The sequence below is a fragment of the Cololabis saira genome, chromosome 16 (genome assembly GCF_033807715.1).
Source record: "Cololabis saira isolate AMF1-May2022 chromosome 16, fColSai1.1, whole genome shotgun sequence".
NCBI lineage: Eukaryota > Metazoa > Chordata > Actinopteri > Beloniformes > Belonidae > Cololabis > Cololabis saira.
Genome location: NC_084602.1, coordinates 29,275,044 through 29,347,132, shown reverse-complemented (window position 1 = coordinate 29,347,132; position 72,089 = coordinate 29,275,044). Strand labels below are relative to the sequence as shown.

Below are 72,089 nucleotides of genomic sequence, written 5' to 3'. Positions count from 1 at the left end.
CTTGCACTCTCTTCCAAGATATTACTCATTTGGAAAACTCTTTAATCCAAACTGACTTAGAAGTGAGGGACACATTGTTAATCATTGATTCCATGTCTTGCACAAGGACACGTTGACTTGTGAGCTGGGGAAGTAGAGGGTCAACCCAGCAACCATCCATTTGAAAAACAACCACTCTATCTCGTGAGCTGCAGCCGCTAATTAAACCACTTCCTTTAATACAGACCGCACTATGCCACTATGCTATTGCACTATGACAGATTAATGTCCTGCCTTTTTGTTGGCATCCCTGATACCTTATATAAATGTACAAGTTACCCTTCTGTGTCTCCCCAGTGCAGGAAGGTGAAGAATATATGTAAACATGAATAAACTACTAAAGTTAATCAAAAAGTAAGGGTGATTTTCATTTTCATTTGGTTCATGTTGTCCATGGCTTTACAATTTAATTTGCTGATTCTTTTCGTTGGACAAGAATATTTAGGTTTTTTAAATACCTGACATGTTTCAGCGATTAGTTTCGCCTTCATCAGTGTCACAAGATGGTGTGTGTGTCCCGCCAATTTATCAGCTGATGCTAAAAGAAGTAATCTCCGAAATATGTCAGGAATTTAAAAAAACTAAATATTCATGTCTGACTATAAGAATCAGCTAGTTAAAATTAAAAAGCAAGGGTGCAGGGCGAAGAAATACGAACCCAGATCCAGAAATTCATAGGATTGGGAGTATTTCCAACTGAAATATACAGGACTGTCTCAGAAAATTAGAATATTGTGATAAAGTCCTTTATTTTCTGTAATGTAATTAAAAAAACAAAAATGTCATACATTCTGGATTCATTACAAATCAACTGAAATATTACAAGCCTTTTATTATTCTAATATTGCTGATTATGGCTTATAGTTTAAGATTAAGATTCCCAGAATATTCTAATTTTTTGAGATAGGATATTTGAGTTTTCTTAAGCTGTAAACCATGATCAGCAATATTAAAATAATAAAAGGCTTGCAATATTTCAGTTGATTTGTAATGAATCCAGAATGACACTTTTGCATTACATAAAATAAAGGACTTTATCACAATATTCAAATTTTCTGAGACAGTCCTGTATATACTGATGTATAAACACCGATTTAAAGGAGCATGAGGCTCCTTTTAAGAAATGAGACTCTCTAGCGCCACCCTTCACCACAACGGCCATCGGGGGTACTGCAGCCAACAGTGAAGCCGGGGTTGTGCCGGATTCAGCACCCCTGCTGTGAAAAGCACCCCCTCGTCGCGGGAACACGCATGTGGAGAGGACGCTATAAACTACTACCAAACGGACATATATTACCCACAGATCTCTTATTCACGAGTAAATGTCAAAAAGGACTAAATGCTCATGTTTAATTTACTACAAATGTACACACAATGACAAAAATTATATTCTCATTCCGTGTCACGTTCTGTTTAGCGTCCAGTTTTGTGTTAATGATTCATGTTTAAATGCGCTCATGGATTCCACAATAGTCATACTTTCCTACAATCACAGTCACAGATAACAAAAATCGGGTAAATGGTTATTGATGTCATTAATTAATAGCCTGCTTACTGTGTTGTCTTCCATAATATTTGTAAATATATATAATATAAACTCCTAAGTATGTGTTTGTGTGAGTGTGTATATATAAATATATTGAAGTGTCAGTGTGTGGTTTTTTTTCTTGGTTTTAATTATCATTGAATATAAACTCCTAAGTATGTGTTCATGTGAGTGTGTGTGTGTGTATATATATTAGGGGGTGCTTTTCACGGCAGGGGTGCTGAATACGGCACAACACCGGCACGGGCGAACGGGGAGAACGCACATGCAGCGTCATTTGACGTCACATCCGCAGCCCAGCGCAAGAAATTCGGCCCCACAATTGCAGCACATTTTGCAGCACACAGCCTGTTCAAGGCAACGGAGAGAGAGGGCTCATTCTTTTTGGTTTGGAACGCTTCATCTGACATTATTACTAGAAAACTTAAAACGTATACAAATTTTTTTCATAAATCCTGCCTCAATCCTGCCTCATGCTCCTTTAAACAAAGTTTGGAACAGGCAGAGCAGGAAGTAAAATGAACATGAATGCTCAGAGGAAAGACATTCTTGCAGGAGTCTCTCCCCGCTGTCATCAGGTGACAGGGCAAGGACACCTCAGACAGGTTCACCAGTGAGTCAATCGCAGGGTTACTCAGAGACAAAACAGGCAATCGTGCACAATCCCAGTCCCTCTGACGGACAATTTAAAGTCACCGACCACCCCAACCTGCATCTTTTTAACTGTTCAATAAAATTGTGTGGAACAAAGTAGCACTTTCACCCGGAAAGGACCTCACTGGCTTTGAACTGCTCACTTCAGGGAAAACCTTTAAACCTACGAAGTGGATCGAAACAGCTTGTTATTTTGTGATAAACATGACTTGACAAAGTCCAGCCATCTGTTATATACCTGTGTAGTCCTGTGTGGGATCATGGGATCTGCTCCCATGATCCCAACTCTCTTAACGGGAAAGGAGGGGGCACACAAGTTAAAGGTGAGAGAACCTGACAAACTGCCGGTAGGAAAAAGCCACCAGAAATTACTTCCCCCACGTCTCAGCAGACCATGTTGAATGATGAATAGTCCTCATCAAATAGTCAGACTTACTTAACCGTTACATGACTGTCATTTTCCACAGGAAAGAGTTTATATTTTGCCCATCAGTGGAAACTTGAATTTCTCATTCAATTTCATTTAGTTAAATTTTTTGGTCAGTTTAAAACTTCATCTTCCATGTTCTGGCATAAGACGCGTTGAGACTGTGAGCTGCTGCCAATTCAGATTTGTCCCATTTTCAGATGGGTGCAGGCCTTCCCACAGCGCTGCAAATGAACTCTGAATCTGCTGCGCTGTAATGGGATTATGAGCAGGAAATCAATCATCTACAGCTGCAGTTCTTCCAAGTGTTAGCAGCGCCAGTGGATTTGAGAGTCAGTAGGTGCCAATCAAACTTTTCAAAATAAAACTAAAGCGTGAGAGCGGGGAAAAAAATATAACAAGATGTTTTCTTAAATTCCTTCCATGTAAAATTGCTTTATTTTTTCCCTCTCCTTTGCACATTTGATCACACCTCCCTCTGCTGCCACAGCTCCGTATCTGTTGATCCTCCTCTCTCTGGGCAGGAGTCCTAATACTATCTGGCTGTGACAGGAACAAAGGTTGCTGTCTCTCACCTCCCTCCATCTCCTCCATACCGATCCCCAGAATAAAATCCTCCCCTCGGCCCTGGTTCTCACCTCTGAGCGACCTGCCACAGCTCATAATCCAAAATGCTTTTGAAAAGCAGAAAAGGTAAGCTCCGATGTCACATCGGGACGGGAAATATCGATGTGTGTGAAATATTCATGGCGAGGTGTCCTACTTGCTGATTTCTTCTGTGTTTAAGGTAGGAAATGCAAAATCGGAGCAGTTTTGGCGCCTCCACTATTTTATAATCCACTGTTGCAGTAATGCTTGGTCAGGTGGAGCTCCTACTTTGTGAGTCGAAGTGATAATGACTGGGCTTCATGCCTCAGCAATTTCAAATTAAATGCATAACTAAATTTATGAATAGTCTCAGACGACCACAGACTAACACTCTAACACTCCCGCAATATACCGGGTATGTACTGCAGGATTGTATATTTCATATGAGCTAAAGCAGGGGTCGGCAACCCGCGGCTCTAGAGCCGCATGCAGCTCTTTAGCGCCGCCCTAGTGGCTCCTGGAGCTTTTTAAAAAATGTTTGAGCTTTTTTTCCTTTTTTTTTCTTCCTTTTTTTCTCTTTTATTCTTCTTTTTTTTCTTTTTTTCTTTTTTAATTTTTTTCTTTTTTCTTTTTTCCTTTTTTTCTTCCTTTTTCCTTTTTTTAATCTCGACATTTTAACTTTTTTCTCCGAAATTTTGACTTTTTTCTCAACATTTCGCCTTTCGCCATTTGCCTTTATTCTAAGGCTTATACAAGACTTTTCACTTTTTGCGGCTCCAGACACATTTGTTTTTTGTGTTTTTGGTCCAATCTGGCTCTTTTAACATTTTGGGTTGCCGACCCCTGAGCTAAAGGATGAATGCATGGACCATTCAAAAAAAAAAAAAAAAAAAACAGGTTTAGGATTAAGAGTACTTGCTGACAAGACCAAGAAAGATATCCAAAATACTTTTATGCACAGCAAGGTTGTGTTGTTCAATTTGGAGTATCGTGAAATCATTCCAAGGTTGAACATCGTCCAACTTTGTCTGTTTTATCTGTCTCCTTCAGCTCCTAAACAAAGTACAAAATAAAAAAATCTTTAGTTTATACTCTGTAGATACTGCGGTCAGGTTCTCTCTGTGTTCTGGGACAGATGTATTCTGTAGCCTTGGGAGACAACACAGTATACTGAACAGGCTCTTTCACATTTTCCAACTTTCACACACAAATGCAGTTCTAGATAGATAAATTAGTACATACTTAGTTTCAATCTTCTTTAAAGCATGTTAAAAAAAATCCAGTCTTGGACAGTATTAGTGTATATCTCATAACTTAAGCAGATGGCTGGAGGAGCTTTCCAGGCTAATGAGCATGCTAAATGTTTGCAAATAGACAGTCGGGAATATCCAATTATCACAAATACATCTTCAAACCATTTCCAAATGCCTCCCTGCTATCAATAATTAGTTTGAGGGGACCCAGGCTTTTCTATCATAATGGAAGCAGAAAGGTTATGCCGATCTTTCAAAGTATTTTTAACATGAGACCATCCAAAGACCTGGACGAGTTGCACGTAAGCTCTCTGACTTTACTCTAGGGTTTCCTTTAATGGTCAACTGCTTGCATGTTTATTGCAGAGAGGAGATGATTTCTTCTTCCTTACCAAGCACCAATAATACCACACACACAAACGTACACAAAAGTGAGATAAACAACGCCTCGCTCCACTGAGGTGCAGCTCACGGGAACACAGAGGAGCTCGAACGTCCATAAAGACATCAGATTTATTGCTGATTTTCTGCTTGATCTGCGTTTAATGGCGAAGAATGTAAAGTATCAGGGAGGCTGATTTCCAGGAGCAAATTACTCGCTTGAGCTGAGTCCTTTATGTGTTTGCTGAGTGCTGAATTTAAAGACCATTAACATTCTGTTGGGCCAGGACTCTGAGAGGTCCCTGATAGCAGACCTCCCCTCCCTAGTGTGGAAACATTTGACATTTCAGGGAGCTGTCTTTGTGTTGCCGGCAGCTTCAGATTGATACACTTAAGATAGCTGCGTGCACTCGTCCATTCTGTGTCACGTCTTCTGTGGTATTCAGGCAGGACATTACATTAGTGCTGGTCGTGTGCATTTCTCTCAGAGGGCTAGCAATGAGAGCATGTCCTGGACTGTCATTCCCAGTGTTATCAGCAAGGAATTAGTGTTTCAAGGTCCAGATATTGACATATTCTTTAGGTTTTAAGAGGGTAGGCAGCAGTCAGCTGGTGCAAATCAAGCACACTTCATTAACAGCCCACCAGTAACTCTGAGCACCTCTATAAAAGCAGTTTCCTGGTTTAGGTCAATCAGGTGTGTGTGTTAATGCCAAAGTGGAAAGGAATCATCAATGATCTTAGAGATTCAATTGTTTAATGCTCATCAATCTGGAAACGTCTGTTTGGTCATTTCCAAACTATCTGCAGTCCATCCTTCTCAAACAGGAAAGATAAATCAAAATAGGAAGCATTTTGAAGAAACCAGTAGAGGTGTCAAAAGTATTCACATTCATTACTTAGGTAGAAGTATAGATACTAGAGTTTAAAAATACTGCTGTAGAAGTTGAAGTATCAACTCAAGTTTTTTACTCAAGTAAAAGTATAAAAGTACTGGTTTCAAAACTACTTAAAGTATAAAAGTAAAAGTAATGTAAGGGGGAAAAAAGCCATTAAGGACAAAAGCCATTGAAAATGAATGCATCTTAGTATAATGCAAATATATTAAAGAACCATATATGTGTACTATTGAGCATTAACATGTGTTTCAGAGAACAGGAGATATGATGACTAGTTGCCTATAAGTATTGTAATGGTGCAAAAAGTCAAACTTCAGAGGCATGTTATCATTTATCCTAACATTTATTGGAATGTACATCCAAGTTTAGTTGCAGGAATCTGAGGGAACGGATGTAAGAACAAAACTGGACAAGAACATCTGAAACAACCACAACCAAATTCACTCTATCCGGATGGAGCAATTTAACTGGATAGTTTTTTTTAAAGGCCGAAATGAAATAGAGTAACGAGGCTGTTTTTAAAATGTAAGGAGTAAAAAGTACAGATAATTGCGTGAAAATGTAAGGAGTAAAAGTAAAAAGTTGTCTGAAAAATAATTACTCCAGTGAAGTATAGATAACCAAAATGTCTACTTAAGTAAGGTAACAAAGTATTTGTACTTCGTTACTTGACACCTCAGGAAACCAGTGAGACTAAAGTGAGTTTGGCCAAATATGAGGACTAACACCTCTTACCATCTGGTGGAGAGGTGATAATTTTGGTTGGATTCACACCACAGGACCTGGACACCTTGCAGACACAGAGTCGGCCTTGAAGTCTTTCAGCATTCTTGAGTTAAATGTGAGGCCATCTGCCCCCCAGCTAAAGCTTAGTCTAAACTGGGTCAGGCAAAAGGACAATGAGCCTAGCACACCAACAAATCTGAAACGCAATGGCTGAAAAGTAAAGGATCAAGGCACTGCAATGACCCAGTCCAGAAATCACAGTCTGAATGATGGAGGGATGTTGTTAAGCAACACGTTCCTAAAACCATCTTTCAAACAAACGCTCACAAACAGTTGTTAAGTTGTGTAGTTGGAATGAGAGATATCAACCTGTGGGTAAAAGCTTACTGTAGTTCCTGGTGACTACGTCATCGATGTTGTCTGTAGCAGGAAGTAAAAACATGGCTAAGCCCAGGGGTGCAGATCCGATGTCAGGATTGGGGGGGACACCAACGTGATTTTAATTTTAAAGTTTTTGCCAATATGCAACTCATACCATGCCATAAATTGGTAAAGGCTCGCCAAAAAATACTGCAAAGGGAATCATTTATTGTGCTTACCTTTCTTGTTTATTTGTCCTAAACAGCCAACAGTGTGTGTCACTGCTTACTTAACTGTTATATTTGTAAATCATAATTTTAAGGGTTTTGGGCATGTAGTGTCTACTCATCTCAAATTCTTCTCACCGTCTTCCTTTTATCCTATGGGACTACTTTATGCACGATCAATTGATATATGGATGAAATATAAACAAGTACAAGTACGGGCAGGTACGAATGTAAACAGAACATTGACAAAAAGTCATTGTCGAGCCCGTCAAAAATTTTTAAAATATTAATTAAGACTAAAAAAAAAAAATTATGGAGTAGCAATACTTTCATTCTGTACACCTCAAAATGCACCGTGGATGTATTATTTTTTTAGAAATATATTTTTAATAAATATTCTACATATTCAACCTTTAAGTCTGAAAATACATTTGTTCAATTTTGCTAAGCCCACGATGGAACTTCACATGTTTCACAAGTTGATGACCAGAACACAAAAGCTATCTGAAAGATGCCTTCTCCTGTGAGAACAAAAACGTGTTTTCCCTAACAAATATATTTTTTATGGATACGCAATAAATTTTACACTGTTTTTGGACAAAATTACTATACTATGCGGGGACAAGACCGACTTGGTATTAATGAGTATGCAAGTGGAGATTAGAAGATTTTCCCTGCATTGTTTTGATAATTTTGCAGATAGGAGCTTTTGCATTTCGGCCGTTGATATGTAGTTATACATAAAGATGTTAAGAATAAGTTGGCAGTGTCTGATTTAAACAGTTATACATTTTGTCCTTTTGAATGTGTTTTTCTGGTATGAATGGTTGCATCCATCAATCAGCAGCACACTGGCAGCAGTTGCGCCTGCGGCGATGGGCAGGGTGCACCGGGGCGAGACAGCAGGAGGGGGGAGTTGGATGAGTTCCCAGAGGGAAGGGATTGTGGGGTCCCAAGAGAACGCTCAGCCCTGTGGGGTGGAAAGCACAGACCTCTGGGGGGGGTGCTGATTCTGTTTGGACTCTAGCCTTAGCACAGCAAGCCCTCCTCTGCAGGAGTGCAGGCAGACTGATAGTCCCACCACCAATCTTCTGTTGCACACGCTGAGGAGCCGCAGCTTTTTTCTTAGTCCTTCCTCTTCATCCTGAAGTGTGCAGGTGATCTCTTCCAGCCACGGCACTCAGACTTCATTTAGTCAATGACATTCTGCTATGTTTATGTATTTATTTTTTGTTTCATGTTTATGTTTTTGAGCCTGGAAAGAAAATAGAAAGGCTTTATTTTAGTTACACTTCATCCAGTAAAACAGTTCCGCTTGAGTTATGAGTCTCTATGTTTAAATTCTGTCCTGCAGTATGATTTGCCACCAGCACAAGGGTTTTAATAGTGAACAAGTACAAGCAGCTTGTGTTTCCTCACCAATTTGCTTAATTTCTAATTTCATATATAAACCATGAGAATGTAAAAGGACAAACTAGCCTATAGGAGGATGAAAAAGGCTTAGGTTATATGTTCCCTCTATGTTTATGTGTACATATTGAAATGTCTATAAAGAAGATTGGAGGTACACAATCATCTTTAACAAACTTGACATCTTTTAAGAACTTTAATCAATCACTGCAAGCTTTTATGTGCATTATATATAGAAAAAGAGGGAAAAAACCTGCTCAGGTTACAACCTCATGACAGTTGTTCAGCAGCTATCCACCACTGAGAGCCACTCTTATACTCAGAAACTGAATGGGTAATAATAATAAATGTATTTTTTTTTTTACTGCTTCTGCAAGTTGAATTTTTTTGTTTTGTTTTGTTTGCTTTTTATAAATAATGGCAGGGTTTGATATGACATGTGTGGTTCAGCTTATGACTTTTGAACTGATAGAGGGTGTACTTTCTTTTCAATTACTTGAGGTTTTATACTAATTAGACTACATTTAACACTCAACAACTAAGGGGAAACAACAAAAATCACAACAGAAATGCTCTCCTTACAATCTCTGATTTCTGTTCCTCTCAACTAATGTTTTCAAACTTTTTTGGCACTTAAAACATTCTCTGTAAAATCTATATAAAATCTCTGTTGGATCAAAGTGTTGCACTGTTAATTTCATTTCAGCAAAAAGTGTTGGCACAGACTTTCAGGACTTCTACAAAGGCTAATTTTGGCATAAGTTCAGAAACGGTTCTGATAGAAAATGAAGGCATTTTTCAAGAAAATCCCCCGACGGTCTGGTTCACCGAAAATCCTTATTGCATATTGGTTTTACCAGTCATTGTAAAGGCAAAGAAAAATCAAAACAAAAACAAATAGACACTTAAGACTTTACTTTACTTACATGTCCAGTGATTGTGAAGCAAATTTGTAACAATAAAAAACATAGAACTGAGAATAACTTACATGCTCAGAGTTTTGTCATGTCAGAGACATTGTTGTCATATCCCTACACTCGACACTTTGTGTGTGTAATCATTTTTAAATGTTGTAGTAAAGATGTCATTCCTTGAGATTACATGAAAATAGAACAAATTTGATCAACAACATATCAAGATTCCATCTCCAGCAACATCAATTTCTCCAAACTTATTGACATTCTTTTGATTTTTCTTTGCAGCAGATGAGTGGAATTCTTATTTATTTCTTATTTATTCTAGTTTCCCTACGAATACTTATTTTGTGTCCCCACTCAATCATACCATTCTCTCTTAGCTGTTATGTTTAAATGACGATTATGGCAACATATGAACTTCTAACCGGTTTCCATACAGACTTGAAGACAGAATGAACATTCACATTTAGACTAAACTCTGCTAAGGCGTACAGTAAGAAAACAAATAGTCCATGTGGAGATCTTATTCACAACCCTATTAATTATTTACCATATACTAATCAATGTAATTTCTAAGAATATCCACACCACAGGTTTGGGTTGCTGTTATGCGGGACCAGGCTACTCTGGAGTAGATGTAACCTTTTCTTTAACCGCATCGATGCAGTAGGGCAGTCTCTTATTGTACTTTAATGTAGCTGCAGCCATTATTGATGTCCTGGAGGCCTGTGTGGTTATGTGAGGTGGGTGTGTATTAATCTGGGACATTATTTGATCAATATCACATCTCATTCAACTTCCAACTGAATAAATTATGAGGATTTTAGTGGCATGGTATTTGGTAACCATTTTCACTTGAAAAGAGAGTGAAAAAAGAGATTCTTGTGTTTCTGATGGATTTTTCTGTAAAAAAAAAAACAAAACCAAAAAAACAGCAGTTATTTGTTCAAGTATTATGATATAAATTATTTCAGAAATGTGTGACCAGAAATCTCCTTTTGACACATCGCACCAAATGTAAAGTTAGTCTGTAGTTAGCTATCGTATTAAGCCAAACGTATGAAATATTCCTTACCTCTAACCAGAAAGATATGATTCCCAACTTAATCAAGTATTATTGTCTAAACCTAAAAATGTAACTGTGCTGCCTAACCCAGTAGCTGTAATGGGTGTACATCATGAAATGACGGAAAAAAGCTTAAAGGCAATAAAGGAAGGGAAAAAACATGGTTTTTTTTTGTGATGTCCTGTTTAAAGTCTGCGAGTCTCAGCTGCTTCACCCAAACTCATCTTATTAGGAAATTGTTCACAAGTTAACATCTCATAAAGACTTTTACCCTCAAAATTGAATGTTATATTGTAATTTGAATGTAAAGTAGGGCTACCTACAACTGCAGCTCATCCAGAACTCTGATGCTCAAGTCTGCACTAAGACCAAAAAACGTGGACCACATCAGTCCAGCTCTGAGGTCTTTATAATAATAGGATTGGATTTATATAGCGCCCTTCTAGGCACCCAGAGCGCTTTACAGAAATCATTATTCATTCATACACATTCTCTCTACTAAACTACATTGTAGCCACAGCTGCCCTGGGGCAGACTGACAGAAGCGTGGCTGCCATATCGCGCCTAACGGCCCCTCCGACCACCACCAACATTCATACACATTCAAACACATTCACACGGGGCAAGGTGGGTAAGGTGTCTTGCCCAAGGACACTACGACAGCAAACTGGGATAGAGCGGGATTCGAACCGCTGACCTTCCGATCATTGGACGACCCGCTCTACCACCTGAGCTACTGCCGCCCCGCTACACTGCTTTACACTGCTGCCTGTCTCTCAGAAGATAGACTTTACATTTCTGATGCTGGTTTATAAAGCACTGAATAGTTTAGAACCAAAATACAACTCAGTGACCTCCTTACCTTCCAGAAATCGTTTATTGTTCCAAACTTTGCAGCTGCTTAATTTTTCCAGGGTTTGAGGCTGGTATTGCTGAGGGTCTTTTTTTTTTTTTTTTTTCCAGGTGAGAATTCTACGGAAGCGTATTAGGGCCAGGCAAGAGGAAAAAAATTTGAGTGGAAGATTTTTTTTTATTGTGCACTTCGAGAAAAAAGACGAAATGTTGAGAAAAAAGTCGAAATGTCAAGATTAATGTTAGAATGAAGTTTCGAGAAAAAAGTAAATTTCGTGAATAAAGTCGACGATTCGCCTTTTTCTCGAAATTGTACTTCAACATTAATCTCGACATTTTGACTTTTTTCGACTTTTTTCTCAACATTTCGACTTTTTTTTGACATTTTGACTTTTTTCTCGACATTTCGACTTTATTCACGAACTTTTGACTTTTTTCTCAACATTTCGACTTTTTTCTCAACATTTCGACTTTTTTTCTCGAAATTCTACTTCAACATTAATCTCGACATTTCGACTTTTTTCTCGAAGTGCATAATGAAAAAAAAATCTTCCTCCTCTAAAATATAATTTTTATTTTTCTCCTGCCTGGCCCTAATACTCTTCCATAGAATTCTGAAACTGAAAAGATGCTCACACAAAGTCAGTGAGGGATGACAATGAGACTCTGGGGACATGTCATGTATCAACTCCTTCTTCCACCTATAAAGATTCACTGCTCCAGTGTCAGCAGACACTGAAGCTGAACATGCAAGCTGGTGACGGCTATGCCTGTCTGTACAGGTACTTCTTCTTACATCTTTACAAGCTTTCTCTCTCTTTTCTCCCCCTCTCTCTCTCTCTCACACACACACACACACACACACACACACACACACACACACACACACACACACACACACACACACACACACACACACACACACACACACACACTGGGGAAGAGAGCAGTAGCCTACAGGAAAGTGAAGCATGTAAAAAAAAAAAAAAAGAAATCAGCACAATAACCCTCCACCATTACCTACAGCATTCCCATGAAGCCCGTCAGAGCAGCGGGCTGTAAGTTGAACTGTGGGGTGAAGAAAACACTTCGTGGGGAAGTAATCAGGGATCTGCTGAGTAGGGACACGCACGCAAACCTCCCGGAGAGATTCCAGCCCACTGCGCTGCGGGAAACCAGGTACGATGCATGATCCACACTTTCTCCACTCATCCAAGCTTCACCGTGCGCTCTCTGCGCTCCTGAAACAAATATGAGCGGAAACAATTAGGTGGGGGGTGAGATATGTGAGAACAAGGGAGGCTGTCAACTCCGGGGAGAAAGTCAAGAGGCATGTGCTTATTTTTGAAGTGGAAAAAGCGACCAACGCAGCTCCACAGAGGCTTTGTCTCCTTTTGCGTGGGACCGTGTTTGCATATTTAATCACGGAGTGGGCAGCATCATCCTGGAACCAAGTAGAGGAAACAAAGCAGGAGGATGCGAGGGTTGCTGGTGACAACTTTACACTTCAGCAGCTTTGCTGGTCCAGAACAGTGCTAATTTAAGGACTGCATGTTAGGGTTGCGTGTTTGGCAGAGCTCTGCCACTGGCAAATGGGATAGAAAACACCCAAAGTTTTATGCAATATTTAATTTCCTTTTCGATGCATGTGTTTTTGTCAACTAATTCAGCTGTGAGGTTGTTTTTAGCAGCCAGTGCATAGGCTCATAAACAAAGGCAGCACGTTTCAGTGTGTCTGCAGCAGCAGCAGCATCAGCAGCAGAACTGGGAGGGTTTTTTTCTGGAGACACATTTGCCGACGACGCATGTGAGAAGCGCAGGGCTGGAGAGCAGCCGAGCAGCCCTGCCATCGTGAGGATGGAGATGATCAATCTGTGGTCGCCGGCGGCTGAATGAGGAGCTGTCCCAGGTGCTGAAAACACACACACACCGCCTCCTCCAGCCGAGGCGATACTGGTACAGCAGACCAGCCCGCTGGTCCTCGCAGCCTCCCCGGCCTGACTGAGTAAATGGGACCGCACGTCGCCCGAGCGTTAGAAACATGGAGAGATTTTTCCTGCTCGCCCTCAGCTGCCTCGTCTCTAGAGTCACAGCGGGTAAGTTTGTTTTTAGGGGATGTTTCAGCACCTCACAGCCTGAGTGATGATGGCTTATTGCTCAATTACACGCACCATGCGTGTGTGTGTTGATGCTGAGGGATGAGATGGAGCCCTGTTGTATTGTATAGCTGGTAGTGTTGGGAGACGATGCATAGTCTGTTTTGGTGAGGAAAGACTGGATGTACGTGTTGGTATTAAAGAAAAACAGAGGGCTTCAGTTGGTGGGTAGAACTGTTCATCATAACAACACATTTGCAATAATGTGAGGCTAAACTGACCCATGGTACCAGGGGCGAAAATCCTGTTTCATAGTTGGGGGGGGACAATAAACAGTAAAATTTTAGAGAATAAATCCAGGGGGGGACAAGGAATAAAAGTTTTAGCCTTCCTTTAATACAGCATTTTGACATTTTCAACTCTATCTCGCAAACAGGCAGAAGACCTTTCTTAGAGTAATACAAAACAATGGTATTAGGTGGAAGGTGGCAATAATACAGCACATCTGACATAATACACTGCAAAACCCAAAATCTTAACAAGAATATTTGTCTTATTTCTAGTTAAAATGTCTCATTTTTAGTTAAAAAAAATCTCATTACACTTAAAACAAGACTCATCACGGGAAAAAAACAACAATTTTCACCTGTTTCAAGTAGATTTTCATTTAAAATAAGTAGAAAAATCTGCCAGTGGAACAAGATTGTTTTGCTTATAAGATAAATCTTGTTGCACTGGCAGATTTTTCTACTTATTTCAAGTGAAAATTTACTTGAAACAGGTGAAAATTGTCAAATAACAAGTTATTTTTCTGGCGATGACTCTTGTTTTAAGTGTAATGAGATTGAACTGTTTATTATTATTTTCGATTTTGGTTTCGGCCACAAATTTTCATTTTGGTGCATCACTACTAAATACTACTGAATTGTTCCAAAATTATTAATTCTGTCTCAAATTATTTTAGGGGGGGGCAGCTTTACTAATGGGGGGGACTTGTCCCCCCTGTCCCCCCTGTCCCCCCCGGGATTTTCGCCCCTGCATGGTAAACTTTGACTTCTTGTGGATGTGAGCCAAACTGATCCTTGAATAATTTCATTTCAGTCAAGTCTAATTAAAAAAAAACATGATACACACTTGACTTTCACACAGGCAAACATCCATCCATCTATACCTGTTTTCTTCCTCTTTAGGGTTATGGTGCTGGAACCATATTCCAGCTGGCTTCAGGAATAAGATGGAGTAGTGTGTGTGAGCATGTGGGTGGCAAGCACCAACCTCTTTAATATGTCGTTTCAACTTCTTACTATTGACCCCAGCTGTACGTCTAACTCAGCCGTTGTTGACATCCGATCATTACCAGACATTTTCATTTGAGTGAGACTCTAATGAACTGCCACTAGCCACTGGAAACAATTAGACTTGTGGGGAGTGACTGTGGCTGTCTCTCTGTCTGTGCGGGAAACAACACTGATGTGTGCTGTTTTACTGTGTATAAAACATGCTTTTTAGAGCCCCGATGACAAACTGTAGATTTCCACAGCAGGAGAGTGCCACACTTTTCTTCTGACACTCTCCTGTGGTCAACATGCATCTCTGGTTTGCTTGGTGTCCTCCCAGATTACCGACTTTTCACAGATGATGGACCAAACACATACACACACACTTCAGTTCATTGACAGAAATAACTACATTTTTTTGTCATTCTGCCAAAAAAAAAATCTGAATTTTTCTAATTATATACAAGACTATTTTTTTAACTTTTAAGCATCCATTTGGCAAGGCATTTGCTTCAAGCATTTCCTCAAGGACTGCTTGAACTCAATGTATAATGCTGATTCTTAATTGGTGGGATCCATTATAAGTAACTACTGAAAACTTACATTTGATTTATGATTTTGCTTTTCTTTTGTAAATGTACACAGCTGACACCTTTTAGCTTGTCATTGGTATATATCACATATACTACATGTGTGTATATGTGTATATATATGTTTATATATATATATATATATATATATATATATATATATATATATATATATATATATATATATATATATATATATATATATATATACATATATATATATATATATATATATATATATAATATATATACACACACATATATACACACACACGTAGTTGTTCATCATGAATAGTACATGATGAATAATTTGTTAATGGTAGATAATGTGTTTATAATATTTGTAAGGCTAATAAGATAATAAGATTACACATACACCAATTCTTACGCTACATTATAAAGCCTTTTTTTCAGTGTGAATAAATCGGTCAAGGAGCAGTGTTATTATGTAAATCCCCCAGCGAGGCAGAGGGTTGTTATCACCACTGTTTGATAGTTTTTCTGAACGTTTGTGAGCAGGGATTAAACTGGGCCGGAGTTCTCTGGGTGTCAGCCCAGCCCATGCTTTATCATCCTGGCACAGTGACAGGACATCAAAAACAATAGCCCTGGAAAGACATCCGAAAATATTTGAGGACAGGAATAATAATTGTGGTAAAATCAATAGAGATTTTTTTTTTAAAGTAATAAATGTGGAAAGGTAAGCTCAATCCTAAACAGTATTTTTAAATTAATTTTTCACATATTTTCATCAAACACACATTTATGTAGATACTTTAAAATGTGACATTTTGATTAATTTAATGTATTGAAATTACAATTTTTTCCTTAATATTTTTAATAGCTACCTTGTATTTATTTAAACACTTTTTTTAACCCATCATTTTTTCTTTTTTTAATTTTGTCCTTGCTTTTCCCTCTTGCATGTAATCCACATTGTGAAATATCAGATATGATGAAGAGGTCCTTTTTACCTCTGAAGTCATAACTCACACCATAATGTCACACCAGAGTTAACTGCATTCCAGCTGCAAAATTGGAAACTGAACCTTTTCCAGACATAAGATTAAGCATTTCCGCTGCTGGCCATTGTTAGCAACATTACCATAATACATCATGCTGTATGCAGTATTTACTACATATGCACATCCATTTGTAAAAAATATGTGTATGTCTGACACAGAATTTTATATTACACCAGAGTTGTAGCCTATCCTCCAACTTTGAACAGACATAATCTTACCCTTAAAAGCACTATATGTAGCAGCGCTAATTCGGACCACACGAGGGCACTATATCACAAGAACATTGACCTGTTACAATAAAGTGCACCTTTAGTGGAGAAAAGGCGTATTACAAGGTGTGCTGGACCTTCCCGACTCATTAGCCCGGTATTGTCAGTGCTTTTTTGTCAACACTTCTGATGAGGGCTCTAATGCCCCATCTGGTCAGAAATTTTGAAGCTACATAAAGTGGCAAAGATCAGACAAGTATTGTGCTTAGTTCTTGGTTAATAGTGAAGGATAAAGTACTCAAGAAAAGTGATTCACAATCATAAAGAGGAAAGCTGTCCCTTCATGCTCAACGTTGACCAGCACAGAGAAAGGCCAGCAGGAAAAGCAAAGGCGAAATGGAAAAAAACACCAAATGAAAAAGGAAAAGTGAGTAGGCAAAAGTAAACAGAAAAAAAACAAATAAATGACTCTCTTATTGAAAACAAGAAAAAAATACTGAAAATTATACAGAAACCATTAAACAATTACAATTATTAGATCAATACATGTATTTTAAAACATATACAGTAAATTAAGATGCTTTTAATATTTCTTGTCTATTTCATCAATCATTTTTATATGTACACATTTATTAATTTATTTATCAATTTGTCTTTTATACCAATTCCTAAAGCACATCTCCGCACCTCTGCATGAATGCTAAAGTGGCATTCTGAGCGACTGTTAGCTCGGCTTCTGGACGCCATCTACTGCTGGTAAGAATGCTGAAGTTCTTCACCAAACCCACTTCTAGAAATAAAAAAAGGAATATATCCTTTTAATCAGTCATCAGCCTCTTGTTTTACAACCACACATGAAAAATGGGCGGACAGAAACGAAAGAAGAAAAATTACAAAGTTGTAACAAAATACAAACTGCCAATATCCATCTTATAAAACAGTTCTTTCAAACGTACATCAAACATGAGCCAAAACCTTATTATTATTTCAAGAAATAAAATTACTTGAAACCTCTATAAATCTTGAAAGGTTTTTGCAGATTCTGTGTTATACATATTGTAAATATGAATATTGTAATATTGCAAGGCAGAAATCAATTCCAGTTTCATGCATTAACAGTGAAAAATAAAATTTCTTTATATAATTATTTGGTTCCTAAATGGCAGCAGCACCATTGTCATAGCTGACAAATGCCCAACTGAGTGCTGCCAAAGAAAGATTTATTTATCGGCTCACTGCCAACTGCATCTGCAAGGGTTGGCGTGCACATCGGAAAACACCTGTTTTATTCAGTTTGTCAAATGTGAGGGAGATTCTTTTGCCTGCATGCACCAAGGATTGCGGTTGTGAGCCCCTGAGGTCCCACCCGCAATATGTATATGTTTAAATATAAAAGTTAGGTTACAAGTACAATGAACGCACTACAATGTCTGTGAATACTGTAGATTAGAGCACTGTATGTGCATGATCAGTATAAATATATGGCTATGAGGCGAGCAGAGCCGTCATCGTGTGATCAGCAGTTTTAGGGGTCAAAAACAAAAAAACGATCAGAAAGTGCGTCCATGAACAGGTTTTCAGCATGATGGTCAGTCATTCACATCTGGGGGCTCTGAAGATTAAGTCAGGGCTCTGGCCCAAAGGCTTTCAGCATCACATTACTCTTTAACACAATGAACATCGCTCACTTAACCTGTTTGAGGCTTTGATGTTGTGGCTCATACACTGCAAAATAGCCCCTCTAGAAATAAGCCTAACAGTCCAAAAATCTAGTTAAAATTGTCTTAATTTAAATAGATGATATTTGCCAGAGGGCTCAGAATAGTTTTCTTGACTAGAGTTCTTAAAACTAGCAACATATTCTAAAACTGCCTTCTAATTTTCTTGAAAGAAGGCTTCTTTACTTCCTTAGAGATGAGTTTTCACAGTGTAAATGTGTCCGAATGCTGACACAAAACCTCAGATGAAAATGCTGGAGCTTTAGATCGTTTACTGTCCTCAGAGGTGCATAAAGTTTCCTTGATCAAAAGAGATCCTGTTTTGGTCAAACGTCAGAGACGAGAATCACTTTGATTTCCAAATGTTGAGACAATATTACCAAACTGAAAACTTTAAAGAATTATGACCAACCTCAGTACCATTTTTATTTCCCACTTCATTTTAAGACACCTGAAACTATAAAATCAGAAGTGGACTTGCACAGAAATGTACATTGCAGTGATGTTTTTACCGTCTTTGCATTGATAGTCATTCATAAACAGGAATCCAAACCCAGTAAGGGAAAGATTTGTTTTTTATTAACAATGTAAAAGAGCTCTGTAACACATTTGTCTTAATGAGGCAATACATTCTTTTGAGAGTGAAGCGCATAGCAAAATCAATCAACAAAGCAAACACTGACGTAAGTGGTGGAAATGCTTCTTTGTTTGAGATCGGAGGATAATTTTTATGCGCTGCCGCCCAACCAATGTCGAAACATTTTACAGCAACCTGACAGCTGATAAATTCTCTGGGAAGGCAGTACATTGTGTGTCAGGTGCTGAGCCATACGCTGCGTTTGCCTAAACAGAGGTTTGTAAATGTTACTCTTACTAAATTAGAAGACACAGCTGTGAATGAGCAGATCGCCCATCAATCCAACCAAAGCCGACCAAGACCAAAATCAAAGCGAATGGGATTTCGTCAGATTTTCTCTGCTGTTTGTCGCAAAACGGTCAAGAGCAAATCACCAATAACAGTTTATTCTCTCTGGGTTGGTTGTAAGACACACCATGCTGCATTATTCATTTGAGGAACAATAAAACTACCCTCGGGGCTTAGATGTTATTGCTTCCAGATGGCAGTTAAGTCACATTGTAGAAATTAGTTGAATGATAGTCACAGAACAGACACAGAGTCCATCCTCCGAGGCAGAGTATGTGGAAGATGCATGTTCGGCCATGAATCAGAGACAGCAGGCAGGTGTTTTATCGCGCATTTTTTGGTCATCTGAATCCCTGATGTTCTTACTCGACGGCTGCATTGACACAACAAAAACAACAGGTGGGCTGTTTTTACCTCAAAAAGCCCCTCAAACTGTTAATCATAACTTTTCCTCATCAGATAACAAGATGTGTGGGACAGAATCCCAATTGAAAACAGACTTACCTTAACACCAGCATGAGTAAACACCCATGCATATCCTTGTCTTCCTCTATAATTGTGATTTACTGTTGCAGTCCACTTTGAAACTGCCTCTTTAGTATAAGCTTAACTTGTAGAGCAGTGTATAATGTATGAAGTACTTTTACGTACTGCATATGTTGAATAATCACTTTAAAGGGGAAGTAAGTAAATGCAGAACAGCGATTACATGTCCAACAAACATATGACCACCAGGGCATCGGCCTCCAGTCTCTGCTGTCCTCTTCTTCATCTCCAGAGAGGAACTATAATTTTACTTATCCAGTCTTCTTTTGGCACACTCATTTCATCGACCTTGTTTTTGTTGCAACCTCAGCCACTGAGCTCTTTTGCTATGCTGGCTACCATTAGCTGGCTCTTCATCACATAAATGTGTTCCTTTTTTCCCCCAGTCTCAATGTGTTTGTATCTCCCAATTTCAAGGAAAGTTTAAATTAATACTAGGGCTGGGCAACGATTAAAAGTTTTAATCGCGATTAATCGCATGATTTCCCTGATTAATCACGATTAATCACATTGTATATGCAAAATCAAATAATGAATTCAAAAGTTGTGTAAAGTGCACTTTTATTTATAAAAGTATGAACGAAAGTGCCATAACATTTGTTTTGCAAACATCTCAGCAAACATCAGCACTTGTCAGTAACACATATCTAGTGTAAAAATGTCAAATAAAATATAGCTTATTGCCACTGCCAGGCATTAATGTCATCATGCTTTTTTATGAAAAATAAAAAAAGTCTACCAACAAAATTCTGATCCACAATCATGACATTAAAACAGGCAATTTCTGAGGTAAAAGCAGAAACTTTTAACGGGGAGCAGCATTACCGTCTATATTCAGCACCAAATGTCCCTGTTAGAAAGTGTGACGTACAAAATCACTAATGAAATTTCCGTTACAGGGGTCGAATCCACCGTCTGGGAGAACTTTAAAATGAAAATGTCCATGTAACCGTTCCATAATTTTACCGCTCTCATGTGTGTTTTAGCTTTTCCGCATGTTTTTCCGCCAACTCTCTTCCGGTTCCGGAGCAGCTGGCAAAATACTTTTCAAAACAAAAGCATGTGAGCAACATGCGTTAATGCACGATAAAATAAATGTCGGCGTTAATAAATTAATGAGTTAACGTGATAATAACGCGTTGACTTGCCCAGCCCTAATTAATACTGTAGGTCATTCCCACGAGCACCTACTCGGCTTGGCGCCGCTCGACTCTAGTATGTTTTGAGGGGTTCCCACTGGGCGATAGTACCGGTTAGTACCTCCTTTTTTCGCACCTTCTTGGTCAGTTCTCTAACCGAGCTGAGTTGGGCTGAAAATGCAACATCGCCAGGCTGCAGGCCCCTGATTGGCCAGAGAGTAACGTCTCTGAGTCTTGAGAGCGACGTCTTCACACCCGCCATCTTTAAAACCTGGCAATAGCAATCACAATATTTACTTTACAAACAAACTTTGTGGTGCGATGAGAATGTCAGCAGGTTTCTGTGCCATATGGCCAACAACAAGGGGGCTTGATGAGGCAATGCAGAACGAGAACGAGGCCCCACCCACATTGAGTTGGTACTGAACTGTAATGGAAAACGACTGACACCGAGGCGAGTAGAGTGGAGGCCAGTACAGTTGTGTTGAAAACTGTATAGGCTTATCGAAAAGGGGCACTAGATACCATGTTTTGTTTTGTTTTGAGCGGGGGGGTGTTTACCTCCTGGGATATAGGCAGAAAGGAGTGAAACAGGGAAGTTTCTCTTTGTTTGCTCTAAATAATTTAACAATGTCAAAATGGAGAGACACTGAAATAAGGCCACGTTTACAAAATATTTACAAAAACGGATTATTTCCCCCTCTACGTTTTGAAAAATATCCTCGTTTACACGAACCCGCATGAATACGCTGTTAAGGTGCTATGAGCATTCAAACCTGCAGGGGGCAGTGTAACGAGAAGCGTAAAGTCATGCTAGCCAATCAGAATCCTGGAAAAAACGTCAACAAATCACACGTGTGAAGCCTGAATAATATGGTTCCGCATTAAATCGACGGCGTAGCCTACGTACGGTGCGCGTCGCCGCGTAACCTATGCCGTAGGCTCTGCGTTGCTGTAACGCGGGACCATAAATCAGCCTTCAATGCCAATTACTTCCAAGACGGAACGAGAGTCTTTCGTTTGGAGTGACAGAGAAGTGGAGTTACTTTTAAGTGTGACTTTAGAATATAAAACAGGTAAAATACAAGAAAATATTGACGGTGGCCAAACAAATTGTAAACACAGGTCGCACACATGATGCTGGTGACGTTTCTGTGGCATAATGTGACGTTCTGAAGCCTAAATCTCGGTTTCCCTCCGTTTACAAGCAAACGTGAAAACAGAGTTTTTGAAAATCTCCACTTTGGCCGGAGTTTTCAGAAATTAAAGTTTTTGGTGACTTTGAGCTTCGTTTTCGTGTAAACGAACGGCCAAAACGCACGAAAACCGCCACCGTTTTTGCTCCGTGTAAACGGGGCCTAAGAGTCAAGCGCTGCATCACAGTCTGCTTTCATTGGATCTGATGAAACGGAATGGCCGCGGCAACGCCCGAGCCACCATCATTCATACGAAACGGTCGTGTTGACTGCATTAATTTGCAGAGAAACACTCTTCTTATGTTTCGTTAATATGTACCTTTTATGCCACGTACCTGCGATTTAAGACTATGATCGGAACTGTTCATAAAGGTTAATGTTGTTTATAAAAACTTTAGTAGGAAGCTTTAAAAAGGAAACGGATTTTGGCGTACAAATGTTTTAGTTTATATCTTTGTATTTGAATATGTTTACAGTACATGCCGCATTGATAAAACCAGTAACAGTTTTGACCGATCCAAAATTTGAAATAATTTTTAAAAAACAACTACTAAACGTCTCCGTCCTGCTTCAAAAGCGCTCAGTCCAACAAATACAAGGTAAAGGAAGCTGTACAACTTGTCTCATCTGGACATTGCTGGCCCTTGAATGGTTTGGTGGCCCCGCGTCTGTGCACCCTGACAACCGCCTGTCAGGTTCAGGCAGCTCCGTCAGGTTCAGGCAGCTCCGTCTGCTCCGCACGCCTCTTGAAATGATCACCTGTTCACCCTTCATGGTATCACACAGCAGCTCACTGTTTACTCACCTGTCCAACTGCTGCGTTGCTGCTCCAACAGGTCGCGTCTGTTCCCCGTGACATTGACTCTCGTCTGGCGTACATGTAGGGTCCATATCTTCAGTGACTTTATGACTTTTATATTTGATTTAGATTTAGATTTTTTTATGTGCCTCCACCTATAGTTAACATAAAATGTAATATACTTATAAAAAAAATATACAAATGAGCAGTTAGAAATCTATAGATGATAGAAATTAAAGGAAAATTACAAAGAATTTACACAAAAGAAAAATGATTGGATATATGAATAACGATAGAGTACAATTTCATAATTAAGAAACAAACAAAAAATAAACGACTACCGTATTTTCTGGACTATAAGCCGCTACTTTTTTCATAGGTTTTGAACCATGCAGCTTATACAAAGGTGCGGCTATTCTGTGGATTTTTCTTCCACCACTCGGGGCGCTCTAACCGGAATTAGAATCAAAACTAAGACAAAATAAATGCAAAGAAGAAAACGCTACTTCTTCTTTAGCAGATAGAAGTAGGTAGAAGCAGATTTCAAACAGATAAATAGATAAAAAGTTGCTGCCGTGTTAAAAGACACTGTTAGGAAAGGATCTATTTAGGTACAAACATGTACATCATTTACAGTTCAAAATCCTTCTGTACATGTAGTAAATATCTAATCTAACAACATAAATATCTGCGGCTTGCATATCTTTTTTTTTTTTAAATAGAGCAGATGCGGCTTATATGCAGGTGCGGCTTATAGTCCAGAAAATACGGTAAATAACAAACCAATTGAACACAAACAAAAAATAATTTCAAAGAGATAACACAAGACGATAAATTTTTCAGCACACCCATTACTTATGCCGGAGCAGTTCCATTTACAAAACAAAAATGAAGTGGTGTTTCAGACATCCTTTAAAACCTTGTACAGAGAAGCATTTTTTTGCTAAATGGGAATATGTATTCCATAGTTTGACATTAGGAGTATCCTATCATGATAGCAGCCAAATGAGCCACAGATGAAGACGTGGCTCATCGGTCTGTGTGAAGCTGGTGAGTTGCAGGATGAGTGGCGACGGTTTCACCCTCGGTTTAATAAACGGTGTCCTTCTGACTCACTGGCTGTCTGGAGCAGTGCCGTATTTTCTACTCGCTAATATGTACTGTCGCATTTATCAATTTTGAAAGACAAATATTAAATCATGCAGCAGTTATTTGTACACAGCAGCAGAGGATTTTGTGGTTATCTTCACTTACTGTATGTGGAGGATTTCCCTGAAATTCACGTAGAAACGCTGTTTTAAACAAAACAGCAGTGTGTTGTGGGAAACCTCACAGAATACAAAGATGAAGTTGGATTTGAACAAACATATGTCTACGTTTGTCAGACTTGTATTTCTTGTTGAGTTGTGGGATTTTGCATTTTGCCACTCGCGCTGCTCTTTTCACCCTGTCACATTTTAATCAGTGACAGGAGTTGCATCCGAGCGGCGGTCGAGCTGAGTCAAGAGGCTGCTGCTTCCTCCTCTGGTTGCCATATGTCACTCTCCGCTTTCATAAAGCCTCTTTTATTTCTTTGAGAGTTCACCAGTGACCTTGCAAGCAGCAGATGAAGGGAGAGATGGCACTTGTCAGAGTTCTTGTTCAAAGAAGGTCTGACTGTGTGTTCAAACACTGGAAGGAAGAGCTGCTTGGTAGTGATGTGCAGATCAATACTGAAATATGGATACTTCCCATACCAGATCTGTATGCTCTTAAATCAGGGGTCGGCAACCCATATTGGACCAAAAACACAAAAAACAAATATGTCTGGAGCTGCAAAAAATGAAAAGTCTTGTATCAGCCTTAGAATGAAGGCAACACATGCTGCATGTTTCTATATTAGTTAGAACTGGAGGAAGATTTTTTTTTCATTATGCAGTTCGAGAAAGTCGAAATGTCGAGAAAAAAATTTGAAATGTCGAGAAAAAAGTCGAAATGTCGAGAAAAAAGTCGAAATGTCGAGATTAATGTTGAAGTACAATCTCGAGAAAAAAGTCAAAATGTTGAGAAAAAAGTCGAAATGTCGAGAAGTCGAAATGTTGAGGAAAAATTCAAAATTACGAGAAAAAGTCGAAATGTCGAGATTAAAAAGGAAAGGAAATAGGAAGAAAAAAAGGAAAAAGGAAAAAAGAAGAAAAAAGAAAAAAAGTAAAAGAAAGAAGAAAAAAAAGAAAAAAGAAAAAAAGAAGAAAAAAAGGAGAAAAAGAGAAAAAAAGAAAAAAAAGAAAAAAAAGAAAAGAAGACAAAAAAAGGTCAAACATTTTTGAAAACTCTCCAGGAGCCACTAGGGTGGCGCTAAAGAGCCCCATGCGGCTCTAGAGCCGCGGGTTGCTGACCCCTGTCTTAAATCAATTCTCAAAAATATTGATACTTTTGATACTCCAGTCATTTGTGGTAATGTATATCATTAACAGGAATACGGTGGAAAGTAACTAAACTATTCAGATTTTGTCTAAATAACACGCTGCTGGTAGGAACTACTTTTTTTATTTTCATTTTTATAGTAGTTCTTATCTTTGGTTATTATTCGCTTATTTCTTTTAATGGTTTTATTATTTTGATCAGGATCTGTTTTTAGTGATGGAAACAGCTTTTTCAAACACTCTATACTATAACTTTTTGTTATAGCTCAGCTATATTGTGAATGAGTCCACTACCTCAGTATACTTCTGACTTTAAAATAAATAGCTAAATAAGTGACTCTGATGTCTTTTATCTTTAAGCTATCTGAAATACACACTTTTTTTAGAATTACCGGAAACATAGGTGTATTTGCACAATGTATCGGTATCAAATTGGTATCGCCAATACCAGCCTGAATTTTACTCAATATCAGATTGGAAAAGGAAATCGGTGGTATCGAACATCACTACTGATCGGATCTCATGGGTCTGCACCGACTGATCCTCGGGTGGTTAACACCAACCACACCTCAGGTGAAATATAAAACGACGGAGAATACTTGGTTTAGACTTTGCCACCCCCATGGCTGGCTGGTCCTGGAGGCTGGTCCCTTCAACCAGTCCGGTGACGCCGGACAAGAGAACAAACTACAACCTGCAGCCTTCTACCGCGGTCCCTCACTTGTTCCAAACACGTGGTCCACCAACCGCAGCTAGAGAAAAACTTACTGGCTACATTTGCAAGTAGGGTTGCCACCCGTCCCGTAAAATACGGAATTGTCCTTTATTTGAGAAAAAAATGTTGCGTCCCGTATTGAACTAATACGGGACACGATTTGTACCGTATTTTCATTAACTTTTACACCATATTCTAGTTGAATTATTGAAATAAGTTAACTTTTACACCAAATTCTAGTTGAATTATTGAAATAAATTAACTTTTACACCATATTCTAGTTGAATTATTGAAATAAGTTAACTTTTACACCATAATCTAGTTGAATTATTGAAATAAATTAACCTTTACACCATATTCTAGTTGAATTATTGAAATAAGTTAACTTTTACACCATAATCTAGTTGAATTATTGAAATAAATTAACCTTTACACCATATTCTAGTTGAATTATTGAAATAAATTAACTTTTACACCATATTCTAGTTGAATTATTGAAATAAATTAACTTTTACACCATATTCTAGTTGAATTATTGAAATAAATTAACTTTTACACCATATTCTAGTTGAATTATTGAAATAAATTAACTTTTACACCATATTCTAGTTGAATTATTGAAATAAATTAACTTTTACACCATATTCTAGTTGAATTATTGAAATAAGTTAACTTTTACACCATATTCTAGTTGAATTATTGAAATAAATTTACTTTTACACCATATTCTAGTTGAATTATTGAAATAAATTAACTTTTACACCATATTCTTCACCTGTAGGCTATATTACATCTGGGCTGATGTGGACGTACACAGCATAGGAGGATATTTCAGTTGCTAGTATGGTTGTCTGTCTGTACAGTCATGCAAGTTCAATGCTATTAAAGCACTTTAAACTTTAAATCAAAGCATTTTGTTTTTTCATATAAAATAAACACATTTTTATTCAGTTTAGAAGTTTTGGGGCTTTTTTTTGGCTCCTGCGCTGCTGAAATCAGGTGTTCCTTATTTCTATTTCTGAAAGGTGGCAACCCTATTTGCAAGTGCACTAATAAGTGCAGAAAGATGAGGACTAATATTCAGACATGAATATAATATTTGACATGAAATATAAAATCTACTGAGCAATAACAAAATTATAAACCAAAGAAAATGGATGGCATGAAAAGTTAAAAATGTTCACACTGAGGTTCATCAAGGGATCAAATGTAAGAATGCTTTTTGATCTGGTGGAAAAAATATGATAAGGACCAAACAGCAGGAGCTAGAACCACAAAGAAAACCACTTAGATTTTAATCTCTTTTCATCAGAAATTGTTTTTTTTTCCCGGCAGCTTTAATTGGGACATTTCATTTGATCATGGTTGCATTTGAATTGAGGGATCAGTCGTCTTCTTATCTTCATTTTGTTGATGAAAAGAGGGCGAAGCAGGGATTAGAGGACAGACTGGCACCATAATGGCGGAGGAAGAGGGGGGCGATGCCAACGACCTGAAAAGGCTTCTGCAGGTCTCCGACACAGCCGGTCTTCTGTCCAGTACGGTTTCTGAATGTGCTGTCATCGGTGGAGGAGGGTCTGGACCGCCATTTGGAGGGACTTAATGGCATGAATGTAAACATGAGCTCCAACCTTCACGCAGCGGACGCTCATCAATTAGAACATAAAGCATCTGCCGTTTACTTACAAACAGCCCCACACACCCAAGTCCATATGTGGGCTTCCAACCACCCCGTAGCCGGCCATTAATCCAGTAGAATAGAATAGAATAGAATAGAATAGAATAGAATAGAATAGAATAGAATAGAATAGAATAGAATAGAATCGAATCGAATAGAATAGGGGAGTTTTTACCTGCCATTGTTTATGTAATAATTGCTCGGGGGTCATGTTCTGGGTCTCTGGAAAGCGTCTAGAGACAACATCTGTTGTATTAGACCAGAGGTCGGCAACCCAAAATGTTGAAAGAGCCTTATTGGACCAAAAACACAAAAAACAAATATGTCTGGAGCCGCAAAAAATGAAAAGTCTTGTATAAGCCTCAGAATGAAGGCAGCACATGCTGCATGTATCTATATTAGTTATAACTGGCGGAAGATGTTTTTTTCATTATGCACTTGGAGAAAAAAGTCAAAATGTTGAGAAAAAAGTCGAAATGTTGAGGAAATAGTCAAAATTTCATGAAAAAAGTCGAAATGTTGAGGAAATAGTCGAAATGTCGAGACTAATGTTGAAGTACAATCTCGAGCAAAAAGTCGAAATGTCGAGAAAAAAGTCAAAATTTCAAGAAAAAATTTGAAATGTTGAGAAAAAAGTCAAAATGTCGAAAAAAAAGTCAAAATGTCGAGCAAAAAGTTGATATTTCGAGACAAAAATCGAAATGTCAAGATTAATGTTGAAGTACAATCTTGAGAAAAAAGTCAAAATTTCGAGAAAAAAGTTGAAATGTTGAGAAAAAAGTCAAAATGCCGAGATTAAAAAGGAAAGGAAAAAGGAAGAAAAAAATTAGAAAAATGGAAAAAGAGAAGAAAAAAGAAAAAAGGAAAATAAGAAAAAAGAAATAAAAAGAAAAAAAGGAAAAAAGAAGAAAAAAAAGGAAAAAAAGGTCAAACATTTTTGAAAAAGCTCTAGGAGCCACCAGGGCGGCGCTAAAGAGCCGCATGCGGCTCTAGAGCCGTGGGTTGCCGACCCCTGGTCTAGAGACAACATCTGTTGTATTAGATGCTATACAAGTTTGAAAAATTGAATTGAATAGAATAGAATAGAATAGATACTGGTGTCATATAAACATAAATATTTGTGCTCCCTTATTGGTCCATACACATTACATTTTTAATTGATTAAAGTAATTTATCCATCCATCCATTTTCTATACCCGTTTTATCCTTTGCAGGGTCACGGGGGTCTGCTGGAGCCGATCCCAGCTCATTACAGGCAAGCGCCAGGGGTAAACCCTGGACGGGTCGCCAGTCCATCGCAGGGCCACATATTTAAAGAAAAAAACCACACACACACACCTATGGATAATTTAAACTCGTCAATCAGCCTAACGTACATGTTTTTGGACTGTGAGAGGAAACCAGAGTACCCGGAAAAAGCCACGCAAGCACAGCGAGAACATGCAAACTCCACACATGAAGACTCCTCCCGGGGCCGGGACTCGAACCATTCGTGAGGCATCAGTGCTCACCACTAAGCCACCATTCTACCCAATTTTATTTCATCTCATTTTGTATTGGAGGCCAGTCAAGAGATGTAATCTCTGTGCAGCGTCGTCCCCCGCACTTCCGTGCAGTCGGACGCCTCCTCAGGAGTTCGTCTCCCCAATGAACTATGCTGTTCAAGGCAATTTCCTCCGCCAGCGTCTCCAAGGGCAGACACATATGTAGTGGATAAATCCTATTAAAAATAATGAATCTTTTCTTTTTTTTTAAGTGTTCACATTTTTCACTGTATGACCCCAATTTCCCCCTTTCACTTTCCAAACCTGAGCTACTGTGATTATGAGGGTCTGACCACACGTGAGTCAGGACATTAACCTCCAGATGTGACTCCACTGAATACATTTGTCAGCCAAAATCCTTCCTATGAAGTGTGATTGCATCATTATGGTTTTCCAAGACAAAGTTAAATACAAGTTAAAAGCACGACGAGAGGTTTTACTTTCAGTTCTGGCAGTGTTGGTTTTGGGCTGAACCTCTGCTGCTCCGTTGGGCCCCGGTGTTTGTCTCAGGTTGTATTTTACCCCCAGAGCAGAGTTTTTGTAGATAACACAACTGCTCTAGGCAGAAATTAATATGATTTAACCCTTGTGCTGTCTTCAGGTCAAGGAAGGAGGAAGGGAAGAAGGGAGGAAAGAAGGAAGGAAGGAAGGAAGGAAGGAAGGAAGGAAGGAAGGAAGGAAGGAAGGAAGGAAGGAAGGAAGGAAGGAAGGAAGGAAGGAAGGAAGGGAGGGAGGGAGGGAGGGAGGGAGGGAGGGAGGGAGGGAGGGAGGGAGGAAGGAAGGAAGGAAGGAAGGAAGGAAGGAAGGAAGGAAGGAAGGAAGGAAGGAAGGAAGGAAGGAAGGAAGGAAGGAAGGAAGGAAGGAAGGAAAGAAGGGAGGAAGGAAGGAAGGAAGGAAGGAAGGAAGGAAGGAAGGAAGGAAGGAAGGGAAAAAAGAAGGAAGGAAAGAAGGGAGGGAGGAAAGAAGGAAGGAAGGAAGGAAGGAAGGAAGGAAGGAAGGAAGGAAGGAAGGAAGGAAGGAAGGAAGGAAGGAAGGAAGGAAGGAAGGAAGGAAGGAAGGAACGAAGGAACGAATGTATGAGGGGAGAAAAGAAGGAAGGAAGGAAGGAAGGAAGGAAGGAAGGAAGGAAGGAAGGAATGTATGAGGGAGGAGAATTAGGAAGGAGAATTAGGTCATTTTGACCCAAAGACAGTACAAGGGTTAACTTGCTCTGAAACAAAATGCAAGGGCACATCATCTGTAATGATAGTTTCTGAGATCATGATTATGCCCCTGGTTTTAAAGCACATACCACTCCTCACTCACGACTGTTGCTCTGTTGTTTAAGTCAGAATGACGAGTGGGAATTGACCGTACGCAGCAGAAGACTGATATTTCTCCATCCCCAGACACTCAGCAGAGCATTAAAATTCTATTTTTATTTGGCACAGATTCTTTGTATAATGCGTGGCAGCACAGATGGTGTGTTTTACATTTGAGCAGTCTGCAGTACAGGTGGAGCCCCAGAGGATCAGTTGCAGGGGCGTCAATTGGGTATGGCAAGGTATGGCAGCCGCCACACCTTGGCTTCAGGGGAAAATGTAAATGTTTGTTTTTTTAAATACATTTATGGAATTACTCTGTCTATTTGTATTGATTATTCTATTATTTAATACATATAAAATAACTACAAATGCAAATCAGAACAACATGATCGATTTCACAAGTTATTACACTGCAAAACCTCAAAATCTTAACAAGAATATTTGTCTTATTTCTAGTAAAATGTCTAATTTTTAGTAAAAGAAATCTCATTACATTTAAGACAAGACTCAAAAACTCAAAAAACAACAATTTTTACCTGTTTCAAGTAGATTTTCACTTAAAATAAGTAGAACAAGATAAATCTTGTCCCGCTGGCAGATTTTTCTACTTATTTCAATTGAAAATTTACTTGAAACAGGTGAAAATGGTCAAATAAGTTATTTTTCTGGGGATGACTCTTGTTTTAAGTGTAATGAGGCTAAAAATGACTAAAAATGTGACATTTTAACTAGAAATAAGACAAATATTCCTGGTAAGATTTTGAGTTTTTGCAGTGAGCGAGACTGCATTTGAAAAAGTTCCAATTTTCTTGACCACACAGATAAACTACATAGCAGACTTCTGTGATGAGTATTTGCTGGGCATGTTGATTGATACTCTAGTTAAGTTCTGTGACTCGTAACCTTGCCATACCTTAGCTTTAACTGAATTGATGCCACTGATCAGTTGGGTGGTTGGAGAGGGGGGTAACAGTTACCTTCGCACAGACACACACCTCTCCCTCCTGCAAAAGTTTGGCTCAGTTTCCGACGCTGGGTCCGACACAGATAAGCCAGGATCAATGTTATTCATGTTTGCGTTAACACGCACGTAAGTCCACTTAATACTTTTAAGTGAGCACTTGGAGACAGTCGGAGGGGAAAGTCTTTTTTCAGTAGGAATAAGGTGGCCGTCTACCCGGAAGAATGAAAAGGGAGTGGTGAAAGGAAATAAAAATGCAAAATCATTAAAGACCCTGCTGGATGGTCAGGTCAGAGTCGCAGCGTTAATCGAGGCAGCCGGGGGGATACACGGGAGAAAAGCCCACACTTCAGAAGAGATCAGACACAAAGGTAATGGCATGTAATAATGGTAACAGGCTGAGAGGTTTGCGCTGGAGTTCAAAACTTGCCGTAGGTCTTTCTACTCATCTACAGAGCTGCAATAAGTCCAACAAGGAAGGCTGAACGTATATTATGATCCACTAATATCACATTCATAACCTTATATAAAGCTACAAGATTCTTTGGTGTTATCAGCTCTATCTCACATTGCTTTCCCTGCCTGAGTTTGAGTGATGGAGGGGCGGGGGATTCTGATTCCAGAGTAGATTTCATTAGCAGTGGGCTTGTCAAATAATCAGCCTCATGGCGATCCGGTGCCTCCTCTTTGACTTAGCTAGCTTACATTCTCCCCGTACACAATGCCACATTGATTTTCATACCCTGCTTTTTGACATTTAATTAGAGAAATACGAGTGTGTGTGTGTTTGTGCCCGTTCATGTAATGTGTGTGTGTTCCATCGAATGGAAAGATGCCGTTTTGCAAACCCACCCTCCCCTTTCCAGTGCGCTTGTGGCCATTGGGGTTGGAAAAATTCATTTCCCAAGTGTAAATAACTCATTTCTTGACAAAGGGACAAAAAAAAAAAAAAGACCCTTAGGTCTGATTATTTGACATGCTTAGCTGTGTAGAGAGGCAAACACACCGGTCCACAGAGGACGTACAGTCTCTCTAGGACATGTATTCATCTTGGATAACCATTCAATACAGAATAACAAAAGTGCAAAGAGGGTCCGTTTAAAAAAGCATCCTAAATGAAGCTGATATCAGACGGTGCTACTTTATTCCAAACTAAAACAGTCCTTCCTCTAAAAGCAGCCAACGCTCGAGAGGCATGAGCCAATCAATAGCAGAATAGTATATATTAAGTCACAGCAAGGCTATCGTCTCCTGTTTGCGCCGACTGTTTCCTTCGCTGCATCCAGATTCTCATTGAAGTGTCAGTTATAGGCTTTTACACACAAGGCTGCCAAAAACTCCCCGGTGTAGTACAGAAATACGGCGAGGAGCGTTAGAGAGACAGACGGAGATGAAAGGAAGAGGAGACAAAACAGATATATGGTGCGTGTGTGTGTGAGGGGGAGGCTTCACATCAGGAGTCTAAAACAGTCAGAATATAGGTGCGGAAAACAAAGAATACGAGGAAATGAACGAGGTGGATTTCCTCCGACGCGGAGGTGGCGGTTACGCATCCAAAAGCTCCTGGCAGAAGTATGAAGCAAATAAAGAGGAAGTCCACAGGGAACGTTCAGTTTGTGGTTTGTGTGGTGTTTTGAGGGGTCACGTGGAAAGGACGTGACACAGAAGCAGCTTCCCATTAGGAATGGGCGATATTTTACTGTTCACGATATATCGTCAAAAAAATTCCCCACGGTAAGAATTTGTCATCTCGCGGTAAAAACGATAAATTCCCGTTGATGACGTTTTTGTGTAAAACTGATTTATGGTTCTGCGTTAAATCGATGCACAACGTACGTGAAGGAAGGAAGGAAGGAAGGAAGGAAGGAAGGAAGGAAGGAAGGAAGGAAGGAAGGAAGGAAGGAAGGAAGGAAGGAAGGAAGGAAGGAAGGAAGGAAGGAAGGAAGGAAGGAAGGAAGGAAGAGAGGAGGGAGGGAGGAAGAAAGAAAGAAAGAAAGAAAGAAAGAAAGAAAGAAAGAAAGAAAGAAAGAAAGAAAGAAAGAAAGAAAGAAAGAAAGAAAGAAAGAAAGAAAGAAAGAAAGAAAGAAAGAAAGAAAGAAAGAAAGAGGGAGGGAGGGAGGGAGGGAGGAAGGAAGGAAATGAGCCAGAAAGAAAGAAAGAAAGAAAGAAAGAAAGAAAGAAAGAAAGAAAGAAAGAAAGAAAGAAAGAAAGAAAGAAAGAAAGAAAGAAAGAAAGAAAGAAAGAAAGAAAGAAAGAGGGAGGGAAGGAGGGAGGGAGGGAGGGAAGAAAGAAAGAATGAAAGAAAGAAAGAAAGAAAGAAAGAAAGAAAGAAAGAAAGAAAGAAAGAAAGAAAGAAAGAAAGAAAGAAAGAAAGAAAGAAAGAAAGAAAGAAAGAAAGAAAGAAAGAAAGAAAGATAAATTCCCGTTGATGAGGTTTTTGTGTAACAAACATGGCGGATCTGAGTCATTCCAGTTTTGCAGTACAGGTGTACTAATTTAATTGGTTTTCATTAATTCAATTTAATTGCTGTAGTTTAGTAGTATTTAGTATCTTTTAGAGCAGTGTTTTGGGGGCTCCAAAGACTGAATGTGGTGATAGATTTATAGTTACAAAAGTGGAGTTGAATTGGTATTTTTTTTATCGCCATTTTTATCATTATCGGGATAAATGCCAGAAATTATCGTGATACATTTTTTAGTCCATACCGCCCATTCCTACTTACTGCTGACATGCTGCTACGTGTGCTAGATCGCACCTCTAAATTATTCACCAGATGTTTCAGCTGCTAAATGAGACTTAAACACCTTCACCTCTCCACACCACCCTGTGAATGTGAATGTGTGCGCTGGGGTCTGTGTGTACACACAAGGACGGGTTTGCACGCTGAGACTTACTCCAGATCAGCTCCGTGTCCTGATGGCTCCATCGTGGCACGTTTCCTGGTGAGGACGGGGAGCTGGCCTCCCTGCCAGATGTGCAGAGAGCGTTGCGGGGTGGCGGTCTGCAGTTCTCAAGCCTCATAAAGCGCCAGCAGGAGAAAACAGCACTTCAAACCCCACTGTGCTGCCGGTTGGGGCTATTTCTACGGTCAATTCCCCCTGTAGGTTCACATGCCCTGACGGAGAGAGGGATTTCATCCTGCCATGATGATGTTCCTGTCATGACCCCAGCTGCTGCCGTTACAGCTCCCATATGGACCAAATGTTTACTTTCTAGTAGGGATGGGCGGTATGGACTAAAAAATGTATCATGATAATTTCTGGCATTTATCCCGATAACGATAAAAATGAGGATAAAAAAAAATACCAATTCAACTCCACCTTTTCAACTATAAATCTATCTCGCTCTCAGATCCGACATGTTTGTTACACAAAAACGTCATCAACGGGAATTTATCCTTCTTTCTTTCTTTCTTTCTTTCTTTCTTTCTTTCTTTCTTTCTTTCTTTCTTTCTTTCTTTCTTTCTTTCTTTCTTTCTTTCTTTCTTTCTTTCTTTCTTTCTTTCTTTCTTTCTTTCTTTCTTTCTTTCTTTCTTTCAGGCTCATTTCCTTCCTTCCTTCTTTCTTTCCTCCTGCTCTCTCCTTCCTTCTTCCCTTCCTCTTTTCTCCCTTCCTTCCTCCTTTCCTTGTTTTCTCCCTTCCTTCTCCCCCTTCCTTCCTTCCTTCCTTCCTTCCTTCCTTCCTTCCTTCCTTCCTTCTTTTTTCCCTTCCTTCCTTCTTTCCTCCTGCTCTCTCCTTCCTTCTTCCCTTCCTCTTTTCTCCCTTCCTTCCTTCCTTCCTTCCTTCCTTCCTTCCTTCCTTCCTTCCTTCCTTCCTTCCTTCCTTCCTTCCTTCCTTCCTTCCTTCCTTCCTTCCTTCCTTCCTTCCTTTCTTCCTTCCTTCCTTCCTTCCTTCCTTCCTTCCTTCCTTCCCGCACACGTACGTTGTGCGTGGATTTAACACAGAACCATAAATCATCTTTACACAAAAACGTCATCAACGGGAATTTATCGTTTTTACCGCGAGATGACAAATTCTTATGCTGAGGAATTTTTTTGACGGTATATCGTGAACAGTAAAATATTGCCCATTCCTACTTCCTAGAGGCTGCAGAATGAATTTAAGTTGTAAATTTGTTGCACCACATGATGCTCCGAATGGTTCAAAGAGGAGAACAAACACCCGAGGTCTGAGCTTGCCTTTAAATCGTTAGGTAACAGGATGTAACTAACCGGCAGTTTTTTTTACTTTAGTTCATAGACTAACTAATTAGGGTCCTGGGGAGCAGAACCAGCCGAAGGCCCCGACCGCAACAAACACTTTTCTAATGATTGCAGAGCAAATAGGTGCCACAAATCTGTGTCTCGTCATGGAGCCTGGAAGACTGTTCCGACTGAATCACAGCTTCACTGGGATTACAAGTATAGCTCGTCTAAACGGGGCTCACTCATAGAGTTACTATTCAAACAGTTCATTTAAAGGCTTTTTTCGCAGCAGGTTTATTGATTTGTAAAAGAAGCTCAAATTTGGCATTACTAAAATAACTCTGTCCAGGACTATGACAGCATGTCATGAGTCAGCACAAAGCTGAAAATATTATCGTAAACAGCAGGTGTTTCTCCCATTTTAACATCAAAAGGGGTTTGTTATTCTCAGACTGACCCAAAGCTCAGCAAGAGCCTCCTCTGATATCAAACATCTCTCCTCAAACAGCTTATAATGTGTTGGTAATTTCAGGTGAAGCTCGTTGATCATCAGCTCTGACAAAATCTCCCAGCGTGGTGTCAAGACTGATTTTGCAGCTTTTTAATCTTGAGAACGTGGCTGTCTGAGTTTGACACTGATGTTAAGAGGCTGCAGCTCCGCGGCGGAGATGTTCAACCATGGTGATGATGTCATACACAAGAAGGATTACATTAACAGTTGTCCAGAATGATTAAGATTGGATTTCATTACAACTTTGTCACGATTCCAGTCTAACAAAGTGTGCCGTATCATTTAGAAAAAAACAAGACTGCTTTACTTGTCAATAAATCTGCAAGCTGCGAGTTCAAATATCAGCTTTACTGGATGCAGTGACATCTAGTGGAACAAATTGTAAATTGCAACCAATTTATGTAGTTACTATCATTACTACAGGACTGTCTCAGAAAATTAGAATATTGTGATAAAGTCCTTTATTTTCTGTAATGCAAAAATGTCATACATTTTGGATTCATTACAAATCAACTGAAATATTGCAAGCTTTTTATTATTTTAATATTGCTGATCATGGCTTACAGTTTAAGAAAACTCAAATATCCTATCTCAAAAAATTAGAATATTCTGGGAATCTTAATCTTAAACTGTAAGCCATAATCAGCAATATTAAAATAATAAAAGGCTTGCAATATTTCAGTTGATTTGTAATGAATCCAGAATGTATGATATTTTTGTTTTTTTAATTGCATTACAGAAAATAAAGAACTCTATCACAATATTCTAATTTTCTGAGACAGTCATGTATAATCATTATAATGAAGAAAATATGAAAATAAATTAATAAATAGATTGAAAAAGAAAAGAAAAATAAGCCTCATTGAACATTAAAACCTCATTGTAAGGTCATGAAAACAAATTATTCTTATTCCAGTGTGATTGTAGATAAATGAAATAGCAATTATCAATCATGTGTGTCATTTCTGTGCATGGTGTAATACACTGCAGCTGTAATTATGGGTGGAGTTACCACTGCCACGAAGGTGGCTGCGTCTGTCCGTGGTTTCGTTTCACAGTTGCCCGTCAGATTTGTGGATTATTTTTCCTTCTCTGTAGGAATAAATAAAGCATGTAGAGCCGGCTGAGACGAGGCTGCAGTCCAACCACCTGCAGATGGGCTCGGGCTGAACTGATTTAGCATTCTGTTTATAAAGCATTTACATTTTTCCAATTAACGTACACCTATTTGTTATTTAGATAAAGTATCTATTAGGGCTGTTCGATTAATCGATTTTAAATCGTAATCGCGATTATGTAATTAGAACGATGTTAAAACGTGAAAATCGTAAAATCGATTTTTCACTTTTTTTTTTTTTTTAAACCTTGTCTGCACACATATTAATGATTGATACCATGTTAATGATTGATGGAAATACCTCTCAATACCTGCGACAAGTGCCCCATCGGAGAGGCTCTTTAGTGTAGGAGGGGGCGTTGTAACATGCCACCGGGCACCATTATTATTTAGCATGCAAAGACCCAGTTTAGTTTAATTAGAAAATGTCTTGTTTTATTTAATTGGAAATATAACTTACTGTATGTTTGCAAGTGCTGATTTGCTGATTTTTTTTTTCAGAGATAAAACTTTATATTTTATTATATTTTTTAAAACTTTTTTTCAACTTATTTTACAGAGTTTTGCACTTTATTCATTCATTTTTTGTTTAATAAGAGCAAAGTTTGCACTTAAAGCCCAATGGGGCAAATGTTCAATAAAAAAACAGCATATTTGAAATCATTTCTTTGCCTTTTGTCAATTCACAAAATAATTGTAATCGTAATCGAAAATCGGATTTTGAGAGAAAAAAATCGAGATTTTAATTTTGGGCAAAATCGAACAGCCCTAGTATCTATTATCTGGCATGTTAATATGTGTAACTTTACAATGTCCTACGAGTCAGTTCTCAAAACCTTCTGCAGTGTTTGCCCATCGACCCAACTCCTGCCTTCTTAGTATGACCCTGTCCTGTTTCTCTGAGCTCCGCAGACATGTTCACAAAACAACAACAAGCTGTTCACAGAGAGTTTGTATAAATAAGTGTGAGTTCAGAAACAGAAACTCGGCTTCCTCCCTGTGATGGTCCACCCTTTGAAAATCACATGTGCGTTGTCTCAGTAAGTTCTCTAATGAAAGGGGGCCATTAAAGAGCTGTCACCGTCCACACGGCTCAGCGTGGGACGAACTACAAGCTGTCACTCTGATCATCACTGTGAAAAACAAAGACACACACACACACACACACACACACACACACACACACACACACACACACACACACACACACTCACCAGAGACATCCGTCTCTGCTCAAAGTCACCCCTTGTCTCTCAGAAGGAGGCGGACTGGGAGCTGGAGAGTTGATGAAGACATCTGTCTGGGGTTTCAGTAGGGCTGACTCTCATGTCATGTGGATGTGTGAGGACCACCATCACAGCCCGCAACCACCTCCCACCCCCTACCCCCTCTTTGTGCCTCAGAAAAAAGGAGACAAAGACAAAAAGTTACCACAAGTAGCGAACATAAGGACATTGGAAGAGCTAAGGAGACATAACAAAAGGCATTTAGCTCCAGCTCGTCTCTGTCTCATGCAATTTTCTTGTCATCATTTATTTCTTAAACATTTTTTGTTCCATTCATACGCTTCTCTTTTTTATTTTCTTTGAGGGCTTTAATTTTCTTCTGATTTAGTCTTATGAAGTGGCAGTTTTGTAGTTGTTCATGAGTTACGAGACTGCAGGAGCTTTGTCGAGTTAAATTCATTACAATAAAGTATTCAGGTTTAAGTGATTCCAAGTGGCCTAATAACATTTGAATGTATGAGGGTCAATGACGTGATGCCTATATTTTCTGAAAAACAGACTTTTTTTTAATTCAAAAAAGGTTTAAATGGATAAAAAAATACCATATATATATGACCTACCTGTCCCACATATGGACTCACTTGAATCTTACAAAAAATACTAGTTATTTGGGATTTTGTTGTTGTTTTAAGCGTCAAAATGTCTTGTGGTGCGACCGTCCGACCATGACTCTTGTTTTGAAACTTTTTTTGAAATCACTCTAAATGTTTTTAAATCAATCTTCTGCCCTATCTGGCATGATTTCTGAAGTGTCTTGTAGTGTGTAAGATTGCAACACATTTGTATTTATATTTCCATCATAATATACAAACAAAGTTTGACTGATGTCCATTTTATGAAATATCATGTGGCGCGACCATTAAAAAAACAACCATTTTTGTATAATACGGAAAACTTGTCAAGATGTTAAAGAAATTGATTTATTTTAATATGAATCATGTTTGCACCACATGACTTTTTTTAAGGCTAGTGCCAATTCATCTTGACAAAAAACTCTGAAATCACTTAATTTAAAAATGTTATATGAATTTATGTACACAACATTCTTAATGTTTGAACTACTGCAATAGATGTTCTTTTTTTTATTATTTTAAAATTGACCTGTTGAAAATCCTTATTCGTCATTGACCCATGAACAGATCCATCGATTGATCAATTCATAATGGAAAAGATTAAGTGATGGCAGCCATGGTGGTGCGAATCAGACCTCGTTGTAACCACGGCTCTTTTGGGAGAAGTCTGAGGAGCATCTTAGCGTGTTTGAGCAAAGCTCCAGTGTCAGAGTCACAGAAATGAACGCGCACCCTGAAGCTAAGAGTGAGACGCGTGTCTCCGAGGCTAAACAGGTAAACAGCAGACAGCAAACAGAAGCAAACCCACTTCAAACATCCGATCCCCCCCCACCGCCGCCCACACTGATGAAGAGATGCACCAGGTCTCCATACTGTCATCTGCTGTTAGTCGGGTCGTTCATCAAAACGTCAGCAGCAGGCGGAGAGGGAGCACCGAACACAGAAGATACTTTGCAGTGCAGTTTTTCAAGTGTGTTCACCAGAGACCTGCAAGCACCGGCTGAGAGGTTCGACCCGTCACAGGCCAAGGGAGCTTTGACCAGCCAGTAACTCATTGACTAGTTGATTTGGTGTCTCTGTCTCAATATCTGCCAGTGGTCGGGTAAGGATTCAGTCCTCTATGTTCTCTAAGAGAGCACACACACTGAACATACAGTAGATTTAGGTCATTATTGTCTGCCCAGTAATTAATGAGAATCATTGCTGCACAAACTGTAAACATAGAATTTAATATATGCTTACATACACACGCAAATTCAACATGTGTAATTAAAAAACTAAGCTAACACTTGAATTAAATGAATGAATCCTCTCAGCTCTTGTGTTGCGTGATGTTAATTAAACTAGAGGTTTGTTTGAAACATGATACCGAGCTGGAAAAACCACACACACACACACACACACACACACACACACACACACACACACACACACACACACACACACACACACACACACACACACACACACACACACACACACACACACACACACACACACACACACACACACACACACACACACACACAGAGCAGTTGGAGGTATTTTGAAGATGCGTTTGTCATTTTATTGCACTTGCGTGATCAAATATCTAAAACAAGGCAGAAGAATGTTTGAGTTTAATTACAGTAACGTCTTTATGTTTTGTTATAAGACAGATGTGTCATGCAGACACCAGCAGTACCTGACAATTACTTTAAGACATTCAATTTAGGAACATTAAACTGTTGTTTTGTTTGCTTGAAACCATTTAAATTGTTTGAAATTCGTATACTTTTAAATTACAGCACCCTAGTCTCGAAACACACACTGAAACCTAAGATTTGAATGTGAAAACCTCCTTTAAGTCCACATGACCATATCAAAATCCAAAGGCTCTAGTCCAATTGATTCTTTAGCCAATTCCATCAGTTCCAGTGATTTATTCTGGATCTCAGCAGTCAAATATTCTCCAGTGGACTTGGTATTTATTTATCATTTATACTGAACCCCCACAAACCTTGAGGAAGTATCGACCTATCAGTTAATTGCTCTTTCACTGTTGTTTTTGTATAATGGGCTCACCAAGTTATACTATTCAACCATCTGAACCGTAGTATTTACAGTTTCTGTAGGTACCTCAGAGTCTCCAACACAAATCTGGAATATTCAGCTTACTACTAGATGCAAAGTACAATTCAATTTTATTAATATACCGTCTATTACAACATAAGTTGTCTCTAGGCGCTTTCCAGAGACCCAGAACATGACCCCCGAGCAATTATTACATAAACACTGGCAGGTAATTCCTCTTTAGGAGGGAAGAAACCTTGTGCAGGACCTGGATCATAAGGGGGAACCCTCCTGCAGAAGGGTAGATGGGTAGAGCAGGAAAAGAGAGAGAGACACAGACACACCGTCAAAGGTACAAAAGACAAGATATATTAGTATTAATCATACATTAGCAGGAGAGAACTAAGAGTTTAATGTAAATATTAGTGATACATGGTTAGCTGGTGCACTACAGAGAAGACTATATAAGCAGATGTAGACAGCAGACACTGAGGTGGTCAGAGGGGGGGACTACAGGGCAGCATGCAGCTCCTCAAGCTCTGGCCTGCAACATGCACAGAAGAGAAAGGGAGGGTGCAGAACCAACCAGAGCAGGTTCTATTCTGACAGGTAAATGTTTATATGCAGAGTCCAAGGAGTACATCATTGGCTTATTACTTTACTTTCCAAATAACTTATATTCCAACTTCCAAGAAATGTACTCTCATACATGACATGTCCGCTCCTGCATTTAAAGGGGACCTATTATGGCATCTAATACCTATTTTAAACAGGCCTTGAAAGTCTTAAAAACAAGCTTTTGATTGTTTTTGCTAAATAAATTAGAAATTCAGCCTCTGAGCCATGTCTTTGGCCCCGTTTACACGGAGCAAAAACTGAGGCGTTTTCATGCGTTTTGGCCGTTCGTTTACACGAAAACGAAGCTCAAAGTCACCAAAAACGATAATTTCTGAAAACTCCGGCCAAAGTGGAGATTTTCAAAAACTCCGTTTTCACGTTTGCGTCTAAACAGAGGAAAACGGAGATTTAGGCTTCAGAACGTCACATTATGCAACAGAAACGTCACCAGCGTCATGTGTGCGACCTGTGTTTACAATTAGTTTGGCCACCGTCAATATTTTCTTGTATTTTACCTGTTTTATATTCTAAAGTCACACTTAAAAGTAACTCCACTTCTCTGTCACTCCAAACGAAAGACTCTCGTTCCGTCTTGAAAGTAAAGCCTGAATTATCGTCCCGCGTTAAATCGATGCAGAGCTTACGGCGTAGGGTACGCGCCGATGCGCGCCGTACGGTGTGCGTCTCCGCGTACCCACCAACGCAGAGCCGTAGGCTCTGCGTTGGTGTAACGCGGAACCACAAATCAGCCTGGAAGTTACACGTGTCATTTGTTGATGTTTTTTCCAGGATTCTGATTGGCTGGCATGACGTTAACAGCGTATTTATGCGGATCCGTGTAAACGAAGAGATTTTGAAAACGATCTCGTGTAAACGATGGAATTTTTCAAAACGTAGAGGGGGAAATATCCGTTTTTGTAAATACCCGGCCATGTGTAAACAGGACCTTTATCTTCCCATTCTCTTACCTCATTATCTATGCAGGATTCTGAGTGGGCGGGGCTATGATAATGAGGCACTGTGCTGATTGGCTGCCTGAATGACGCGATACACCGCTACGAAAAAATGGCGGAAGCTCCGGCCGGCAGAGTTAGTTGTGGGCGTGGTTTCACGCATCGGAGGTCAACCTATGCAAATTGCATTTTGGTTACGTAACGACGGGAGCAGAATCTGAACGGCTCGTAGATCCACATCACACTGGACGGCTCATCCGGACGGCTGTACAGACACTGCAGAATTTGGTTGCTTTCCTCCTTCTCTGAGTTGGCAGGCTGAGGAGAGACCACTTTATATATGTTAAAGCAAGAGAAAACCTGTTTTTCATAATAGGTCCCCTTTAACAACAGTGAGGGGTGCTTGAAAACAGCAGTTTTCTCTAATGTGTGGAGATTATTTCTCTCCATTCTGCAGCAGTGATCACCTCTTTCAACAACATACCCTGCAAACTAATAGTTCAGTGGAATCCAGCCCAAAACTGGAGATGTCCATCTACACACCACCTACACAGCTGGACTATGAGACAGATTTAAGTGCATGTAAAGTAGAAAGTCTGGTTAAGAAGGTTAGCACCAGTAATGTTTGGTCCTAGAGGCTGAAGAGGCTGACATAGCAAACAAAAGAATATTTTCTTTGCTTCACTAACATTCAGTCAAACAGAAAAACACACAAACAGTAAAGTGATCCAGGTCCACCAGTTCAAACAGAAAGCTCTTGCTGGCCATAATAGAGGAATCTTATAAAAATATATCCACTTACGCTCTATTTGCTCATCCATTCGTCCGTGAACTTCATCTAGGAGCTGCTCGAATACTGTTACGGTTACCTTTACCTGAATGCAGGGAAATGGAGGAGGATGACACCTAATAGAAATCAACAATAGAAGTCATCCTGAGCGGGAATCAGATCTTACTGCCAAATCTCAAAACACAAACTCAAGTCAAAAGACAAAATAATGAAAGTCATGAAACAATTTTGTACCATAATCTTCAAGGTAAATGTCAGACGATCAACATCAGCAGGCTTGAGCATGTGGTTACTAGGGATGGGCGGTATGGACTAAAAAATGTATCACGATAATATCTTGCATTTATCCCGATAACGATAAAAATGACGATAAAAAAAATACCAATTCAACTCCACCTTTTTCTTCTTTCTTTCTTTCTTTCTTTCTTTCTTTCTTTCTTTCTTTCTTTCTTTCTTTCTTTCTTTCTTTCTTTCTTTCTTTCTTTCTTTCTTTCTTTCTTTCTTTCAGGCTCATTTCTTTCTTTCTTTCTTTCTTTCTTTCTTTCAGGCTCATATCTTTCTTTCTTTCTTTCTTTCTTTCTTTCTTTCTTTCTTTCTTTCAGGCTCATATCTTTCTTTCTTTCTTTCTTTCTTTCTTTCAGGCTCATATCTTTCTTTCTTTCAGGCTCATTTCTTTCTTTCTTTCAGGCTCATATCTTTCTTTCTTTCAGGCTCATATCTTTCTTTCTTTCTTTCTTTCTTTCTTTCTTTCTTTCTTTCAGGCTCATATCTTTCTTTCTTTCTTTCTTTCTTTCTTTCAGGCTCATATCTTTCTTTCTTTCTTTCTTTCTTTCTTTCAGGCTCATATCTTTCTTTCTTTCAGGCTCATTTCTTTCTTTCTTTCAGGCTCATTTCTTTCTTTCTTTCTTTCTTTCTTTCTTTCTTTCTTTCTTTCTTTCTTTCTTTCAGACTCATTTCTTTCTTTCTTTCTTTCTTTCTTTCTTTCTTTCAGGCTCATTTCTTTCTTTCTTTCAGGCTCATTTCTTTCTTTCTTTCAGGCTCATTTCTTTCTTTCTTTCTTTCTTTCTTTCTTTCTTTCTTTCTTTCTTTCTTTCTTTCTTTCTTTCTTTCTTTCTTTCTTTCTTTCTTTCTTTCAGGCTCATATCTTTCTTTCTTTCTGGGTCATTTCCTTCCTTCCTTCCTTCACGTACGATGTGCGTCGATTTAACGCAGAACCATAAATCCGGTTTTACACAAAAACGGAAAGGGAATTTATCGTTTTTACCGCAAGATGACAAATTATTACCGTGGGGAATTTTTTTGACGGTATATCGTGAACGGTAAAATATCGCCCATTCCTAGTGGTTACTTGTGGCTCGATACATTTTAACTTCTAAGCTGGAGTCCCAAAAGGCTTTGGGAAATTATCTTCTAAATCACTTCAAATGTATGTTTTGATATTATGAACGGAGAGATTTATCATCCTCCCCAAAAACACTGACTCTTCCCCGCCTCACATTGTGCAGCTGAGACCGAGGAATCGTTCTCCAGTCCTGTACGCCATCATAAATCCCACCTCATAAAAATGGCTCCAGCCGAGCCATTTATTCACACTTCTCAATTTGGCTGCGGGCCGTGCCGCGGGACGTTGCAGCAGCCGCCGACACCGACCGACTGCTTGTGTGTGTGTGCAGATAGCCTGCTGCCTCCTGTCAATGTGACCATCAGGGAGGTGAAGGCCAACTCTGCCATCGTGTCATGGGACATCCCCGAGGGAGACCCCGTCATTGGCTTTGCCATCACGCAGCAGGTGAGTCACACACTTTACACGCAAATGCAAATAAACAAACACTCGTGCGTATTTGTCGTCCTGGTCGAGATACCAACGAGATGATGGATAGGAGAAAAGTTAAACTCACAATGTCTCGAGTTTCACCTCGATGATGGATAAATGAAACACTGCTCACTGGCGACACACACAAGTTCTTATCCTCATCTATCAGATTTTAACTCTCGATAACTCATCTCTGTGTCCCGCTCCGACAGAAGAAAGATGTGCGCATGCTGCGATTCATCCAGGAAGTCAACACAACCACACGCTCCTGTGCATTATGGGACTTGGAAGAGGAGACGGACTACATCGTGCACGTCCAGTCCATCAGCATGTCTGGGACGAGCCCTCTGAGTGAACCGCTACGCTTCCGAACCCCGAAAGAGGCCGAGACTCAGGCCTCTAAGAGTAAAGGTGAAGCACACACACATACCGTATATGCACACGCAGAGCCGGCCCAAGGCATAAGCAAACTAAGCGGCTGCTTAGGGCCCCCGTGACCACTAGGGGGCCCCCAAGAGTAAATACAATTTTTTTTTTTTTTTGTGTGAGTGATGATTCATACATTATCAAAGGTATGTTATTATACAAAAATAAATTATACAAAAATAAACAATGTATAAATGTATAAAAAACAATAAACAATGTAGTCCCCAACTTTACACTTGTAAAGACTAACTTAAGATTCCTTGTTTTTTTAAGCAGCTCAATGTAAAACAATGAACCATATGCATTACAAACATTGTACAAGAAGTGCATTGGTCAGTTAAATTTTCCATGTAATTATGTCTAACCTCATATGGAGGAAAATAAAAGGCTCAAAAAATATCCCCTTCTCCTTAGTGGGATCAAAACAGGGGGATACAAAAACTAAATTTCAAACAAATAAAGTGCACATGTAACAGGAGTAACTCAGCCGTTTCCTCACCTGGATCCTCAGCCATAAACTCGTCCGAATCGCAGTGTGCGTGCACCCGTCTGTGCGCGTGTCTGTGCGGGGGGGCATTATTGAGTTTTATGTAAAGCGCTTTGCGTTGCATCTCTTATTTTGTAAGAAAAGCGCTTAACAAATGAAGTTTGATTTGACTCGTCCTTTTTTGCAAGCTGCTACAGCGTTGTCTGCTTTTGACGAGGGGGGGAGAACATCTCTCTGGTATTTGAGACTCGACGTACTTCGATGGTAATTCATTTCAAATCGATGGTACATGTAAATAACTTCAGTCTTGTCCAGCGAACCATCTGGCATCTTTTTGAAAGTGAACTTGCTGTTCAAAAGTCGCTTTTCATTCTCCATCTTTCAGTTCACCAGACTTTTCCTCGAACTACGGGTGCCGTCAAGCGCCTGAAATGATATGTGCCTTTTTTTGTCTTTTTTTTTTTTAATCGTGCGTTAAAAAAATTGTTAGCGTTAAGAGAACGTTAAGAGAACGTTAAGAGAACGTTAAGTTAACGCGTTAACTTGGACAGCCCTAATTATTACATAAACAATATTATGTTAACAGACTAGAGTAGATTACTGCCTCTCGGCTCCAGAGCTCCACTGGTAGTTGCTGACTTTGCAAAATATTAATTGAAAGATTTTTCTGCAAGTTTGTTAATCTGTTGTCTGCTTCCATGGTTAATCACTATGGATTACAATCTAACTACAACAAAAAGTTCTTACATCTAGTTTTACAAGTGTATTTGTAATGACAGGAAAGAACATGAATAAGTTTATAGTGGGTGTGTGACTGATCAATAATCCTTATTATTGGCAGTAATATGAGGCCCCAAAATCAAATTTGCTTAGGACCCCATGGAGGCTTGGGCCGGCCCTGTGCAAACGCACACTTGTTTAGTAGTCTAAGGTAAAAGGGGCTTTTAGAAAATAAAAAGTAATATGTGCAAATCTGTTTGTGTCCTAGTTCAACACGAGTGCAGGCGGGACTTCACTTTTGACAAAATAGTGATAGATTCTGCCTAAAAACCAAAAAGGAATCAATAGAAACATAAAGCGTGAAATAGAATTTCACAACAGAGTGCTTTTGAAGCTCACCCCCTACTGAACACAACTCAGGAGCAAAACGGCCCGCGGGGGATGGATACCTCACCGTGTATCGACGTCCCTCTGCGGGCCTCGCTCAGCATGCAAGCCTGCACAGCTGCACTGTAAAGCAAAATGAGGCGAGGCATTTATCAGGAACGGAGAGGATGTAGTCTGGCTGGGAGGGGTGCAGGATCGATGTGCTCTCGGCCGAGCCGCCGCTCCATCTATTCCTCCTCTCATTTACGCTCATCTCTCATGAGCTGCTGCCGCCGCGATCCCTCCGATACTTCACAAGGTGTGGAGTCAGACGGAGCCTGAATTTTCTGCTGCGGTGGCGAGCGGGCTGCCAGAGGCGTGTAGAACATAAAAACAATTACTGCAGAGCAACGGAGAGGTGTTTTCATGGCCACCGAGGCCTAATTAGCACCGGTTGTGCGTGTGTCTGTGTGCTGTTTCTGCAGCAGGGAGGAATTTCAACAAATCAGTCGATGCACGTGCTTCAAATAAACAAGTTTTATTTTTATGTACCGTATTTTCTGGACTATAAGCCGCTACTTTTTTCATAGGTTTTGAACCATGCGGCTTATACAAAGGTGCGGCTATTCTGTGGATTTTCCTTCCACCGCTCGGGGCGCTCTAACCGGAATTAGAATCAAAACTAAGACAAAATAAATGCAAAGAAGAATACGCTACTTCTTCTTTAGCAGATAGAAGTAGGTAGAAGCAAAGTAGTAAATATCTAATCTAACAACATAAAAATCTGCGGCTTGCATATCTTTTTTTTTTTTTTAAATAGAGCGGATGAGGCTTGTATGCAGGTGTGGCTTGTATATCTTTTTTTTATTCTTTTTTTTTAAATAGAGCAAATGTGGTTTATATGCAGGTGCGGCTTATAATCCAGAAAATACGGTATTTAGTGGTTTGGCTCATTTCTTTTAGTTTTCAGGATTTTCTCTACTCTCCATCAGGAAGAAATAACTGACTCATGAAAAAAACAAAATTTTTATTCATTCATTTTTATTAGTGGACACTAATTATACACTAAAATCGATTCTATTGTTTAGTTTGGTCAGTTAACATCACATAGATTCATCTAAGTTGACAGTTTTTTGCTTTTGTTGTCAAAACATCTGTGTTCAGTGGTTGATTCGGATTCTTATTCTGTTTAATCTCCGGGTGAATAAGATATTTTCCTTTAAGGAGAAAAAAAAGGAGGGGAAGGATTGTTTACTCGGAAAATACAGAAACGTCGATTCAGCTCAGAGAAATGAAATTTCAGATTAAATGTTTCTTTTCAAGAAAAAACATTTTGATCTAAAATGTGATTGTCGTATTGATGAAATTCCAACTTTCGTCATCTCAAACCTAAAACTGCATTAGCTGAGTCAACGTGTTCATGTGGACTCCATCTGAATGAAAAGTGACTGAATGGGTCCCATTGGCAAAAGCATGCAGTGTCACGATTGGTTTTGGTGAGGACCCAAACGCAGGAGAGCAGGAGGCAGGAGTTCCAGAAAACTTTTAAAAACGTTTATTAGTAAAAAAGGCAGAACAAAAACAGGAATCCAAAAACTAGACGAGGAGAACATGGAGGGAGCAAACAGTACGGACCAGCGGGGAGCAGCGAAAGACAAGACTAGATATACACAGGGGATAACGAGACACAGGTGCAGACAATCAGGACAGATGGGAAACAGGATGTCAAACCCTGACATTACCCCCCCCCCTCAAGGGACAGATCCCAGATGTCCCAACGAAGTATCACAAAAAACCAACCCAGGGTGGGCGGAGGGCCCAAGCCAACACATGGTCAAGGGGCCGGGGGCCGTCCTCGGGACTGGGCCGACCGGCGAGACAGTTCGGGGGGTCGCCCTCGAGACGTGGCAGGCGGGTCAGGGGGTCGGTCTCGGGACGTCGCTGATGGGTCAGAAGGTCGGTCTCGGGACGTATCATATTCTTCTCTGCCTCCCGGCGCATGTTTTTCTCCGCCTCCCGGCAGATGAACTGAAAGAGAGTGATGTACTCTCCCGCTGGTTCCATCTTGGCTGGTCCGTTCTGTCACGATTGGTTTTGGTGAGGACCCAAACGCAGGAGAGCAGGAGGCAGGAGTTCCAGAAAACTCAGGTTTATTAGAAAAGAAAAACCAAAAACGCTGCTGAGCAGGATCAAAAAGGGAGAACAAAAACAGGAATCCAAAAACTAGACGAGGAGAACATGGAGGGAGCAAACAGTACGGACCAGCGAGGAGCAGGGGAAAGACAAGACTAGATATAACAGCGGATAACGAGACACAGGGCAGCTGAAACTCAAACTGGGGGAAATATCAAACCCTGACATGCAGGGTACGCAGCGAACCTGCTGGCAAACCCACGTGGGAGCCAGTTTGCAGCCCCTGATAGGTTTAGCACTGTTTATTGTCCACAGCATCCACTTCAAAGGCAAAAGCAAACTCAATATGAATGATGCGAAGGATCTGCGATGTCACCGTACTGTGAAAATCTGACTTACTGAATGAGAAATGTTCAGACCAAGGAAACCCTGAACAAAGTTGTTTTTTTCACATTAACACATTTCCCTTTAACTTTGAAATAGGTGTAATTATTGTTCATAATCTCTACGTTCCAAAATCCCCCTCCAATTTATAACTGTTGTACGTTCAAAGTTAAAGCCGCTTTACTGTGTCCGAAGGGAGGAATTTGTCTTGGATTACAGGAGCGGATGCATCAGACCAGACCACAGTATTTCTGTGTGCTGCCACTTCATTTCCATGTAGCTCTCAAAGACACTTTCCAAAGGTCAAGCCATGGGGATCGTTGCCTTCCACTTTTTCTAAAGGAGGTCGCTGATTAGAGTCCGGTTTGTTTGTTTCGCCGTTTCAGGTCTGTTAGAGGGAGCAGCACTCTGCCCCGTTCACTCATCCGCTCAAACAAAGTTGACGATCTTTACATATTGTCACACAGACACGCTCTCGCCTACAAGTAAGAAACACTTCCCCTCTCGTTTCACAATCTCCCGGCATCACATGGGAAAGTCCACAGAGAGGAAGATCTTCACGGTTTATGCTTCTGCACCTCGTTTGTGCTGCTTTCTCATGGATGCCTCTTTAATTAGCTTGGTTTAGTTGGAACAGGGAAACTTCTGGATGGCAGATGAGCAGCTGTTCTTCAAGACAACATTTTATGAATCAACAGAAAATCAAAGTGTCACTGTAGTCTTGACTGGGTGGTGGATATTTTCCATATGAGTGAGACGGAGAAGTGTTTATACCAGGGGTGTCAAACTCATTTTGCTTTGCGGGCCGGATTTGACCAATTTTTGTCTCACGCTCAAAATAACAAAAACGGTGCGAAATTTTTTTTTTCTAATTCTTTTTTTTTTACTATTGTTATCTAATACAATATCAGTTTAGTTAATTTTAAAGGAAATATGCACTTTGTTTACACTCTAATTATCTAAAATATATTTCTTCAAGATCTTTTGTTGAAATTTCTCGTTTTTTTTTCAAATTATGTAAGATACTTTTAATATCATTTTACAAAGATAAACAGAAACAAGTATGTTTTTTTTTTAATATTTCGTCTTTTTATAGGAAATTTAATTAAAAGCAAAATCTTTCTTATTACATCCGAGAAAGTTGCTTTGTGATTTAGAGATTTTTCCAGTGCAAAATATCTTCTATCATCTTTTTTAGCAGTGATATTTTTTCTGCGAAAATATATAATAGTAGTCAGTTAATAAAAATAAACGACTGTCTACGAAGAAATAAAATCGGCAAATGCATTCTAGAAAACTAAAAAAATGTCAAAAACTGCTCTATTCGTGGAATAACGATGGATTTGTAGAAGAAATATATTATCGGATATGCTGCGATTCATGGCAATTATTTATGCATTCATTTTTAGTAAATTAACATTTCGTTTTTTTGCGTTGGAAAATTCTCACGGGCTGCATTTGACACCCCTGGTTTATACCCACCTGGATGTGATGAACGTTTATTGGAAAGCTTTATCTTGAATGGTCAGGAGGTGTTTCTTAGCCGGGTTTGCTGGCAGTATAACAGCATCCTGTCTTTTTTAGTTAAAGAGGGAACATAGTGAGAGGAGGGATCATGATACAGTTGTTGGTCTCAAGTATCTAGAGAGTAAATAAGAGGTTTTCACAAGTCCTCTCCCGGCTGCTCAGCCTTTCAGCTCCGTCATATCGCTCTGATCTGAGAGGAAAGAGCAAAGGATGAGCTCCAAATGTCACATCGTTCTGCATTTCTTCTCATTTCATCTTTCAGTGAGTCTAGCCTGAGAGAGATCAAAGGAAGCGAGAGGGATGAGGAGCATAACAGCATATCCTGTGCTCTAAACAGAGAGAAGAGACAATGAATTAGAGAAAGAAAAGAAAAGAAAGTGATTGACAGTGAAGACAAAAACAGAGGAGTTGCAGAGGATGAAGCTAGACGGGGGAATAACAAACCTCGAGTATTCAATTCTGCTTGACAGAAAAACACAAACTATGCGTGCCTCGACTCGTGTGCACAAAATGATGTGAGCTCGCGGCACAGACGTGGAGAATAAAAAGGTGCTGATTGGCCTCCTTGGATCTAATGGATCTGTTTTTCTGGGCCTGCCGGAACAGGAAGGCTGAGGTAAAAGTTTTCTTCTCCTTTCGTGACAGAGAAGTCCCATCTGTACGTCAAACCGGAGCTACAGTACATTCCCCCAGATGCCATCCCTTGGCTCAGCCGCATCCAAAACACACCAAACTCCCAAAGCATGTGAAAGACAAATGAGGAAACCCACGCAGCTTAAAGAGACAGTTCAGCCTTCAGTGCTTGAAGTACAATCAAGCCCTCTCCTCTCAATAACGGGATGAGATAATCAATACTAGCGATGGGCGGTATGGACTAAAAAAAATTCTCACGATCATTTCTGGCATTTATCCCGATAACGATAAAAATGACGATAAAAAAAATACCAATTCAACTCCATCTTTTTAACTATAAATCTATCTCGCTCTCAGATCCGTCATGTTTGTTACACAAAAACGTAGTCATCCTTCCTTCCTTCCTTCCTTCCTTCCTTCCTTCCTTCCTTCCTTCCTTCCTTCCTTCCTTCCTTCCTTCCTTCCTTCCTTCCTTCCTTCCTTCCTTCCTTCCTTCCTTCCTTCCTTCCTTCCTTCCTTCCTTCCTTCCTTCTGCTCTCTCCTTACTTCTTCCCTTCCTCTTTTTTCCCTTCCTTCCTTCTTTCCTTGTGTTCTCCCTTCCTTCCTTCCTTCCTTCCTTCCTTCCTTCCTTCCTTCCTTCCTTTTTCCCTTCCTTCCTTCCTTCCTTTTTCCCTTCCTCTTTTCTCATTTCCTCTTTTTTCCCTTTCTTCCTTCTTTCCTTGTGTTCTCCCTTCCTTCCTTTCTTCTTTTTTTCCCTTCCTTCCTTCCTTTCTTCCTTCTTCCCTTCCTCTTTTCTCATTTCCTCTTTTCTCCCTTCCTTCCTTCCTTCATTCCTTCCTTTCTTCCTTCTTTTTCCCTCCCTTCCTTCCTTCCTTCCTTCCTTCCTTCCTTCCTTCCTTCTTTTTTCCCTTCCTCACTTCCTTTCTTCCTTCTTCCCTTCCTCTTTTCTCCTTTCCTCTTTTCTCCCTTCCTTCCTTCCTTCCTTTCTTCCTTCCTTTTCTCCCATCCTCCCTTCCTTCTTTTCTCCCTTCCTTCCTTCTTTCTTTCCTTCTTTTCATTCTTCCTTCCTTCCTTCTTTCCTCCCTTCTTCTCTTCCTCCTTCCTTGACCGAAGACAGCACAAGGGTCAATAACGGGATGAGATAATCAATACTACTGTCATGTTTCAGTCAAGAGACATTTTTCCAACCCTGACATAAACAGTTGAATGATGGAGAAACATTTAGCAGGACTCCATGTACAGTATATCACACCTAACTGCATCTCGCCCACAATCCCCTTAAACGTCCACAGAGCCCCGCATGGACCTGTTATTCAGAGCTGCACAGAGCGGCTCACAAACAGTGGACGCCAATGTTCTCAAATGATTCTTCAGGTTACCGCTAACTCCCCTGGGTCGAGGGGTTGAGGCCAGTCATCCGTCCATCTTTTTCGTAGTTTTCTCTCGTTCAGAGTGGCAGGGAGCTGGAGGCCATCGCAGCAGCCGCTGGGTGAGAAGCGAGCGGCATCCTGGACAAACCAGCCCATCGCAGACATGTGCCACGTTTTGGTCGAAGAGTAGTGCCCAGTCGTCAAAACAAAGCTTGCTTCTGTTTCTCTCCACTAACTGGTTGTTGGCTTCGGTGCCGTAATGATCGATCACATATTGACCAAAGAACTGAGGTCATTTTATAAAGTTTGCAGCAATCATAATCATTATATTTTAAAGAGATTGTTGCAGCATGCTATTATCAAGCATGAAATTGTATTATTCCATCCATCCATCCATTGTCCACCGCATTATCCGAGTCCGGGTCGCGGGGGCAGCAGTCGGAGCAGGGATCCCCAGACTTCCCTCTCCCCGGACACTTCCTCCAGCTCTTCCGGGGGGACTCCAAGGCGTTCCCAGGCCAGCCGAGTGACGTAGTCACTCCAGCGTGTCCTGGGTCTTCCTCGGGGCCTCCTCCCGGTGGGACATGCCCGGAACACCTCACGAGGGAGGCGTCCAGGGGGCATCCTATACAGGTGCCCGAGCCACCTCAGCTGGCTCCTCTCGATGTGGAGGAGCAGCGGCTCGACTCCGAGCTCCTCCCAGGTGACAGAGCTCCTCACCCTATCTCTAAGGGAGCGCCCCACCACCCTGCGGAGGAAACTCATTTCGGCCGCTTGTATCCGGGATCCCGTTCTTTCGGTCATGACCCAGAGTTCATGACCATAGGTGAGGGTGGGAACGTAGATCGACCGGTAAATCGAGAGCTTTGCCTTTCGGCTCAGCTCCTTCTTCACCACGACGGACCGATACAATGACCGCATTACTGCGGCCGCCGCACTGATCCGCCTGTCGATCTCGCGCTCCGTTCTCCCCTCACTCGTGAACAAGACCCCAAGATACTTAAACTCCTCCACCTGAGGCAGGAACTCTCCCCCGACCTGGAGGGTGCAAGCCACCTTTTTCCGGTCGAGAACCATGGCCTCAGACTTAGAGGTGCTGATTCTCATCCCAGCTGCTTCACACTCGGCTGCAAACCGCCCCAGTGCATGCTGAAGGTCCAGGGAGCCAACAAGACCACATCATCTGCAAAAAGCAGAGATGAAATCAAGTGGCTCCCGAACCGTAACCCCTCTGGCACTTGGCTGCGCCTAGAAATTCTGTCCATAAAAATAATGAACAGAACCGGTGACAAAGGGCAGCCCTGCCGGAGTCCAACACGCACCGGGAACAGGTCTGACTTACTGCCGGCAATGCGAACCAAGCTCCTGCTCCGGTCATACAGGGACCGTACAGCCCTCAGCAGAGGGCCTCCGACCCCATACTCTCGGAGCACCCCCCACAGGATGCCACGTGGGACACGGTCGAATGCCTTCTCCAAGTTCACAAAACACATGTGGACTGGTTGGGCAAACTCCCATGCGCCCTCGAGCACCCTGCGGAGGGTGTAGAGCTGGTACAGCGTTCCACGGCCAGGGCGAAAACCGCATTGTTCCTCTTGAATCCGAGGTTCGACTATCGGCCGAATTCTCCTCTCCAGCACCCTGGAATAGACTTTCCCCGGGAGGCTGAGGAGTGTGATTCCCCGGTAGTTGGAACACACCCTCCGGTCCCCCTTTTTGAAGAGAGGGACCACCACCCCAGTCTGCCAGTCCAGAGGCACTGTCCCCGACTGCCACGCGATGCTGCAGAGGCGTGTCAGCCACGACAGTCCCGCAACATCCAGAGACTTGAGGTACTCAGGGCGGATCTCATCCACCCCCGGTGCCTTGCCACTGAGGAGCTTCCGAACTACCTCAGTGACTTCAGCTTGGGTGATGAATGAATCAACCTCTGAATCCTCAGCCTCTGCTTCCTCGACGGAAGGCGTGTCAGTGGGATTGAGGACATCCTCGAAGTATTCCTTCCACCGCCTGACGATGTCCCCAGTCGAGGTCAACAGCTCCCCTCCTCCACTGTAAACAGTGTTGGCGGAGCACTGCTTCCCCCTCCTGAGGCGCCGGATGGTTTGCCAGAATTTCCTCGAGGCTGACCGGTAGTCCTCCTCCATGGCCTCCCCGAACTTTTCCCAAACCCGAGTTTTTGCTTCCGCGACCGCCCGGGCTGCAGTCCGCTTGGCCTGCCGGCACCCGTCAGCTGCCTCGGGAGTCCGCCGAGCTAGCCAGGCTCGGTAGGACTCCTTCTTCAGCTTGACGGCATCCCTTACTTCCGGTGTCCACCACCGGGTTCGGGGATTGCCGCCGCGACAGGCGCCGGAGACCTTACGGCCGCAGCTCCGGACGGCCGCGTCAACAATGGAAGCGGAGAACATGGTCCATTCGGACTCAATGTCTCCGGCCTCCCTCGGAATCCGGTCAAAGCTCTCCCGGAGGTGGGAGTTGAAGACCTCCCTGACAGGGGAATCTGCCAGACGTTCCCAGCAGACCCTCACGATACGCTTGGGTCTTCCAGGTCTGACCAGCTTCCTCCCCTGCCAGCGGATCCAACTCACCACCAGGTGGTGATCAGTTGACAGCTCAGCCCCTCTCTTCACCCGAGTGTCCAAGACATGCGGCCGAAGGTCAGATGAAACGACAACAAAGTCGATCACTGACCTCCGGCAGACTATGTTATGGACAGACTGTGGCTAGCACAGAAGTCCAATAACAAAACACCGCTCGGGTTCAGATCGGGGAGGCCGTTCCTCCCGATCACACCTCTCCAGGTAACACTATCGCTGCCCACGTGAGCGTTGAAGTCCCCCAACAGAACGATGGAGTCCCCAGTTGGGGCACTTTCCAGCACCCCTCCCAGGGCCTCCAGGAAGGCCGGGTACTCTGCACTGCCGTTCGGCCCGTAGGCCGAAACGACAGTGAGAGACCTATCCCCGACCCGAAGGCGCAGGGAAGCGACCCTCTCGTTAAGTGGGGTGAACTCCAACACATGGCGGCTGAGCTGGGGAGCTATGAGCAAGCCCACACCAGCTCGCCGCCTCTCACCATGGGCAACTCCAGAGTGGAAGAGAGTCCAACCTCTCTCAAGGAGTTGGGTTCCAGAGCCCAGGCTGTGCGTGGGGGCGAGCCCGACTATCTCTAGTCGATACCTCTCAGCCTCCCGCACAAGCTCAGGCTCTTCCCCCCCCAGCGAGGTGACATTCCATGTCCCTAAAGCCAGGGTCGTCGTCCGGGGATTGGGTCGCCGTGGCCCCTGCCCACGGCTGCCACCCAAATCACACGGCACCTTCCCCTTATGAACCCTCCCGCGGGTGGTGGGCCTACGGGAGGGCGGGCCCACGTCGCTCGTTCGGGCTGCGCCCGGCCGGGTCCCGTGGGCCAAGACCCGGCCACCAGACGCTCGCCTGCGAGCCCCGACCCCAGGCCTGGCTCCAGGGTGGGGCCCCGGTAACGCCAGTTCGGGCGACGTACACTTCCTTGCTGTTTTCTTCTTCATAAGGGGCTTTGAACCGCTCTTTGTCTGACCCGTCACCTAGGACCTGTTTGCCTTGGGAGACCCTACCAGGGGCATTAAGCCCCGGACAACATAGCTCCTAGGAGAATTCGGGTGCTCAAACCCCTCCACCACGGTAAGGTGGCGGTTCAAGGAGGGGGAGGAGGATTGTATTATTTATTTGTTTAATTAAAATTGCACCTTAAAGTCCAAATAAATGAAAACATTCATCTAAGTCAGGGGTCGGCAACCCGCGGCTCTAGAGCCGCATGCGGCTCTTTAGCGCCGCCCTAGTGGCTCCCTGGAGCTTTTTCAAAAACTTTTTTTTCCTTTTTTTTCCTCTCTTTTTTTTCCTTCTTCTTTTTTTCCTTTTCTCAACATTTCAACTTTTTTCCCGAAATTTTGACTTTTTTCTCGACATTTTGACTTTTTTCTCAACATTTCGACTTTTTTCTCGACATTTTGACTTTTTTCTCAACATTTTGACTTTTTTCTCGAAGTGCATAATGAAAAAAAAAATCTTCCCCCAGTTATAACTAATATAGAAACATGCAGCATGTGTTGCCTTCATTCTAAGGCTGATACCAAGACTTTTTTGCGGCTCCAGACATATTTGTTTTTTTGTGTTTTTGGTCCAATATGGCTCTTTCAACATTTTGGGTTGCCGACCCCTGGTCTAAGTGAAGTGGTCTGGTCTGGAGGACCCAGGTTCAAGCCCCTGGATTGCAACCGAGGTCAACCCCTTTGGGCCCCTGAGCAAGGCACTTAACCCTTACTGCTCCCCCCCGGGCGCCGTGCAAATGGCAGCACACTGCTCCTAGTTTGACTAGAGATGGGTTAAATGCAGGGAATACATTTCCCTATTGTGGGACTACTAAGGGAAAAATGTATTTATTTATTTATTCAACCCTTGTGCTGTCTTTGGGTCAAAATGACCCAATTCTTCTATCCTTCTTTCCTCCTGCCATGCTCTCTCCTTCCTTCTTCCTTTCCTCTTTTCCTCCTTTTTTACCCTACTTTACTCTTTTTTCTTCCTACCTCCCTTTCATCATTCGTTCCTTTATTACCTTCTTTGCTTTTCCTTCCTTCTTTCCTTATTTTCTCCATTCCTTCCTTCTTCCCTCCCTTCTTTCTTTCCTTTTCTCCATTCCTTCCTCCCTCCCTTCTTTCATTTTCTCCCTTCTTTCCTTCCTTTCTCCCTTCCTTCCATCTTTTCTCCCTTGTTTCCTCCCTTCCATCTTTTCTCCCTTCCTTACTCCCTTTCCTACTTCCTTCCTTCTTTTCTCCTTTCTCCTTTCCTTCCATTCCTCCCTTGTTTCCTCCCTTCCATCGTTTGTCCCTTCCTTACTCCCTTTCCTACTTCCTTCCTTATTTTCTCCTTTCTCCCTTCCTCCCTTCCTTATTCCCTTTCCTACTTCCTTCCTTCTTTCCTCCTTTCTTCCTTACTTCCTTCTTTCCTTCCTTCCATCTTTTCTCCCATCCTTATTCCCTTTCCTACTTCCTTCCTTCTTTCCTCCTTTCTTCCTTACTTCCTTCTTTCCTTCCTTCCATCTTTCTTCCCTTCACCCTCCCTTGACCCAAAGACAGCACACGGGTTAAACCAGTGGTCTTGGTTCCAGCTCCTCTAAAGCCGCAGTCCTGCATGTTTCTGATGTTTCCATGCTTCAACACACATCCAGGTCTACACAGTCATCTGCATCAGGGTGTGCTGAAGCGAGGAAACATCTAAAACATGCAGGACAGCGGCTCCCGAGGACCAGGAATGAAGATCTCTGATCTAAACTCTTACGTAACTACTCACACAATAAAGCATCTTTTTTTAAACAAAAGCAAAGCAATATGAACCCTAAAACGTGCAGCTAATACCACAGAAGGTCAGCCGCTGATTACAGCTTGATCGAGCTCGATCCGTAAGCATCAGAGGCGTTTCAACTGACCAGTTAGTCCCGGTAAGGCCGGCTCACAACGGCGTCCGGCGCCCTGAGCTGCTGTGCTTTGATAATTTAATACAAGGCAACAGGGAGCAATCGATCAGCAGAATTGCTTGTTGCTAAAAGCCACTGGAGCGCGCGGCTCCTGCACGCGGGGCCCGCCAAATGTCACCCTCTGCCATCTAATAAAGGGGCTGAGTGCTCGCTATGCTGCAGTAAACTTCAGGTCACGCTTACAAGCTCCACAACACTCGGGAGTTGGAGATAAAAGCTACTTTTTGTCAGACAGAAATCTGCAGGTATCTTCAGGCAGACGGATCCATGGACGGGTCTTTTTATTTTTGCACGACTGCATTTATATGCAGTACTTTTATCACCTCTCTTATGTGGCACCTGTGCAATAGTTCCCCTGACGTAAGACTGCTGCAGCTGTAGGACGTCTGAAAGATACTAACCCTTTAGCACATTAGTATTTAAGAAATCAGAAAGTTTGAAATACACTGAAACGCTGTGATACTTGACAGTTGGAGCCAAGACAAGACGCCATCAGCAAGGACTTCCAAAAGATCTCAACATGAACATTTCAGACCTTGAATAACATCTGTGAAATAAAACTGTCAATGAATCCCCAAATGGATAAGACGACTGAGCACCATTAGGCCACGCCCATTAATGCAAACCATTAAATATCAAATTTATCGGCAGGCTGGGCTTGCGTGTGAAATTTGGTGACTTTTGGAGAACTATCAAATATGGACCAATCAGATTTAGGGGGGGCGTGCTTTTTGGCGTCTATCGTCGCCACGGTAACGCTTTTGACTGACAAAAGTAATGTGCATCGTCGCAGGATCGAGACGCACATTTTGATGTATAACACACCTGGGTGCACGTTACGGTTCGGGCGAAGAAGTGGTCGAAGAAATGGCATAAATTGCGACAAAATTACACGATTAATTCAAAATGCCCGACTTCCTGTTCGGTTTCGGCCATGGCGCCAAGAGACTTTTCTTTAAGTTGCAACATGATACAGGTGTGTACCAATTTTCGTGCATGTACGTCAAACCGTATTGTGGGGCTTGAGGCACAAAGTTTTCTAGGGGGCGCTGTTGAGCCATTAGACCTTGCCCATGAATGCAAACTATAAAATATCAAATTTTTTCGTCAGGCCTGGCTTGTGTGCAAACTTTGGTGACTTTTGGGGCACGTTTAGGGGGGCAAAAAGGCCCTCATTTCGTTTGAAAAATAAAAGAGGCAAGGAAAAGGACAAGGAAGGAAAAAAAGGAAGGAAAGGAAAAAAACAAGGAAAAGAAAAACTCCTACAGATACAGTAGGGCCTTCGCACTGTAAGTGCTCGGGCCCTAATTAATTATCAGTTTTTCAATCACAAACTTGCCTCAAAACTCATAGTCATACAGTATAAGATGCTGAGATCATGTAAAAACTTTACATCAGGTCAGAGAGTGTAAAAGGGAAATGATCTAAACTTCAGAACAAAAGAAAAAAGACATTTTTGTGAATTATGTCATTAACTCTATTGTTACACTGGAAACATCAATAGAAATATTCATTTTGTGATCATTATTGCAGGCTCTAATGAGGTGACCTTGGCTCCTTTAATGGTTCTGACGCTTGAAGCAAATCGTTTTTTCAGTGAAACATACGGTATATAACTGTTTGTGCCTCCATTTTTCAGTTAAATAGATGTTTTTGTTCTCCTTCAGACGAAGTGACCATGGAGGAAGTGGGCCAGAGCAGCCAGCTGAGGGCGGGAGAGCTCATCATCATCGTGGTGGTGCTCATCATGTGGGCAGGTGAGGACATCCTCCTTCAATAAGTTCATCACACGGATGTTGAGTGTGTAGTTTTTGTGCCCCGACCTCACAGAAAGAAACACCAAGTTAAATTGAGACGCTAACCACGGCTCTGCCCGCCTCTCCTGCCAGGTGTGATCGCTCTCTTCTGCCGCCAGTACGACATAATCAAAGACAACGAGCCCAACAACAACAAGGACAAAGCCAAAAACTCCTCGGAGTGCAGCACTCCTGAACACCCGACAGGGGGGCTGTTGCGCAGTAAGGTATAACCCACCACCCTCCTCCCCCCCTCAGCGGCACAGGCCAGGTGAATGGTCCCCGGCCACTTCTAGATTGTTTTCTGTCCTCCTCTTCCCACCGGCACTTCATTAACGCTCATAGCGTCATCCGGCGTGACGCTGCCGCAACATGACATCATTACAGCTGCATCATCCTGCATCCCACAGCAACGGCTTGTAACGCGTGCTCTTGGGCCCAGTCCCAATACACCCACTACCACTACTTTTCAGCCCTACCCCCTAAATTTTGCACGTTCCCGTGAGGGTAGTGGTGTCCCAATTCTTCTTTTCACCTAGTGGTAGTGGCTTAAACAAGGGGTAATGGATATGAATCTGGCGAGGGTTTTCAGATGCACCCTAGCTGAACTAGGGCCAGAAAAATTTCCCAGAATGCTTTTCGTCGTCATTTGCAGACTGAATAAAAAAAAAAAACATGGCGGACATTTCTTATTTTTTAGTGAATAAAATCAATATTGTGAGTTAGTTTCTGCATAAAAATGCGTTTTGATTACATTTCTAGCGAGAAATATATATTTTACTTTCATAATATTCACTCAGTGAATGTATATATTCACTCGCTTTCCCATTGTCTTTTTCAAACCTCGCCAGAATAAAGGCTGATTTATGGTTCGGCGTTAAATCGACGCAGAGCCTACGGCGTAGGTTACGCGGCGACACGTGCCATACGCAGTACCCTATGCCGTAGCTCTGCGTTGATTTAACGCGGAACCATAAATCAGCTCCCGAAAGCAGAAATCTCGAAATTTTCTGAGCAAATTTCTTAACAGGCGTAGCTACAACTGTTAGATTTCATCTATTAAACCAACATTTATCTTCCTAAATGATTTATTTCAGCCAGTGGTAATTCTCCACAGAGCTGCAGGTTTCTCCCCCGGGACAGCTGAGCTGCTGCTGCTCCGGGCCGGCGGCTCTTCTCCGAAAACGTCGGATCAAATTTCTTAACAGGCGTTATTTGGATAAACTGAGCCCAGGTTGGGGATCTTAACGGTTACTTTTACGCCTGAAAAAATATTAAAACTTAATAAAGTGGCATATTAACAGCGCTACAGCTGAAATTAAAACTTGCTTTTGACTCTCGGCTTCCTGATATGGTGTGACGTATGTGCAAACGTAACTACGCAGTCGCTTACGTGGCCGAACGTAAACCACGCAGTGACGTAGCACGCAAAATTTAGGGGTAGTGCTGAAAAGTAGGGGTAGTGAGTGTATTGGGACAGGCCCCTGGGAAGATTTCAAGGGCCCTAAAAATCTGTGGCTTCTTTTTTAGGGGTAGTGGTAGTGAGGGAGGGCTAGTGGTAGAAAGTAGGGGGTGTATTGGGATTGGCCCTTGATCAGTACGCCAAACCCCATGTCAAACGCAGATCTGTCATCCGTCGCTGCAAACATGAAAAGCAGAGGCATCCTCATGCTCATTAAAGAAGTTCATTGTCTAGCTCCTTCACGTTGGCCAGCCTTCTCAAACGTGTTTTTATCTTTCCTCTTTCAACAGTTCCCCAAGAACAACAACAACAACAACAGGATACCATCTGTCAACATCATTGAAGTGTGACTGCCAGAATGTTTTCCTTACCCACAATCCCCACAAATGACTTCACACAAATAAGCGAGCCTCTTTTTAAGCGCGTGTGCTTGTCAGGATGACGCTGGGACCGCAGGCCTCTCTCCGTGATGCCGTTCCTCCTTTAGCACGGCTCGTGAAGCTGCAGGACTGCAGAACGATGCCGGTGTGAGAGCGATGCCGGTCTGAGAGCGATGCCGGGCTGAGAGTGAAGCTGGCAGTGGAGAGTTCTGCGATCGGTGGCCGCGGTACCGCAGGGAAGCAGTTATCAGTGGCACGTGGAGCGGAGACTGCAGACACAGCAACCCCAGGGACCCAAGCCAATAAACACAGCCAGAGACCTTTTCACTCTCTCGCCTCTTGTTTCTCACCATCATTCAGTTCATTCACTCACCAGAAAAACCTGAACACTTTTCTTTACGGACATGTTATAATTGTCATGTCGAGTTGAAACTCGTGCAGCAATTTTTTTCAGCTATTATAGTGCAGTGAGTATATAAATATATATATATTTCTCTTTTTTTTCTCTCTTCGCCCCAAATGTCAAGTTGAAGGTGGTGCCACCAGGTGTTGCCTCTTTTATTTTTTATTATTTTTCCTGCCTCTGCTGTTCTGGCGAGCTTGTTTTCCCCCTCAGGGAATCCAGACTCCACCTGGCTAACTGAAGAGCCATTTCCATTTCCAGGATGTGCTGGTGCTGCTCCAGAGCAGCTTTGGAGAAATTACTCCGCTGAATCACCAAAAGTCATTAACACATACCGAGTAGCATCCCTGATCTGAACAAATGCACACTGGTACATCTTAGTAGAAGCCAGAGCTGGAATCATCTCCGTCACATTGGCCTTTCCCTGCTCACCTTCTCACACGCTCGTCGTTGCTGATTTCTTGAAAACAACATTCCACACGCAGAATGAAGGATCCCTTTAGTATCTCCGACTCCTGGTGACCTTTTCTTTTTTTTTCCCCCCGTTGAGGGTGATGGATTTCACAGCGTTCTGGACGAGAGCAGAGCTTCGATAACGGGAGCGCTTTCATCTAATTAATGAACTTTAAATGGGGCTGCATTATATGGACGCGTCCTTGGAGAAGAGATTCCTCAAATCAGCAATAACAGCCATCACTGGAAGCAAAGTCAGCCGGGACACGAACTCTGCAATCCCCCGGACAAGAACTCACCCTCTCCGCATGTGACAAACTGCACTTAACAAGACGGTGGAATAAACCTTGGACAGTTTTCAGACGGTTCCCTGAAGTGTTCAAGCACTGCTGTAAAAACTTTGGTTTCTGTTGGTAAGCATGAAAAGAAAAAGAAAAAGAAAAAAAAAAAAAAAAAAAATGTATGGACCCAATTTGTAACCCTGAGACTTCTTTAAGACGTCCTCGTCAGATGTCAAGACGGAAGGGCTTTTACCGAGACTTTTTCACCAGTCAAGGTCAACGCTTCATTTGACATTTCCTCACTTTAAAAGGCTAAATACAATATGAGAAGTTCAACTGTTTCCATATGACATAGCGGATCAAATTATAATGCGAGGGCTGATTCAAACTCAGTGAGTGCTGCCTTAAATGAAATGTCATGCTTTATTCAATAAGAAGCCAGGCCCTGGATTACAAATTTGCATCATGTTACTTCCCTTTCTCCCCATATTTACATGTAAAGAGGAAAAGGGACACGTTACTAGACGATGCCGTGAAGGAAAACGTCAGGCGTTTGTTGTGTAAATACATTCTATAGATCATTTTTGTTAGAGAGCCTTTTCATGAACAAATGTGGAAAATGTACCGTTACTTCTGGAACAAGGTGATTTTGTTTAAGTCGGCTTGTAGCACCCTATAATGTAGTAATTTCCTGAAAATGTAATAACGCCTGAAAATGCAATAAAATTTGCACTTAACTCAATCGAAAATGTAATAAAACCCAATAATGTAATAAATTCCCCAATAATGTAATAACTTCCCCAATAACGTAATAGAATATCCTGACTGACATTGTAATAACATTTTTTCCAATAATGTAATACCTTATTACATTATTGGGAATTTATTACATGGTACCCAAAGTCTGCAATTTAACCCAATAGTCATTCTGGTGTTTCAAATCCAGCGTATATAACATTCTTAGATACTTAAAACACAAAATGTAGAACTCTGGACTGAAAATGAACATATTTATTACATTATCAATTTTGGAAAAAAAAAAAAGAAGACCCACCTGAAAATTTAATAAATTCCCAATAATGTAATAAGGTATTACATTATCGGTAAAAATGTTATTACAATATCCGTCAGGATATTTTATTACATTATTGGTCAAGTTATTACATTATTGGACTTTATTACATTTTCGATTGAATTAAATGCAAATTTTATTACATTTTCAGGCGTTATTACATTTTCAGGAAATTATTACATTATAGGGTGCTACACGGCTTTTTCATAGCACTTCTCCGCCGTTATGTAATTCTATTATATTCTATCATTGTGCTGTTTGTGCTCAGACAAAGAGACTGTTGCTGGAGGAGGAAACACTGGAAGAGAAGGAAAAGGAAAGCACAGGCTTTTCTGTCCAAGCCTCATGACTGGAGCCGTTCAGCCGGTGGAGATCAATAATACGCAGCAGAGGGGTGAACGTCTTCTTAATTTGCGGTACACTGGTTTTTGTTTTCACAATAAATGGCTAGACGACAGATATAACAGGTGGAAAGCTGGCGAGTAGTTTTGAGCGGAGTGATGAAGGTTACAGTTCAGTGAAGTGGATAGAGTGACGACTAGAGCAACGGCAGGATTTTAATCACTTCCTGTCACACACACTGTACACTATTTGAGTGAACTATCACAGCTTCGGACCAGAGGCAGGACTGAGTTAAAAGTCACCCATCGAGAATCTGCCATGACAAACTTCTCCGAGTGATCAGCAGTTTGTGGAAAACTTGCACATCAATTATTAACCCTAATCAATTTTTACTGAAAAACACTAGATTCTCCAATCAAAAGGCATCCGTGCAGGCAGTGAAAGATAACCCTGGACATCTCCCCAGATGGTCATCTTTCAACTGCTGGGTTGTATTCTTTTTGGTTTTTTAATGTTGTATGAAATACAACCCAACAGCAGCAGCAGGCAGCGCCAGTGGCGTCAATTCAGTCAAAGCTAAGGTATGGCATGGTTACGAGTCACAGAACTTAACTAAAGTATCAATCAACACGTCCAGCAAATACTCATCACAGAAGTCTGCTATGTAGCTTATCTGTGTGGTCAAGAAAACTGGAACTTTTTCAAATGCAGTCTCGCTCACTGCAAAAACTCAAAATCTTACCAGGAATATTTGTCTTATTTCTAGTTAAAATGTCTCATTTTTAGTCGAAAAATCTCATTACACTTAAAACAAGAGTCATCACCAGAAAAATAACTTATTTGACCATTTTCACCTGTTTCAAGTAAATTTTCACTTGAAATAAGTAGAAAAATCTGCCAGAGTGGGACAAGATTTATCTTCTCATTACAAGCAAAAAAATCTTGTTCCACTGGCAGATTTTTCCACTTATTTTAAGTGAAAATGTACAGTACTTGAAACAGGTGCAAATGGTTGTTTTTGAGTCTTGTCTTAAATGTAATGAGATTTTTTTTAAATAAAAATGAGACATTTTAACTAGAAATAAGACAAATATTCTTGAGATTTTGAGTTTTTGCAGTGTATAATAACTAGTGAAATCGATCATGTTGTTCTGATTTGCATTTGTAGTTATTGTATATGTATTAAGTAATAGAATAATCAATAGAAATAGACAGAGTAATTCCATAAATGTATTTAAAAAACAAACATTTACATTTTCCCTTGAGGCAGCGCTCACTCTCAGGCTGCAGAACCAGAAGATTTAAGATGGAAGACTCAAGACAACCAATTTGAAACTTCAAAACAGAACCAGAAGCAGGGATTTTGATTTTAAAAAAAAATAAAAAACTCAAAACACCCACTATACTTGAAGCAAAAACTATATTTGATTATTTTATATAAACCTTTGCATCAGTCATTTACTCTCTCTATATATATTTTGCTACAAAAAAAATAAATGAATTGATGTCGCAAACATGGGCTCCTGACCATCTGATGCTGAAGTGACATTTAATATTGAGGTCTGAGCAGTTTCTGGTGATTAAATATCACGTCTTGTGGGGCCCGTCATTCTGAGCAGCTGTTATATCAGCCCCCCCATCAGCAATATTGGCTGATTCACAAAACTTGACATAACCCAAGGAAACAACTGTCCTTGAAGATTCCCAGTATATTTTGTAAAGCATTATTGTTTAATCATTTAAATAAGAAATGCAAATAATCTGCTAGTGTTGTTGGTTTTTTGCCACCATTTCCCAGACGTATCTCAAATTTGTTTAAACTAGTTCCACTCCGTGTTTAAATCCCTCCCGTGCTTCTCAGTTAGACAGAAATGTGCCGAGCAGCTGCTGGCTCGAGCAACACAACATCATTAATAGTGGAGGTCTGAATTATTCACACTCATCCCAGATGTGAGTTCTGATGAGGAGCCGGTATTTGACCAATGAGGCTTCTTGGTCCGTGTACTTCGCGGCCATCCGTTTTTTGTTATGAAATTACAAAATAAAAATAGAGAAATAATCCAAAATAATCTGTTCCCCATCTTTTGTTTTGATAATAAAAAACGGAAAACGGATCGTTATCCATTATCCGTTATCCGATTTCATTGATGTGTTTGAAAATCGAAATTGGGAATTAAAACAGCGAGTGGAAAACTCTTCTCTCTATTTCCTATTTGTTTCCAAGGATACTGAAAACAAGGATTGGACAAATGGGGGGATTGCACATGTGCAGTAATAAAGTTGTTTCTGGTTCTTTTGTTGATCAGATTGAAAATTAACAGTTTTAGATTTTTTTTAATGTTGAAACAGAAAATAAATCAAATATGAAACATGAGTTTAATCTGTAATCTGTCTTCACTCCGTCATGAAACTGCAGTGATGTTGTGACAGTCCGTTCAGCTGCAGCGTCCAAAAAAAAGCAGCGTCCAATCAATAACATGTACTGAACTCTTAACATACTGCCCCCCCTTGGAAACGAATAGGAAATAAAGAAAAGAGTTTTCCACTCACTGTTTTAATTCCCAATTTCGATTTTCAAACACATCAATGAAATCGGATAACGATCCGTTTTCCGTTTTTTATTATCAAAACAAAAGATGGGAAACGGATTATATCTCTATTTTTATTTTGTCATTTCAAAACAAAAAACGGATGGCCGCGAAGTACACGGACCCTTCTTGTTCAGATATAACCAAAGCAGTCGGGGTGTGTTTCACAGAAAACTCCAACGTGAGTGTGACCTTGCATGAATCCCCCCCGGGACCTGCAGCGTGAACGGGAGACAAAACAGCCTTCCATCAAAGACCTGGAGGAAGGACAGAGGGTTGAGAATACCAGTGCAGATGTGCAGAGGGACAGTGTGGAAATGTGTTGTCATTAATTACTGAGAAATGTGTACAAATCATTTTGACATATTTTGTCCATTAAAATTCAACTAACAGTGCAAATTTGATGTCAACTTCTGTAACAATGTGTTACCACTGCCTGTCATTTCTGTATGTTTGGGTTTTAAAATGGAGAGGCATTACTATCATCTAGAGCAGGGGTCGGCAACCCAAAATGTTGAAAGAGCCATATTGGACCAAAAACACAAAAAACAAATATGGCTGGAGCCGCAAAAAATGAAAAGTCTTGTATCAGCCTTAGAATGAAGACAACACATGCTGCATGCATCTATATTAGTTATAACTGGGGGAAGATTTTTTTTTCATTACGCACAGAAAAAAGTCGAAATGTCGAGAAAAAAGTCGAAATTTCGAGAGAAAAGTCGAAATGTCTAGATTAATGTTGAAGTACAATCTTGAGACGAAAGTCGAAATGACAAGAAAAAAGTCAAAATCTTAAGAAAAAAGTTGAAATCTTGAGAAAAAAAGTTGAAATCTTGAGAAAAAAAGTCTAAATTTTGAGAAAAAGTCTAAATTTTGAGAAAAAAAGTCTAAATTTTGAGAAAAAAAGTCTAAATTTTGAGAAAAAAAGTCTAAATTTTGAGAAAAAAAGTCTAAATTTTGAGAAAAAAAGTCTAAATTTTGAGAAAAAAAGTCTAAATTTTGAGAAAAAGTTGAAATATCGAGATTAAAAAAGGAAAAAGTAAAAAAAAAAGAGAAAAAAAAACGAAAAAATAAGAAAAAAAATAGAAAAAAGAAGAATGAAAAGGAAAAGAGAAGAAAAGAAAAAAGGAAAAAAAAAGGGAAAAAAGGTCCAACATTTTTGAAAAAGCTCCAGGGAGCCACTAGGGCGGCGCTAAAGAGCCGCATGCGGCTCTAGAGCCGCGCGTTGCCGACCCCTGATCTAGTGGAAGAGAAATTGATTCATGATGAAACATGTAAGCGGCTCATTTAAAGTTTCTGCACTTAAAAATGGAGTTAACTCTCCAGCAGATGAAAGTGGTTAAACCCTGAAGGGCGTTACAGTGAACGCGTGTGTGCATGAGTCTGTTAATGTCCACGCAGTTCTGCTGCCACACAAAAGACCTGCTGCTACACAACTCATTTACAGCCAAGCTGCTGGTAATGAAGACTTTTCCCCCTCTTAAATCACTTTCTCACATACACACACGGGAAAACTTTAAGACGACAACATTCCACTTGAGCCCTGTGGGGTCAAACTGCTCTTACAAAACACTGAACTTTTATTTCAGCGCGACTGGCCCGAAACACGCTGTCATGTTCCAGTCGACACACTAACGCGTGCTTTTCAGAGATGGACTATTGATGGATGAGAAACTAAATCAGTGACGTGACACTGGACCCCCACCCAAACAACTTACCGAGTGCATATTTTGTATTAGTGTGACTGAAAACTCAAAGTATTGTGATGATGCATACAAGTTTGATTATTGTATTATGACTTCTTGAGATAAAGGAATGCACTCCACAAAGAAGCATGGTTTAGAACAAAACTGCTTTATTAGTGCTATCAACTTTATATTCCTTGTTTGGTGTGTACAGCAGTCATTGCTTAATGAGGGCTAGCATGGTTTAACTATTATGCACAAGATTACACAACTTAAGTCATGGAGACTGGTGTACGACTACTTGTGTGTGCTTAAAAGGAAATAAAAATATCCAATATTTTCCAATCAAAATGCTTTGCACTGGTGAGAATAAGTGACAAACATGCAAAACAAAACAGTCACCCTTTGAGCACCGAATAAACAAGAAAATAAAAGTTCTGTTGGGTTTTTTTTTTTCCCCCTCCAAGAAGCCGTTTTACAAAATTCAGGACATTGTTAAATAATATATGTGAAGCTGTCAAACTTTTTCTGCCATCAAGCAAACAAAAATGTCAAAAGCACTGGCTGCTACTGGGAAGGTACGAACATTTGTCAGTGTTGTCTCAAAATATTCACCCAGAGACGAGGCTTCTGGCAAACACATTTACACACACAAATCAGCAACATAAGGAAAAAAAAAACAAAACATGCATGAACGTGAAACGGCTTCATTGAGGCTGAACCAGCACAACAAGAAAAATCACTTGGCGCTTCCTCAAGTCCGACATTAAAACTAAAAGCGTTCTCTGAATCAATACTAGGGCATTGCTGAGCAGGCAGAATGAAGCTGTGGGATAACAGAACAAACATTGCCTGGATATCAGTCTTGTCTACAGGGCTGGAAATACCCAGCACATCTGCACAAATGTGGGGCATATGAGATATAGAGCAGACTAGCAGCTTCCTCCCTGCAGAAACAGAGATCCTGCTCATGGCTCCAGAGGGGGGAGAAAAACACTGCTAGGAGGAGGCTAGACACCCATGTGAACAGCCAGGATACCTTCAACAATCTTAATTATTCAGTAGCGGGAGCCGCGGCTGACGAGGGCCTTGTTTGAGGGGTCACACCCGTCACAATCTCCCCGTTCACGGTGCTCAGGTGTCACCGTCTGTTGTAATTGTAACTGTGTAAAGCTAACAAAGCAGCGGCTCATTAACCAATATGAACCGACAGCTCAACATGTATAACATTGTCACCAGAACCAAACCCCTGCTCTGACTCTAGGGATCATGTAAAAGAAGATGAGAAAAAACAGACAAACAAAAGAAAAAGCCAGTAAAACTGGCATATTTTTAAATGTACTGGGCAAGCAAGCTCTGAAACGATCTAATTACTTTTACATGCAACATATAAAACTCTTAAAGCATGCATTATTTCTATTTTTTTTATAAAAAGGTGCATGCAGGGTTGAAAGAACAAAAAAAGAAAACAAAAACAGATGACATACAGAATCACGGCACAAAAGTAAATAACAATGTACAATAACAGTGCAAATATTGGGGCACAATAGTATAAAAATAAATTTAAGGTACTGGGCTGCGCTCAAAGATTTTGGGGACTTTACAAAAGCGCTTGTGTTGGATCAGGTTCTTGGCCTGCCATTCACCGAGGGTCATCGTAGGCGTCTCATTACCAAACCGTTCCCGGTAGTTCCTGAAATGGAACCATGAATTCATGCTGGTGTGAACAATCTCCCTCAAGACTGTTTTCAATTTCCATTCAGAGACGGTGTGTATATGGAGAGGGTGGGAGAGAAAGAGAGAGATTCAAGGAAAACGTTAATGCGTATCGTACCTGCGTGTGAGGTCAGAGGGATGCTGCCACTCCTGTCCGTTTGAACCCATCTTATCCACGTGGCTCATCAAGTCCCGGAGTTCTGTCATGACACCTTGAAGAGACAAATGCATCTTATCATATTTTCAATTTAATGACATCACAGATGCTAAATTTATACAATTTTTTAATTCAAGATATTCTTTACTTGAATGACAAATGCATCATTTTTTGAACACATTCGAGTAGAGAATTTCTGCAACGCTGTTGAGCTGCAACCAGAGGTGTCAAAAGTATTCACATTCATTACTCAGGTAGAAGTATAGATACTAGAGTTTAAAAATACTCCTGTAGAAGTTGAAGTATCAATTCAAGTTTTTTACTCAAGTAAAAGTATAAAAGTACTAGTTTCAAAACTACTTAAAGTATAAAAGTAAAAGTAATGTAAGGGGGAAAAAAAGCCATTAAGGACAAAAGCCATTGAAAATGAATGCATCTTAGTATAATGCAAATATATTAAAGAACCATATATGTGTACTATTGAGCATTAACATGTGTTTCAGAGAGCAGGAGATATGATGACTAGTTGCCTATAAGTATTGTAATGGTGCAAAAAGTCAAACTTCAGAGGCATGTTATCATTTATCCTAACCTTTATTGGAATGTACATCCAAGTTTAGTTGCAGGAATCTGAGGAAACGGATGTAAGAACAAAACTGGACAAGAACATCTGAAACAACCACAACCAAATTCACTCTATCCGGATGGAGCAATTTAACTGGACAGTTTTTGTTTTAAAGGCCGAAATGAAATAGAGTAACGAGGCTGTTTTTAAAATGTAAGGAGTAAAAAGTACAGATAATTGCGTGAAAATGTAAGGAGTAAAAGTAAAAAG

At 40.8% G+C, this 72,089-nt stretch overlaps 1 protein-coding gene across 2 annotated transcripts; it reads left to right on the top strand.

The window, feature by feature from the left end:
- Positions 1-13,368: 13,368 nt before the first annotated feature.
- Positions 13,369-63,859, top strand: fndc5a (fibronectin type III domain containing 5a). 2 transcript variants are annotated; one of them, XM_061743555.1, is made up of 6 exons: positions 13,369-13,441; positions 45,226-45,341; positions 45,578-45,776; positions 60,587-60,676; positions 60,809-60,942; positions 62,468-63,859. In XM_061743555.1, exons 1-6 carry the CDS (start codon positions 13,387-13,389, stop codon positions 62,525-62,527), a joined length of 654 nt encoding a protein of 217 aa, XP_061599539.1. In that variant the 5' UTR covers positions 13,369-13,386; the 3' UTR covers positions 62,528-63,859. The 2 variants fall into 2 exon arrangements, with proteins under 2 accessions (XP_061599539.1, XP_061599540.1); XM_061743556.1 differs by having other exon boundaries at positions 60,809-60,986.
- Positions 63,860-72,089: the final 8,230 nt, after the last annotated feature.

Bases quoted from the DNA above. Each gene is read 5' to 3' on its own strand.
- fndc5a (XM_061743555.1), top strand. From the start codon at position 13,387: ATGGAGAGATTTTTCCTGCTCGCCCTCAGCTGCCTCGTCTCTAGAGTC. The intron at 45,777-60,586 runs GTGAAGCACACA...GTTCTCCTTCAG, and splicing joins TCAGGCCTCTAAGAGTAAAG to ACGAAGTGACCATGGAGGAA. The intron at 60,677-60,808 runs GTGAGGACATCC...CTCTCCTGCCAG, and splicing joins GGTGCTCATCATGTGGGCAG to GTGTGATCGCTCTCTTCTGC.